The sequence below is a fragment of the Magnolia sinica genome, chromosome 5 (assembly GCF_029962835.1).
Source record: "Magnolia sinica isolate HGM2019 chromosome 5, MsV1, whole genome shotgun sequence".
Taxonomy (NCBI): Eukaryota; Viridiplantae; Streptophyta; class Magnoliopsida; order Magnoliales; family Magnoliaceae; genus Magnolia; species Magnolia sinica.
The window spans coordinates 9,422,617-9,494,705 of NC_080577.1; the positions used below are offsets into that span (position 1 = coordinate 9,422,617).

Below are 72,089 nucleotides of genomic sequence, written 5' to 3' on the forward strand. Positions count from 1 at the left end.
ATTTACTCTCCACTTTGAAAATTAACCATCAGTATCTAGAACCATCAGGCATGATCAAATGACAATAGCTTATTCATGATAGTAACGAAAACATGGACAGTTTAAATCAATTGACCATTGTAAGCATGTGGGCCTCAGTGGGCGGACACGCTAGATCCTTAAAAGTAGCCATAGAGACAAAACGAACTCCTGGGAAAAGAGCAAAATCGAGGTGGACGGTAATCCCCTACAATAGCAGCATTCGAGTGCTTTGCAGCCCATCGTGTTTCAAGTGCTGAATCCAATCCATCCATCAGGTTATACGTCTAATTTTAATTTTAGATTCTAAAAATCAGGAAGATCCAATACATTGGTGGGCCACAACATGGGAAACAACGTAAATCACTCATAAAACTTTCAAGTTCCAGCGATGTGTCGTATTCTTAGAATTTGGATCTGGTTGATTTTGAACCGTCTGCTAATCCTGATGAGGCGCACCAAATAAACAGGTTGGATGAAATATACACACCATGGCGTGGCCAGCTAAAAAAAAAAAAAACAACGGTTGGCATCCCTTCCCATTGTTCCCTATGGTGTAGCCCACATGGGTCGTGGGTTGCATTGTTTTTTAATCATTGCAGCTAAAATCGAGGTAAATACCCGATGGACGGAGTGGATGTCTCACACGCCCACGACCCGTACGCCCCCACAGAGCTCGGGTGTGTAACCCGCTGCATACAATTTGTGGTGCAGAGGATTCCGGTCCAATTTGTAACTTGTGAAGAACATCCTAGCCGTGCACAAGGTCAACAAAAGTATAAAAATTCCGTGAGTTGAAAAACACGGATGGTTCATCATCAGATGGCCTACCTGATAATTGGATCATTCCAATTTCCCCAGTCATTGATCCTTACAGGATTTTTTGTCTGATGAACGGCTCAGATTTTTGAATAAGTGATATATAATTTGTGGAAAAAAGGAAGAAGCGTTGAAGGCATAAAAGCTTCCATGCAACCATTCCACGTGAATACTTCTCCCATTTATTAACCGTTTAAGGTGGTAGATAAAGGTGTCGAGTTTGACTAGTCAACAAAGGTCAGATAGTCAGATCTTAATCCCATCCTTCTCGCTGCCGAACACCCCTTTAAATACCCCTTCATACTCCCATTCCAAAGCACTTCATTTTCTTGCAAGTAGAAGCAGCTTCAATGGCTACTCTACGCTGCACAGCAATTCAATGGGTGAACCAAGGCGAAATGGGTGACTATGTAACCGAATATGGCGCCTTCTATCACCAGGTGACCGTCAGTGGCTTGTCCAGTTTCCATTTCAGGGTCTGCTTCTACAACACTACCCCAAATGCACATGTCTTCGCCATCCGCATGGGGACCCCACGGGGCGAAGCCATCATGCGCTGGGTCTGGGATGCTAACCGTAACGATCCTGTCCGTGAAAATGCCACTCTCACCTTCGGCCGCAATGGCATCTCATCCTTGCTGATGCAGATGGCCGTGTCGTCTGGCAAACCAATACAGCTAACAAAGGCGTCAATGGCATTAAGCTCCTCTCCACTGGGAATCTAGTCCTTCATGACAAGAACGGTAGGTTCTTGTGGCAAAGTTTCAACCATCCTACTGACACCCTCCTTGTGGGCCAGTCAGTTCGATTGGACGGTACCAAGAAGCTCATCAGCCGCACATCCGCTGAGGACGGATCGGATGGTCTGTATAGCTTGGAGATAGCTCGTAATGGGTTCGTCATGTACATGGATCACTCCGGTACGGATCTTCAGTATGGAGGTTGGGGAAGAGATAATCAGATTGAAGCAGTCACCTTCGTAAGCGAAAAGCATCACATAGATGAGGCATTCTACCTAACGTTGAATTTTGTAGTTAATGGGAGTGCCTCAGGTGGATTCGATTTGGTTAGGCTGAATTACAATAACACGTATTCATTCCTACGGTTGGGATCGGATGGGAATCTGAGGACATTCACCTACTATGAGAAGGTTGTGGAAGGTGCATGGATGCCAACGTTTTCATACTTCAGTGGCACTTTTGTGATGTAGAGTGGGTGGCGGAAAGTTTCATGGCCAAGATGGATCAGAAAAGGCCCGGTCGACTACAGAAGTGATCCGGACCATCGGACCTTAGATTGGGCGTATCTCGAAATCCGGAATGAGTTATCTGACGTAAAATATATGATTTTGGGATAGAACGAGCTACTTTAGCCAACCAACCCGCTATGCCGGGTTGCGCAGTCCGGAATTGCGAAAAACTCCTTAATTGACGGTAGTTTCCCTGTTTTAATTTCGTTTTTACTATAAATAACAAGTTTTTGTTTGATTATAACTCTTCATCTGTCGGGCTTTAGGAGTTGCACCCAACGTGAAAAGAGCTTATAATAATTAGGAGAACGGTTTGGTGAAGCCAAATAGGACACTTACTATTTTTGGCCGAAAACCTTGCGCACTAGTAGACATCACGACCGTCTATAAATAGTAAGTTTACTATTTATAGTAAGTTGTGGATTCTAGGAGTTTGAGTTGTAGTTTGATTCTGATTTCTTTCTCATTGCTTGGTACCCTTATTTAAAGGGTTGTGAATTTGTTCTTAATTATTCATCAATCAATTTCGAATTTATTAGAATTTATTTCTATTTTCTGTTTTCTCGAGAAGTCTCTGTGAGGAGTCCGGAGAAGTTCCGTGGATTCGGAATAGTTATCCTCTTGAGGAAGACGGTGCTCGACCTCACGTCCTCCCCTGCGTCATTTTGATACATTCCCATTCTATGATTTCGGCTACGATAGGGAGTATGGATTGCCGATGAAGTGTGGTTCGCTTGGGCTGTACCAAGAGGGGATGTGTGTTGCGTGCCCTCAGCGCCAAGGAATGTTGGGGTGGAGCGAGAAGTGCGCACCTCCAAAGCCCCCATCGTCGTACGTCATGCAAGGCTAGTGCAAGCGTCGATTACTATAAGATCGATGGTGCAGAACACTTCTTGAGTAGGAATGTGGAGGGAGTGGGGCCCATGAAGGTGGAAGAGTGCAGGGAGAAGTGCAGTAAGGATTGCAAGTGTGTAGGGTTCTTCTATTGGAGGGAGACTTCCAAGTGCTGGGCTGTTCCTTTCCTTGGTACGATCAGGAAAGTGGAAGAGTCATCCCACACTGCAGATATCAAGTTCTCTAAGTATAGGAGTTTCATCTTCCCACCTTGTTCTCCATTGTATCTTTCCACCGTTGATGTGTGGTTGGACGATTAAATAATCTGTTTTTGGACAGCTACATAATCTAATTTAAGGATGGCAACTTCTGTTTTTGGACGGTTTAATAATCTAATTTAAGGCTTATCCGCATTCATGTCAGTGTACCATAAAGTTATACATGTTTATCTTAAATTGTCTACAAGTATATTGATTGTCTGTTGCTCACAATTCTCGAATATGAAAGCATCTTTTGGGAATTGGAGAGGTAGCACTACGCCAAAATGGGCAATTTACGACTTATTTTTGCGACGGACTTCGTCCGTCGCTAAAATCTCTTGGTTTAACGACGGATTTAATCCGTCGCTAATGGAAAAAGTCCGTCGCTAAGCCTGTGTTTGTCGAAAATCCGTGGTCTGAACGTCGCTGAATTTAGCGACGGACGAACATCCGTCGCTAAAATCTGATTTACGACGTATTTACGACGGATATTGGTCCGTCGTTAGTAGGCGACGGACAAAATTCGTCGCAAAATTTGATTTTGTAACAGCCGTAAATTCCCGCCCAAAACACCAGATGGCGCGCTTTTCAGTTGCTTTTGCGACGGATCATGGTCCGTCGTAAAAGGACTTTTGCGACGAATCATGTCCGTCGTAAAAGGACTTTTGCCTCAACATTAATTTTTTTCATTTTTATAGGAATATGAGTATATAAAAAATAAATTTTTTATAGTCTAATAATTATTTTTTAATAGAATTTCAGTGGTTTAATTGTACATATTTGTATCTAAGATTACTTTTTAACAATTGATTGAGTGCGAAAAGAAAATTTATTTTCTTTTTATATTAAATGAGTGAAATTTTTATTTTTATTTTTTAATTTAAAATTAATATTTAAATGATTTGTAATATCACATGAAAAAGAATATTGAGAAGTTTAAAAAATTTAACAATGTTTGAGAAAAAAAATTAGATTTTGAAAAAATAAAAATAGTGATTTAATAAAAATCTATTTCTAAAATTTTACATATTTGTATCTAAGATTACTTTTTAACAATTGATTGAGTACAAAAAGAAAATTTATTTTCTTTTTATATTAAATGAGTGAAATTTTTATTTTTATTTTTTAATTTAAAATTAATATTTAAATGATTTGTAATATCACATGAAAAAGAATATTGAGAAGTTTAAAAAATTTAACAATGTTTGAGAAAAAAGATTAGATTTTGAAAAAATAAAAATTGTGATTTAATAAAAATCTATTTTGTGGGAAAAAAGAATTTTAAATAAAGTTGATAAATTTGAAAAAAAAAAAAAAGCATTTGATTTTGAGGAAAAAATAATATCCTAAAAAAGAAAATAAAAAATTTTTAAAATGTGAAAATTTTCACAATGTGGACCCCACCATAATAGTTTATAAAAACAAAGAGATTTTTAAATATATATATATATATATATATATATATATATATATATATAGATATATATATATATATATATATATATATATATATATATATATATATATATCATTTTATAAAAGAAAATTGAAAAGTTGAAAACAAAATGATGCTTTTAAAGAAAAAAATCAGCATTTTGGAATTTTTCGGAAAAATAAAATAAAATTTGTGAAATTTTTTGAGATTTTGAAAATAAAAATTCAAAATTTATATTTTAATTTTTTTGAAATATTTTATAATAAAAATGATATTTTGTTAAAAGTTTTCAAAGAAAAATTCAGAGTAAAAAAATATACATTTTGAAAATTATATTATTTTTAAATAGAAATTGAAATTTACCTGTGAAATAAAAAAATGTTTGTTAATAAATTATTAGGTACATCCACTAATTGAACCTTTAAACGTTAAAATCAAATTTCACTCAAATTGTTGATCAATCTTGTATGCCCAATATCTTCCTCATATGTAGCTTGATCGAGGCGAGTAACTAGTCAAATTGTGGTTATTGATCAGTAAAGCAGAGTGAATGGACTAAACATGTAAAATAGGTCAAATATTCTAGTCAAAATTATGACCCAACTCAGTAACATCGTGAAAACCTAAAAATTGATGTTAGTAAGTTTTGTGGGCCCCATCATGATGTGTGTCGAACATCAACACCATGCATTTGATGTGTCCCCTTTAGGTTATGAGATATCTCAAAAATCATCCGTATATGAAACTCAGGTGGGCCATTCCATCTAAAACCATGTGAAGACATCCTAAAAATATATAAAAGCACTTGGTGGGGCCCACATGAGTTTTGGATGCGGCTGAAACTTGGTCTGACCCCTCATCCAAGTGGGACACACATAATGAGTGGGTTGGATATGTGAATCACATTTAGGCAAGCCCAATATATGATTATGAATGTTTTCCTCTTTACTATATTTAGGTGAGTTACTCATTACCCTTACCAGAGTAAACTCTGTGGGGTCAACCATTATTTATTTATTTTATCCACTCTGTTCATCCATGTTAATAGATAATTTGAGGTGTAAAGAACAAAAAGGAAGCATATCTAAATCTCAAGTGGACCAAATCACGGGAAATAGTGTGATTGAACCTCTACCATTGAAAAATTCTTCAACGCCATAGAAGTTTTTGATCAAGTTGATGTTTGTGTTTTATTTTCATTCATATATTTTTGATATTATGAACAGGTTGGATGGCAAATAAACATTACTGTGGGCCCAAGGAAGGTATCAACGTGGAAATCATTTTTCCACACTGTTTCATGTGGCATGTTCCACTTGAGTTTTGAATTTATTGAAAATTTGGAATCAATCCACATCGTTCATCCATTTTTCGAGATCATTTTAGAGAATTATCCAAAAAAATGAATCATATCCAAAGATTAAATGGACCACACTACAAATAAGGGGAACGGATTGGCTACTCCCCTTGGCACCCGCAAATGGCTGGTGGTCGGTGCTCTGCGGGCCCCACCATGATGTATGTGTTTCATCCATGCTGTCCATCTATTTTTAAAGATCATCTTACGGCATGAGACCAAAAAATGAGACATATCCCAATCTGAAATGGACCATATTACAGGAAACAGTGTTTAATGAGCGTCAACATTAAAAACGTTTTAGGGCCCATAAAAGTTTTGGATCCAGATGATTTTTGCTTTCCCCCTTCATCTAGGCCTACATGACCTAATAAACAGATTGGATGTCAAATAAACAGTACAGTGGGCCTTAGGAGGTTTTAATGATGGATATCCACTCACTATTGTTTTCATGTGGTGTGGTCCACCTGAGATTTATATACCTCTCATTTTTGGAATAAATTCCTAAAATGATATTTAAAAATGGATGAAGGTAATGGATGAAATACATACATTATGGTGGGGCCCACAGAGCACCGACCACAGCCAAGGGGCCAGTTCCGGGGAGACTAGGGATGCAGATTTCCTGCCAAAATTTTCGCAGCAAGTTCCTGTGCAAGGATGCTGGGTGGGGCCCACTGTAATGTTTTTGATCAATCCACCCTGTTCATACATTTTTATAGCTCATTGTAGGGCATCTGAAAAAAATGAGTTAGATCCACAACTCAATTGAGTCACGCAAGAGAGAAAATTGGGAAAAGAAATTTGTACCGTTGAAACCTTCTTAGGCTCCATTCTGATGTCTATGGGCCATCTAAACCGTTTATAAGGTCACTCTCAATAGGATAAAGTGAAAGAACCGAAAAAATATCCTGATACAAAATTTTCATGTCCATAAGAATGTTTCAACGGTGCTCACTGAATCCCCATTGTTTCCTCTCTTGTGGCTCACTTGAGTTTTGGATCCACCTAATTTTTAGTCACGTGTCCTAAAATGATCTCTTAAAACAGATGAACGGAGTGTATTTCTCCAAAATATCTCGATTGGCCCCACCCAGCATTCTTGCACAGGAAGTTCCTGCGAAAGCCTTTCACAGGAAATCTGGGTCTGGAGAGTAGCTACTGAAGTGACGTCAGCAAACTCCGTAGGCCCCACCATGATGTACGTTTTGTATCCACACCTTCCATCCATTTGGAGAGATCATTTTAAGGCAATATCCAAAGAACGAGTTAAATCCAAAGGTTGTGTGGTCCACCCAAGATTTAAATCCAAAGCTCACCCATGTACGTCCAATCAATAATGTTTTCTGATTGTGTGGTACACCTAAGATTTATTTCAATATTCTTTATGGGAATATTATACAAAATGATGTCATGAAATGGATGGACGGCGTGGATGAAATAAATCTATCATGGTGGGCCCATAGAGCGATGCCAGGTCCAAAAGTTAACTTACCGTTTTGAATCCAATTTTGCATTGTAAGTCTTGTATTTTATATAAAATAGTGGTGACTCGTCCATAACAATAATGGATGAGATACAGAGTATCCAGACCATCAAAATAATCAGTCTAAGTGCAAATAGTAAATATTTATAATTTTGTTATGTAAAAAATCTTAACCATGCAGAAAATGGTCCCATGCATGTACGACCATTAATAGAGATTGTGTTATAAATTATGGTAAACTCACAGTATATGGATTGAAAGTTTTATCTTATTTTCAACAGGAAACCCATCCGTCGCCCGCTCCTTTTTTCCCTCTTTCCCTCTTTTCCTCTTCCATCTCATCTTCCATCGAGAAATCCTCCCAGGGCCGTTGGAGCGTCATCTTCCATTGAGCATCATCTTCAAATAGGTGAGTTTTTCTTTCTCCACACCACTTTCTGTTGAATTAATGCCTGTCCACCATTGAAACAATCGGGGCTTGTGGATGTCTCTCTCTGATGTCTTGTGGCTTTGGAAATGTGGTTTTGGATGAGTATATGATGAGTGATTGCTAGCTACACATGCACATGCAGACGGTAGATGAGTGGCCCCCACCATTTAAGATGGACGCGGCCCTGCAAGGACGGACTCTGTCCAGATAGGAGCTCCGTCGCCCACTGTGATTTCCATTATACAGTATGAAATCTCGTTTCCGATCTCTCTCCAGTTTCATGTTTTATGATCGATGATCCTTTCAGTTATTTTTTTCTTCCCGATCCGATATTGCTCGAGGAAACCGGTTTTGATAGCTGGAATTGGATTTATTCTCCTTCTTCAAGTTTTTCGAGGGATTTAAGGCATTGATGCAAAAAATCGGCGTTGGATTTGGCGGTTTTTAACCGATTTTGAGTTTCCGTTTATGTAAATGGGTGGTTTGGGTGGATTTGTTTCCAGATTTGCTGTTATCTGGGTCCAATTGAATCAGAACCGTCCGTCTGTTTTTTCTTTAGATTTTTTGATTTTAGCCATTTCTTCGCCTTTTCATATTATTAGAATCATCTCCCTTCAGTGTCCTTTTTTCGATCTGCGTTTGTTTGTTTTTGTTTTTTGTTTTAAATGTTCTTCTTGATTATTTATTTATTTATTTATTTTTTTGTGGTTTTTTTATTTTTGAAACTTGATATTGTATATAATTTCTTGTATATGCAGGTGTTGTTGAAGATGGAGATGATATAACTGGAATGTGACTTATCTTTGCATGAACTTCTCTTCAATCTGCTTGAATCGGTTGGTCATGTATACCTGCATTTGTAGGTTCATACTGTATGCTTGTTCATGCTAGAACATGGATATCCATGTTCTTGGTCATTGGGTGGTGCTGATAGTGGCAATGATGCAATTTCATTAAAATATTGTGTGCATGTTGTTGAGCTGAATCTTGGATGATGGTATTGTCTGCCCAAATCACTTAATGGTGTGGGAGCTTTGCTAAGCCCACACGTGTAAGGCAGCCTGTCTATGCAACATGTTCCATCCTGGAACATGTGTGCAAGATCTATGCCAATGTGTTTGATGGAATTCCAATGAGCAACAAGCATGTCACATGTTTGATAAAATTCCTGAAACAAAAATGTGTATTTTTTAGGCCACCTGGTTCAAATAGTCACAAGACCAGTCCTCTCGAGACTCACACGACATAGTTTTGTGATTTGTATCAAATTGGAGGTGACAGTCTGTAGGAATTTAGGTCCCTGATTCAGATTTTCTACAAAATCAATAGATGTAGTGGCATGCATTCTTCAGTAGACTTAATGCATGTATACCATTGTTAGTCTGGTTTATTGTTGCTGCATTAGAATTTGAATATATCTTTTGTTCTTTAAGAAAACTATTCTTCTAATTCATCCAATCACTTGTTGGGGCTTTGAGTCCAAACAGGTACGGGCCCTATCCAGTCTAGATATATTTTCGAGTTTTCATCCCAAAACATTTAGAGCTTTGTAATGAATTGAAGATAGATTACTCTGGCTATTAATCAGATTTCACTTAGTAAGCACTAGTAATTGGAATGCACAACGCACGTTGGAGATAGCAGTCAGGAACACTATCTCTAGACTCTCGAGTGAGATGGAGAGGGGGCCTCTCAACACCTGCTACAGCAGGGCAGCCATTCATGAGATCCAGGCCATTTCTTATGTGATGTTCATGGCGAACATGCCCGAACCCATCGAGAAATCCTCCCTGCGCCGTTGGAGCGTCATCGTCCATCGACCATCACCTTTAAACGGAAGGTCCTGTATTCTGTTTCACCTCCACTGAGGTATATTCTACTTTCCTATTTCATCCCTCCCTCGAATTGTATTACAACAGATTTCTCTAATCCATCTCTTCCTTTTTTTCTCCCAAAATTCAATTATTTTAAGGGTTGAATTTTAGTTTGAAGCTATAATTGGTTACTTTTAGTCAAGGAGAGATATTGTTGAGATTTTGAAAATCTCACAACGATATCGAAAGAAATATGCCAAATATTAAGAACTACGTAGTTTCTTGATCCCAATCTTCCAACATTGGGTACGTAGGCAGCCGTTCATACTAGACCGTATCGGTGCAGCCACAATTTTTTTTTCCCATTCTCGTAGTGTGGATGCATTTTCGTCAAGACTACTTGGCAACAAGAGTGAGGTGGATGTAAGTTCTCGAAACCTTTAATTAATCTTGAATCATTTATATCTTTATCGCTTCATTTATATGCTATTGTCAGGGTCAACTTGTAACTCCTCAGAACCCGCTCTGCCGTAAGACATTGCAGTGCATGACGGTTCCCAGTGGTTAAGTTGCAAATTATTATTAAGAGTTGGTTGGATATATTTTATTTTTTGTAAATGTTGTTAATAGTTGGATGATGAATGTATTTGTGAATGTAAATGAAAATAAAAAAACTTATGATATATATATATATATATATATATATATATATATATATATATTGGTGAATGGATGATGAATGTATTTGGGCTGAACTATCTATTGGTGTGATATTTGTAAGTTACTTGTGATGTTTCTTATAACTTGAAAATTTTCTTTTCATCTTCTTTTGCCTTGTGGAAATTTGATTTCATCTAGATGGGAAGTAGATCCCTAAGCACATGATTAAAATTGCTTTTGAAAATGTTCTACGCTTTTTTTTAAAAACCCAACTGCTCCCTCACCTGAACATGTCATTGCTTCAATTTAGATTTTGTGCAGTTAGACATGGCTACCTGTGTCCAATATCATGCAACGTGGGTATTAGATCTGTCTCAAAAATGGCCAGCCATATCCAAATAATTTATATTAAAATAATAACTAAAATTATAATTTAACAAAATATGTTAGTAATATGATCATCAACATAGCCTTCTCCACACTATATGGGGTTGTCTTTTTTGTAACTTGTTTTGCGAATCATATTTAGAACAGGAATTCTTTTGTGTACTTGGGCAGACTGCTAAGGATTGGTAGTTTAATTTCAACATCTACTAGAATTGGAGTTGTATCTTTTACAATTTATGGTTGTTTCTCTGTTTGCAGTTGTGCTACACGTAATATTTGATAGTATTTAGCAGCAGCTGGCATCGAGTATTGGTGCAACTCTTGTGACAGTGTGGTAGCAGTCTGTTGTACTGACTCCACTGTTGCATCTTAAAAGTAGTCCATGGGGATCTATTTGTTCTGATGAGTGCAGGACTTGCATGTCATCTTAATGCTTGTTGTGCATTGCCTTTGTATTCTTATTCAGAACTGGAATTCTTGTGATTTTCTTTTTGTAGATGGATAACATGGAGTGCTTTTTCAAGGAGAAAATGGGTGTCATTGCTGAACTTCGAAGTTCTGGAGTACCTATGGAATGTGCCTAGCCATTGCATAGCATGGAAGTAGGTAAAATCATGTACCTAAGCTTCGAGTACTAGTTTACAGGTATAATATGTTTTTTTAAGATTCTCTTAATGACCACAATTGTAGCTAATGTAGAAACTGATCTCCATGATCCCATTGCACCTCTTGGCTCCGTAGCTTTTTTCCTTTTGGAGTTCGATGTATGCAATATAGAAAATCCACCCTAAAACTGTTCTTTGGACTTCCTTTCACTTTATTTTTATTTTTTTTCTTTTAAACTAACTGCTTTGATTTGTTAGTGCTTTATGTATGTGCTTGAGAGTTCATCTTTTGGGTGTTCTATATTTCTTCCATAGTTTGGTAAGGACAAGGAAAATGAAAAGGAAAGCAGCTAGAGTGCAAGGTTTGCAGTTTTTGTATAATGAATGGTACATCGTCTACAGGGCTGTAATCAGAGTTGTAATCTGAAACAAGGGAGGATGGCATGTTTATCCCTTATTTGAAGAGTAATATTTATTTTTCATTTGTCATCTTTGTCTTTGAATGATTTTTTTTTTTCCTTCTCCTATTTCAGGGCTTGGTTGCAGAAATATGTGCTTTGACTATAGAAATAGCATGGAACCAGAGCCAGGAAGGTGCAGAAGAACAGATGGAAAGAAATGGTGATTCTCTAAGGATGTGGTGTCGGATCAAAAGTACTATGAGCGCCACATGCATAGAGGTCGTCAACGTTCAAGAAAGCCTGTGGAAGGCAATGCCACTGCCAACAACAACACCACCACCACCACCAAATACACCATCGATTCCAACACCAATCTCTCCATTTCAATCTTCTTTAATTACGGAGAGAATATTTTGTATGTTCAAATTTAAATAGTCTTACTGGGATCCACCACATTGCTTGTAGAAACTAGCACAGCCGAATTACACTGCTGCGGCCTCACCATAAAGCTGATTGCAAGGATCGATCTACAAGCTATGGCCCAAAAACTGGTATTCACCTTTTTCTTGTGTCCAGAAATTTGATTTGGCAGTGATTTTGGTCATGCACAGTTATCAAAGTCAATGTTATATAACATGTTTGAAAGTTATTCGATTCAATATTTTAATAGTAACATATGGCCCAATTAATCTGACCATGTCAGGAATGCCAACTTTGAATGATTTGCCAGATTTACTAAATACATGTCACATTTTAAGGACAAGCTCAAACATAAGGTACATCCAAAATTAAAGTGGGCCACATCATTAAAAACAACAGGGAGTTGAAACTTTCTCGGGCCCACTTTTTTATTTTTTTATTTTTTATTTTTATGCCCCAACTGTTCACAAGTTGATTCCCACTTTGATTGAGGGCAGACACAAATTCAGCCTATATGAATCCTCATTGCATTGTATCTTTTGTCAATAATGACTAATTTTCCTTCTCAAGTTGTTTTTTCCAACAGCGTTTTGCTGCAGTCATAATGCGGATAAGGGAGCCGAAAACAACAGCTTTAATATTTGCATCCGGTAAAATGGTGAGTTGATACTTCATGGGTTATGAGAGACTTCTAATAGTAGAAGGAAGATCTTGTGGCTGATTAGATTGTAACTCTTTTAAGAGAATAAGTGCTATGAACCTTTTCATGATAATTCGTAGAACTTAAATACCACAGCAGGTGTCTGTGCTCTAAGCACCTAGATGATGCGAGTTTATGGTTGTGCAAGGAATGAAGATTGGCAAGTCCAGGTACATGTTTGCTTCTCTTCTGTTGGTATTTGTTGTAAACCGAAAGTTCAAGTATTTGCTCTTTTAACTAATACTTTTATCTTTGGAATTATGTATTGCAATTGCTTTCGAGTTGCCCTTGGATTTTGTTTGTAAACCAGACTTGTAAATTTGGTTGATGAATTATTACATTGTTGTTGCGTTTGGATGCAAAGTAGATTGATTTACAATCATTCTGTTTAATTTACAGGAAATGACAGAAACTGATGAAATTTCCCAGTATTTATAGCGAAGAGTTCTACCTCGAATTTCAGTAGGCACTTGTTATTGGGGTTTTATAAGTAGGGACTGCAGCAGCTGGATCTCGTGTCACATTTCAATGATCCAAACCGTTTATATGATGGGCCTCAAAGCAGATGGGGGTTAAGTAAAATAACTCTCACATTTGGATATTTTCTTTGCTACTTCTTTTTCTGTCTTTCTCACATCAAGTTCCATTCTGAATTTGTAGGCTGCTTGGATGTCCTGCTCACAGTTGGGGCTTATTCAACAGCTAGAGGCACGGTGATCTCAAGGTTGTTTATTAGATTCTTTTGGTTTGGACTCAGTTCAGTATTTGTAACATATATCTACATGTGAGTGTAGTATTATGTTTGAAATTTACATTTTCATATTGTTGTGGCAGACCCATGGTCCCTTTTTGCTATTGCTGTACAATAGTTTTTTATATCCTTGTACTCATACATGCTTCCCAAACTGCATTGCAGGAAGGTTCTGGAGGAAAAGATAACCGGAACTCAGATTCTTTCTATTTTTGGATTTATATTCTTGTGTTGGGAGTTTATGTTGGCATACGCATATTTCTTGCTTTGCTACTTAAATTCCCAGCTTGTCACACCTTGTCACAGACGTCTGATCAGTGGTCGTTCTTTCAATTTTTTAAGTGGATTTATCAGGTACTATTATAAATCAAAATTTGATTTTTGAGTCGCTCGAAGCAGGTGACACCATTGTCCAGTCAATTACATCACTCTTGGCCCTAATAAAAGCCCACAAGGAATTTCCTGACATCACTCATTTTGTTTCTTAATAGTAAATGGTTTCCTTAAACCTACCAGTATTCTATATTGGTGATCTTGTTGGTCTTAGCAGAGCTGGGATGTACATCTTTCATATTCTTCGACCATTGCTGGAAAAATGTGAGTGTTATCTTTTCATATTTCCATGTCTTCTACTAATTCTTTTAACATCTTTGGTCTGACATCTTTTTCTAATTGATCAAGCTAATCATAGCAATAGGATTTGAATATTTGATTTCTAGATACTTGGTGATACCTAAATGGAAATCTTTATTAGTGTCTTATGTACCATCATTGATTAGCTAATATACTTTAGGTCAGCAGTAGATCCTGTTAAATGGCCCACCCAGTTGTTAAATGGGTACCCTCCTGTTTGTCTTAGGAGTTGGTAACTTCACCCACTATTCAAGCCTTTCTTATGCTATCTTCAGTGAATTCGCTGACATGATTTGGTGCCAATGCTCTCTGAATTTAATACACAGGAATGCTATTGTTACTTGGATTAAGAAGAAAACAGGACCTGGTATTCACAATGTAACCACAACTGAGGATGCTGAAAAGATACCAACTGCTGAGAGTAAATTGGTCATGGGATTCCTAGACTCATTGCTGGTACTTTCTTAAACCCTGGATTAGTAAGGCATAATTTCTAGAGGGTTGCACTTATAGTACTATTAAGACTGCGTGGATAAGTGATGTGATTAATGGCAGATTGGCAGTGTTACTCAACGAACTTGTAGAGTTTACTTGATCAAGACTCTGGTCACATTGGGTAATTTAGTTGTTTTCTTTAACTGAGAATAGTTGGACACAATCATGTTCTTGAAAGTTTTGATTGTGTACTTTAAAGGCTTTAGCCTCGGTTGTTGAGAACCGAGGTTAAAAATAGATTTAGCTTCGGTTGGAGGCAATTGAGGCTAAAATTTGGATTTAGTCTCAATTGGAAACAATGGAGGCTAAAATTTTGATTTAGCCTCATTTTGAGAAAACTGAAGCTAAAAAGGTTCTTTAGCCTCACTTGAAGAACCGAGGCTATAAAAGTCATTTTAGCCTCGGTTGCTAAAACTGAGGCTAAAGCCTTTAGCCATGGGGGTTTCAACCTCGGTTTGGATAACTGAGGCAAAACTGAGGCTAAAGGCTTTAGCCTCAGTTTTTAACCATTTTACCCACAGTTTTGAACCGAGGCTAAAGCCCCCTTTTTTTCTTGTAGTGAAATGGTAATAGAGATGCAGTTTCATAAATGAAAGCAGTTACAAGCACTGACAAGTTGTTGCTATCTTCTGATTTTGCAGGTGTATCTTGTTGGGAAATAGGAATTTCGTAGTTCCTACACTTTTCATTTGGTCATTTTGTTAGACACTAGTGCATTAAATGCAGATTGCATTGCGCTGTTGTGTATTGATTCCAACATCTAAAGATCTTTTCAAACTGTATTATGCTCTCCCAGTGAATATTATGAAGTTAAGAAATTCTCTTACCTGAACCTCTAATGGCCAGGATGAATTCCAATCTTTTATTTTGTTAATTGGTTTCAGTTGATTAAACTATTCACTTTTTATGGATTTGAGCTGGTTATTTGTAATATATGAGGGGTTAGCTAGTCTTTTCTTGGATTGAAACTGGTTGTTTGTAATATATGTAGGAAGGGCTCAAAAGAAGGTTGAACAAGAGAGGATACCAAGTAACTAATTCAAGGCAAGGCATAGCCAACAGTTGAAGTTCCAGGTAATTTCTTTTGTATGGGTCCAAGTTTGGTGGGTAAGTGTTTAGTTAGGAGGGTTAAAAGTCAATTTTTGTTGGAGTGGGACACTTGGGACATTGCCTCTTTTATTGAATTGAGTTGTTACCAATTTTGTGAATAGGATTCTTATAAAACAATAGTGTGAATTATTTTTTGAATGACTATCAGGTGCAAGATTTTAAAAATAATAATAATAATTTATTGATATATATTTTTTATTCACAGATATTTTAGCGACGGACCAAATCCGTCGCTAATTACCTAACATGACAATAACGACGGATTCGTGGTCCTTCGCTTACTCATATTAGAGACGGATCTTATCCGTCGCTAATTTCTGACCGTTGAAAATCAACGACGGATTTAAGGTCCGTCGCTTACTCAAATTAGCGACGGACCTTATCCGTCGCTAATGTTTTTAGTGATTACTAATTTTTTGAATTTTAACGGAGTTTTTATTTTTTACGACGGTTCTGGCGACGGACCTTATCCGTCGCAGATTAAACGACTGATTTTATCCGTAGAAAGAAAAAAACGACCCAGTAAACAGCGACGGACCAAGCGACGGACGAAGTCCGTCGTTTATTTGGTTTTACGACGGATTTGGTCCGTCGCAAATTAGCGATTTTGGCGTAGTGAGGGCCCACTAGGTGGACAGTTGTGATTGATGGTCCACTAGGGAATTGTGCGATGTTGTTGCTTCCTCGGCATAAAATACAAAAGAGCATACGCATATGGACAGGGAATTTATTTACGGTATGGGAGGTACCGATATTTGAAGTATTGAGGTGGAGATAGGGAAGGGTTGTTAACAGTAGTATCCTCTGGTCTTGACAATCTACGGACCAACAAACACGCCCTAAAGGTACTGAGTAAACTCTGGGGTCCACCATGATTTATGCATTTTATCCATTCATTTAAAGCTTCGTTCCAGAAATGAAGCATATCCAAAGATCAAATAGACCACACCACTGTGAATTGAATGTCCACTGTTTGAAAATTTGTTGAGGGCTATAGAAGTTTTCGATCACGCTTATATTTGTGTTTTCCTTTCATCCATGCCTGTGTGATCTCATGGACAGGTTAGATGACAAGTAAACATCATCACTGTGGGGGCCTGGAAAGGTTTCAACTGTGGAAATCATTATTCCCACAGCTGCCTGTGGTATGGTCCAGTTGAGCTTTGGATATTCTAAAATGATATATATGGAAAAAAGGATGGACGACATGGATAAACCACATACATTCACAGTGGGCACAACAGAGTTTACTCAGTAAGATAAGAGCATGTTGAGCTACTCAGTGTGCAATCTGATTTTGCTCATTTTAATGTATGATCCTAAAAAGAGGCAAATTCAAAACTTAGGTGGACCACATACACCATCGGAAATAGTGGGGATTAAATGCTCACGGTTGAAAACTTGGGTGCCACAAAAGGTTTAGATGAAGCTGATATTCTTGTTTTTCCTTCATCCAGCTTCAATGGACCTTATGAATAAATTGGATGGCAAATAAATATTATGGTGGGTTTAAGGAAGTTTTCAACCATTCATACTGCCATACGAACTATTTCCTATGATATGGTCCACTTGAGGTTTGGATCTCTCTCATTTTTAAACTCATGTCATAAACATGAGCCAGCAAAATAGTTGAAGATGTTCAATAAAACCCATACATCACCCGAGGCCACAGGTCATCAATCACTACGGATGAGGCTAGTGATAGGTTCTCCAAGCCAATTTGCGGGCCATTATTTAAATGTACTGCGGACATATTTTTGGGATAATGGACAACCTATCACAGGAGCTTCAAGCACCGTGAAGCTAGGTAGGCCACGGTGATGTTTGTTGGAAACCCATCCAATGCATCGTTTTTTCAGACTATGTACATGCCAAAAAACTAAGCTGATCCAACACTTCACTGAACCGTACGACAGAAAAAAAAAAGTGCTTTTTGGCGATTCTTAAATTGATAACTTTAACAAAATATAAATGCTTTTTTGTCAAAGCATTTTGGCCACCATTTGCCGACATTTCTTTTCCTGATTCCTAAGCTTCCTTAATCAACTGCGCTATTCCAGCAAAAAACCCTGGTAAAAACTCATACCAGGGAACGCCGTAGGACAGGTCTCATAGCGAGCCGTCCAATCTAGAAGAAGACTGCCATTCAAGAAGTATAAAATATCAAAGAGAAGATCCAATAACCTAACGCTCCTTTTGACACGGTGGATTTGAAATATCCTCGACTAGAAATCTCTTAGATTCGAAATACTCTAAATTTGGGATTCTCCTGTTGTGTTTGGCACCCTAGATTCAGAATGGCCGATGCTCTATACTAAATTTAGAATCCAAAAGGAGTGAATTTAATTACTAAATTAATGGCCGATGCTCTATACTAGATTTAGAATCCAAAAAGAGTGAATTTAATTACTAAATTAACTTTAATATATTTAATTAGTGTATGCATGTAATGTTTGACACAATGATTGTAATAAGCCTGTTGAAACATATACTAGGGCCGAAAATAATGAAATTTTAAGTCTTGGATGGGCCACAAGCATAGGATCATATCCTGAGTGACTAACCAATGATATTTAACCGTTGAATTACATGGACAATTCTTGGATTGTGCAGATTATTCTATTAAAATAAAAATAAAAATTAGTGATGCAATTGATAATATAATTGTTTTGGAATATCATCAATGGGCCACATGCCTAATAGATTAATAATCTAGTAACACACATGTTACACATATGACTCATGTGAGAATTTTAGATGAAACCGTAGCTTCCACTTTGGATTTCAAAGCGTTTCTTTGAGTGGATTTGAAATGCAGTTGCTTTATCCGCCTAAACAAAGACAGATTTTGAAATCCCCTCCCCAAATCCATGGTGCCAAACAATCTGGTACATAGAATCTTGCATGCACCTATCTGCATTTGGGCTTGTTGGCATCACGTCAGCTTTCTAAACCATCTATTAGGTTAAGTCTTCTCACGCTACTTTGAGATAATCACAGCAATCAGGTGGTCTTAAACATCCATGATTGAACCTAATCTATGAATCCACGTTTCCAACTTTCTCTCTCATTTTATTTTTTATTTTTTATTCTCCTTATTATGAGCAATGTTGTTTCAAGCATGGTTGGTCAGGCTAATGGACGGTCCAAATAGGTGATATGGATGTCAACAAGCCCAAATGCAAATGGGTGCATGGAAAGTTTCCATGATCTTGGCACACTGGATCATCTATCAATATGAGATATAGGATCAGAGAATTGCTATTGCAATTGATAAAGATGAGATCCAAGTAATATGATTATATAAAACATATTTATATCAGAGATTTTGCTAGCTGTGGGATACGGAAGGGAACTGCTTGGTGTGACACACATCACCCACCTCGTGGTGTGTCGACGTCACCTAGTTCTGTGGGCCACACCACGATATTTGATGCATGTGTTGCATCCACATTGTCTATCCATTTGAAGCGATTATTTTAGTGCATGACACAAAAAAATGAGCCAAACACAACACTCAATTGCACCACACCATAGAAAGTACTGAGAACCATGATGCCCGCAGTCAAAACCTTCTCAAGGCCTACCATAATGTATATTGACCATCCAACCTATTCATAAGGTCACATGTATATACCTGGATGAAGTTAAAAAAATAAAAAATAAAAAATCAGCCTGATCTAACACTCCTATGTACATAGGTGTTCAATCCCACTGGTTTCTATGATATAATCTACTTAAGCTTTTGATTTACATTATGTTTGGGCTCATACCCTAAAATTATCTTGCCAAACAGATGGACGGTTTAGATATAACATATACATCATGAAGACCACTAAGGTTGGTGGTGCGTGGCAGTGGCACACCGCATCCGGATACTTTGAATACGATGTCATCTCCTGTTTACGAAATCTGTGGTTCTGAAAAGATAGTCAAATGAAGTTAGCTGCCTCACAAATCTTGAAATTGTACGATACTATTGGTGGTATTGATACCACCGCGCCACGCCAGGGCTACTGTGGAGCCCACCTCAACTGTGCATCTAATCCGTCGCATCTATCGTGTTTTCTTTGATTCTGACCATTGAAACCAAAGATCAGGCGATGCAAAACTTACGTGGGCTATAAAACAGGAACAATGGAAAATCGTGCTTCCAACCTCCTAATTCATGGCTTGTGGCCTACATGCGTTTTATGATGGGTCGATTTTCGTTTTATCTTCGTCTCTGTGAGGCGCATTTGATTAATGGATTAGATGGCATATACACACCAAAGGAGACACCAAAATCAGTGGAGAAATTTTATTGGTTGGGTGTCCCCACCTAACTTTTTTGGGGTGTGGTCCTCTGACTTTTGGGCTATTAGCCTACATTAAAGGCTACATCTAACGTATGGGACGCGGATTGCAGCTTGCCGTTGTCTGGTGGGACTTGGTACATTCAGGGCCATGTGGGGCCCACGGTGATGTTTGGATTTTATCTACTTAATCCATTCATTTTAGAAAATCATTTTAAGGATAATCCAAAAACTAAGCGAATCCAAGGCACTAGTGGGCTACACCATCCTGGGAAATACTGGTGACAATGATGCTTTCTGTCCAGGAAATTAATTGTGTATTATTAAGTTACGTTGTAGCAGGCTGAGTAAATTGTGGGGCCCATTGTGATGTATCTTATATACGTCTTTCATTTGTTTTAGATTATAAGCCTAAACCTGAAGTGTATCTAAAGTTCATGTGGACCACACAATAGGAAAAAGTGTGAAATGAAAGCCTACCTTTGAATGCTTCCTGGGGTCATGATGAAAGTTTTAGATCAACTTATGTTTGTTTTTTCCCCCGTTCATTCATGTTGGTGTGACCTTATAAACAGATTGGATGACAAATAAACATCACGGTAGACCCTTAAAAAAGTTTTAATCATGGACATTATTATCCTCATTGTTTCATGTGTGTTGTTTCCTATGTGATGTGGCCCACTGATGTGATGACTTTGAATTTTCGAAACACAAAAAGCCTAACTAATTAGGATTTAATAATTTAAAATTTTAATTAATAACAAAAGACCAAACACTTAGCATGTTGGTAGGCACTCTCGGTGTAAGGATAGGTTAGAGGATTGAGTCTCGGCTTTAAAATAATTTATCTTTTTGTGAAATTTTCTTAACTCCAGAGGAACCGTTTAGACTCGGGCCGTCTCTTTATAAAAATGGGAGATCGAAAGAATTTTCCTGTAGGAAACCCTTGAGAGAGACAAAGGAAGGACTTTTACTAGTATGTTTTGACCTTTTTTTAAAAAAAAAGTATTTTAATTCAAAAATCTTAGATCTACACAATGAATGAGTTGTATTGATTCTATGTTCATTGTTTAAATCTATAATAGGGTTTTAAGTAGAAAAGTCAGTTTTTGTTGAGGGCCTTACACCAAACCTTAGGATCTAGCCTCTCAAAACAAATCAAAATTATGAGACAATAAAGTAATGAAATAAATCAAAGCACAAACCACATGACACAAGAGAATTTTATGTGGAAAACCCTCAAAGAGGTAAAAACTACGGGACCTCGTTCAGATCAACAATCCACTATCAAGTAGAACGTTACAACCAATCACAAGCACACACCACTTAGATCAAACCTTCTTCACTACGCAGAAGTGGATAAACAATAAGAGAATAAAAAGAAAACGGAGAGATCTCACCGATTACGAGAACATAAAAGCGCTGAGACGTCGACTCCCTTCCACAAGCTTCCTCTCTCTCTCTTTCTCTCTCTTTCTCTCACACCTTTAATAGCCCTAAACCATTTAACAAACCCTTGTAAAGCTTTAAGAAATCCTCTTGCATTACCTATAAAGCCCTAGGTACCTCCTATTTATAGTTTAGGAAACTCTCTTTTACACCCTTATGAAAGCCGCTCAAAATTCCGCATCCTGCACAAAATCGGATTCAAAACTGCATAAGCTCAACTGGTCGAGCACTGTTCACTAGACTGGTAGAGCCAGCCCTCGACTGGTCGAGCACTATTCATTGAGCTCGCTGGACTTTGAGTTGAGTAACCCTCGGCTGGTCGAGCGACCCTCGAATGGTCGAGCACTGTTCACTTGACTGGTTGAGCAGCGCGGTGATTCCACTGTTTGTGGCATCTGAACCGCATCACATCTCCTCTGACCTGAGGAGAAAAACTCTATCGAATCTCCCCCTTTCCGACTCAGAAGGAATTCACTTTTTTCAAGCCAGCATGATTTCTACAAACCTCAAACTTACTCTTGAGTAAAGCCTTGGTTATCAAGTGGACCACGCCAAATAATAAGCTTGGTTGCATTAAAATGCATAAAGCATTAAATGTCAGTTGCATTAAATGCAAGAGTCATTGGTGGTGTGGTACATTTGTTCGTTGGATCTTCCTTAATTTTGTTTCGATGCCTTAAAATAATCTGAGAAAAGGGATAGACGACTTGGATGTACAGATACATCACGGTGGGCCCGCCCATAGACCTGCCCATTCGGAGCTAGGGACAGGCGGGGGTAGTACGCAATCCGCGTCCAGTGCGCACCCACAAAAAAAAAAAAAAAAAAAAAAGAAAGAAAAAGAAAAAGGCTAGGGAACTCGAAAGTGCACTATATAATGCTAATAGTGGCATTGGGAGCTTTAGACAGTCCAATCAATCAATCTGAACCGTTCGTTAAGTGCCAATCATATTTCATGGTTTATCATTCGAAAATCACACGATTCAGGTGATCCAATCCATACTTGATTTGGCATTATTTTCTATATCCGTCCTTTTCCCAAAACATGTATAGGATTGTTACTAATAAAATTGATTATTTATAATCATAAGCATTTCAACTTCCAAATAGGTGGGTCAAGTTGTTGATTGGAATTATTATTATTTTTTTGTTTACAATCTTGACCGGTCATATTAAAGATCTTTAATCAAACGGTTAATATTTGCCAAATTGGTGTGATGTTTGCATGGTCAGCTGAGATGTGCGTTGTACCTAACCGATGGTCTAGATGAATGAATTGAATTCTCTAAGTGCCCCGGGGGATCATCTAAGGTGAGACACGGACCGATTAGAATGAAATCGGGTTCATCGGATAACCACCGGTTCAGAACCTATTGACATCGCTGGCTGCGGGGGCGAATTCCCTGTCACATGAGCCCTTGTAACACAAAGTCTATGAAGTACACCTATGCCCATGTGACATCTACTCCGTCCATCGACTTTTTCTAGCTAATGTTAGCATATGAGGCTAGAAATAATTCAGATCCAAAACTTAAGTGGGCCACGCTACATAAAAAAGTGGGAACCGGAGCATGGAAGCATCCACCATCGAGACCTTCCTAGGCTCACAGCCCATTGTTGTGTTTATATTTATATGCCATCCAACCCGTTCATAAGGTGTTGCCCACTTGATCCAGAACTAGTGGGCCCAAGAAGTTTTCAGTAATGAGCATTCAATCACAGCTGTTCCATGTGGTGCGGTCCACTTGAGTTTTGTATCTGCCTCTTTTTCTGGCTCAAATCCTAACATGAGTTGGCAAAAATGATGTGCGGAGTGGATTTCACACAAACATTCGGTGGGCCCTACAGAGCTTTGTGTTACAGAGGCCCTGTTACAGGGAACTCACGACCCTCGGCTGCTAGCTCTAGATGAGCCATCGATCCAATGGGGTGTCTATGGGCCATATGTGCACGAACCAGGGTCGAGTTGGTTAGTGTACCCGGCCTCCCCAGCACTTCCAAGAATAGCCAGTCGAATGGTCTAGCCACACGTCCAAGTAATTCATCCGGTGGGTTCCACTCTGTTTGTTAGCTGGGCCGGCCCAGAAATTAGGATCTTCCATTAAATGAGCCACACGTTTATGAAAAAATGGACGATAATAATAAAAATTACCCAACTGACTATTTAAATGCATGTATGGACCCGATGAACCTGATCTAGCTACAACCCAAGGGTACACAAGGTCGGACAGATATGAAGAGCCCTGATCCTGCACACGCAACGATTAAAATGGCACGTGCGAGAGTAGGATTCGGATGGTTAGCGAGTAGCCATTCCTCTGCATTTGAAAGCTAAATTTGGAAAGAGTTCTGTTTTGCCTCTGTCAGCTACTCAGAATTCAGTATAGCCGCCATGTGGAGCCCACATGCAGACTGGTCCAATGATGGGAAGCATCCAAATCATGGAATCTATGATTTACTCTCCACTTTGAAAATTAACCATCAGTATCTAGAACCATCAGGCATGATCAAATGACAATAGCTTATTCATGATAGTAACGAAAACACGGACAGTTTAAATCAATTGACCATTGTAAGCATGTGGGCCTCAGTGGGCGGACACGCTAGATCCTTAAAAGTAGCCATAGAGACAAAACGAACTCCTGGGAAAAGAGCAAAATCGAGGTGGACGGTAATCCCCTACAATAGCAGCATTCGAGTGCTTTGCAGCCCATCGTGTTTCAAGTGCTGAATCCAATCCATCCATCAGGTTATACGTCTAATTTTAATTTTAGATTCTAAAAATCAGGAAGATCCAATACATGGGTGGGCCACAACATGGGAAACAACGTAAATCACTCATAAAACTTTCAAGTTCCAGCGATGTGTCGTATTCTTAGAATTTGGATCTGGTTGATTTTGAACCGTCTGCTAATCCTGATGAGGCGCACCAAATAAACAGGTTGGATGAAATATACACACCATGGCGTGGCCAGCTAAAAAAAAAAAAAACAACGGTTGGCATCCCTTCCCATTGTTCCCTATGGTGTAGCCCACATGGGTCGTGGGTTGCATTGTTTTTTAATCATTGCAGCTAAAATCGAGGTAAATACCCGATGGACGGAGTGGATGTCTCACACGCCCACGACCCGTACGCCCCCACAGAGCTCGGGTGTGTAACCCGCTGCATACAATTTGTGGTGCAGAGGATTCCGGTCCAATTTGTAACTTGTGAAGAACATCCTAGCCGTGCACAAGGTCAACAAAAGTATAAAAATTCCGTGAGTTGAAAAACACGGATGGTTCATCATCAGATGGCCTACCTGATAATTGGATCATTCCAATTTCCCCAGTCATTGATCCTTACAGGATTTTTTGTCTGATGAACGGCTCAGATTTTTGAATAAGTGATATATAATTTGTGGAAAAAAGGAAGAAGCGTTGAAGGCATAAAAGCTTCCATGCAACCATTCCACGTGAATACTTCTCCCATTTATTAACCGTTTAAGGTGGTAGATAAAGGTGTCGAGTTTGACTAGTCAACAAAGGTCAGATAGTCAGATCTTAATCCCATCCTTCTCGCTGCCGAACACCCCTTTAAATACCCCTTCATACTCCCATTCCAAAGCACTTCATTTTCTTGCAAGTAGAAGCAGCTTCAATGGCTACTCTACGCTGCACAGCAATTCAATGGGTGAACCAAGGCGAAATGGGTGACTATGTAACCGAATATGGCGCCTTCTATCACCAGGTGACCGTCAGTGGCTTGTCCAGTTTCCATTTCAGGGTCTGCTTCTACAACACTACCCCAAATGCACATGTCTTCGCCATCCGCATGGGGACCCCACGGGGCGAAGCCATCATGCGCTGGGTCTGGGATGCTAACCGTAACGATCCTGTCCGTGAAAATGCCACTCTCACCTTCGGCCGCAATGGCAATCTCATCCTTGCTGATGCAGATGGCCGTGTCGTCTGGCAAACCAATACAGCTAACAAAGCCGTCACTGGCATTAAGCTCCTCTCCACTGGGAATCTAGTCCTTCATGACAAGAACGGTAGGTTCTTGTGGCAAAGTTTCAGCCATCCTACTGACACCCTCCTTGGGGGCCAGTCAGTTCGATTGGACGTTACCAAGAAGCTCATCAGCCGCACATCCGCTGAGGACGGATCGGATGGTCTGTATAGCTTGGAGATAGCTCGTAATGGGTTCGTCATGTACATGGATCACTCCGGTACGGCTCTTCAGTATGGAGGTTGGGGAAGAGATAATCAGATTGAAGCAGTCACCTTCGTAAGCGAAAAGCATCACATAGATGAGGCATTCTACCTAACGTTGAATTTTGTAGTTAATGGGAGTGCCTCAGGTGGATTCGATTTGGTTAGGCTGAATTACAATAACACGTATTCATTCCTACGGTTGGGATCGGATGGGAATCTGAAGACATTCACCTACTATGAGAAGGTTGTGGAAGGTGCATGGATGCCAACGTTTTCATACTTCAGTGGCACTTTTGTGATGTAGAGCGGGTGGCGGACACTTTCATGGCCAAGATGGATTAGAAAAGGCCCGGTCGATGATAGAAGTGATCCGGACCATCGGACCTTAGATTGGGCGTATCTCGCAATCCGGAATGAGTTATCTGACGTAAAATATATGATTTTGGGGTAGAATGAGCTACTTTAGCCAACCAACCCACTATGCCGGGTTGCGCAGCCTGGAATTGCGAAAAACCCCTTGATCGACGGTAGTTTTCCTGTTTTAATTTCGTTTTTACTATAAATAATAAATTTTTGTTTGACTATAACTCTTCATCCGTCGGGCTTTAGGAGTTGCGCCCAACGTGAAAAGAGCTTAGAATAATTAGGAGAACGGTTTGGCGAAGCCAAATAGGACACTTATTTTTGGCTGAAAACCTTGCGCACTAGTAGACATCACGACCGTTTATAAATAGTAAGTTTACTATTTATAGTAAGTTGCGGATTCTAGGAGTTTGAGTTGTAGTTTGATTCTGATTTCTTTCTCATTGCTTGGTACCCTTATTTAAAGGGTTGTGAACTTGTTCTTAATTATTCATCAATCAATTTTGAATTTATTAGAATTTATTTCTATTTTCTGCTTTCTTTCCTCGTGGATTCAAGAAGTCTCTGTGAGGAGTCCAGAGAAGTTCCGTGGATTCAGAATAGTTATCCTCTTGAGTAAGACGGTGCTCGACCTCACGTCCTCCCCTGCGTCATTTTGATACATTCCCATTCTATGATTTCGACTACGATAGGGAGTGTAGATTGCCGATGAAGTGTGGTTCGCTTGGGTTGTGCCAAGAGGGGATGTGTGTTGCGTGCCCTCAGCGCCAAGGAATGTTAGGGTGGAGCGAGATGTGCGCACCTCCTAAGCTCCCATCGTCGTCTTGCAAGGCTAGTGCAAGCGTCGATTACTATAAGATCGATGGTGTAGAACACTTCTTGAGTAGGAATGTGGAGGGAGTGGGGCCCATGAAGGTGGAAGAGTGCAGGGAGAAGTGCAGCAAGGATTGCAAGTGTGTAGGGTTCTTCTATTGGAGGGAGTCTTCCAAGTGCTGGGTTGTTCCTTTCCTTCGTACGATCAGGAAAGTGGAAGAGTCATCCCACACTGCATATATCAAGTTCTCTAAGCAGGAGTTTCATCTTCCCACCTTGTTCTCTATTGTATCTTTCCACCGTTGATGTGTGGTTGGACGATTAAATAATCTGTTTTTGGACAGCTACATAATCTAATTTAAGGATGGCAACTTCTGTTTTTGGACGGTTTAATAATCTAATTTAAGGCTTGTCCGCATTCATGTCAGTGTACCATAAAGTTATACATGTTTATCTTAAATTGTCTACAAGTATATTGATTGTCTGTTGCTCACAATTCTCGAATATGAAAGCATCTTTTGGGAATTGGAGAGGTAGGGCCCACTAGGTGGACAGTTGTGATTGATGGTCCACAAGGGAATTGTGCAATGTTGTTGCTTCCTCGGCATAAAATACAAAAGAGCATACGCATATGGACAGGGAATTTATTTACGGTATGGGAGGTACCGATATTTGAAGTATTGAGGTGGAGATGGGGAAGGGTTGTTAACAGTAGTATCCTCTGGTCTTGACAATCTACGGACCAACAAACACGCCCTAAAGGTACTGAGTAAACTCTGGGGTCTACCATGATTTATGCATTCTATCCATTCATTTAAAGCTTCATTCCAAAAATGAAGCATATCCAAAGATCAAATAGACCACACCACTGTGAATTGAATGTCCACCGTTCGAAAATTTGTTGAGGGCTATAGAAGTTTTTGATCAAGCTTATATTTGTGTTTTCCTTTCATCCATGCCTGTGTGATCTCATGAACAGGTTAGATGACAAGTAAACATCATCACTGTGGGGGCCTGGAAAGGTTTCAACTGTGGAAATCATTATTCCCACAGCTGCCTGTGGTATGGTCCAGTTGAGCTTTGGATATTCTAAAATGATATACATGGAAAAAAGGATGGACGCCATGGATAAACAACATACATTCACGGTGGGCCCAACAGAGTTTACTCAGTAAGATAAGAGCCTACTGAGTAACTCAGTACGCAATCCGATTTCTAATGTAATCCATTCGAGCTGCCCCCTCTATGCGTGGGGCAAACTATCACCATTGATAGTGACTCAGTCGCCTTTTGCCTTTGATGCACATGCAAACACTTCCAGAAAATAAAAGTGACCATGCAACGCTCATCTAAACTATGTCAACGAAGATGCAAACGGAAGATAATCCGTTGATTTGAAGATTATGATGGTCCAAATGGCCTGGTTACTTGACACTAGGGCATGCAAACTAGGTCCCACCAGAAGGACTGCTGGGATTAAATATCTAAATACGCAGGTCAACCTTTATTCATCCCAGTGGAATCACCTTATGAAGGTTTTGGTTGTGAGCAATTTCATTCCCACTGGCCACTGATCCTAGTGACATCCACTTGAGTCTTTGATCTGCCTCAATTGAGGGCTCAACAAGAGCTAGTGAAACTGATTGACAGAGTAAATTTTTCACTGACCTGGGCAATTTGAAACCTCCTAAAATCCTATATTAGATTTGCACAGTTTAAAAAGGAGTCTACTTTTAAATTGTTTAAAATAATCCGGCGCCTTTCTATTATTTCCGTTTTCCATTTAACTACCTGACGTCGTACCTCATTGCCATTACATACAGGTTTTAAAACTGTAATTTGAAAAAGGCTAAAATGCCTTTCATTTAAAGCGCACGTAGCCTAGCAGGTAGTGGCGATTAATGTCCAGGGATCTCAAGTTAGGCATGGCTCAGTATGTTGGTTGTGAGAATTCCACCCTGTTCATATGTTTTTCCAAATCACTGAACCTAAAAATGAGAAAGATACAAAGCTCAAGTGGGCCTCACAACAGAAAACAGTTATGATTGTAGCCCACTATTGAAACATTTGTGGGCCGCATAAGCTTTAGATCAGGTTAATATTTTTTATTCTTTCAATTCCTAGTGTTAATTAACTCATGAGCAGTTGGGGCACTTTCTGAACCGTTTGAATTGCATTTAAACATCACCGTAGGGCCCAAAATGTTTTGAACGGTAGGCAACCCCTATCCTCTGCCAAATCAGTCAGTTGTAATTTGCTGATAGTTCCGGCAGAGTAAGGGACATGGATTAGGTGCAACTCTACCTCATCCAACGTGATGCTGCCCTGAACGTGGGGCCCACCTTAATGTACCATTTGTATATCAACACCATCCATATGTATTTTTAGCTCATTTTATAGCGCTACCCTAAAATTGAGACAGATCCAAATCTCAGGAGGACCACACCATAGGAAATAATGGTGATATAATGTCCACCATTAAAAACTTCTTAGGGGCCACATGAGTTTTGGATTATGCTGTTATTTTTGCTTTCCTTAATCTTAGTCTTTGTCACCTAATCAATATGTTTGATGACAAATAATTCTTAAAGTGGGCCTTAGGATGTTTTCAATGATGAGCGTTCAGTTACCACTGTTTTCCTGTGGTGTGGTCCACCTGAGACCTGAATCTACCTTTTTTCATTTTTTTCTTTTCTTTTTTTTTTTTTTTTTTTTTTAATCCTAAGCCCTAAAATAATTATTCAAAATGGATGGACGGTATGGATAAAATACACATCATGGTGGGACCACAAAGCACCGTCCGGTGGCCATGCACCTTGCTACTAGCACTGCCGGTAAGCAATCCGTGGCCCCATGGGAGGGAGTGAACCAGGTTGCGACCTCAGTTTCACCGTACACGGTGCTAACTGGACTGTGGGGCCCACCTGGATGTAAGTATTATATATCCACACCATTCATCCATGTTCCCAGATCATTTTAGGTAATGGGTTTTTACTCTTGCTCGGGTGTTAGACTCTCAAGAGTTTCAACACCTGGTCAAGGGTTGAGTATCCATAGGTGGTGAAATCTCACTATGGTGTGAGTGTGTAGGGGTGTGTGTGCATGTGTTAAAAAAAAAAAAAAAAAAAAATCATTTTAGGTAATGACCCAAAAATTTAGCAGATCCATATCTTAGATGGACCAAAACACATGATTTTTTTTTTTGGTTTGACCATTAAAACTTCTTGTGGGCCACAAAATTTTTAGATAAAGCATATATTTATTTATTTTCCCCTTCATCCAGTTTTACGTAACCTTATCAAAAAGTTGGACGGTGTGGATATATAATATGTGTATCAAGGTGGGCCCACTATTAGGGTTGCATAGAGGTGGGTATCGGACCGAGTCAGATCGGATTGTGCTTAACCCGATTCTATCTGAGATCTAAATACGCTGACCCGAACTCGTTCCAATCCGAGGCCAAATCTGGGACATGCCATCCGATCAGATCCGACACCTTGTTGGCCTGACCCGAACCGAGTCCAACTCGGCCAGGGAAACCGAGTCGGATTGGATTAAGTACGATATTGATCAGATTTTTTAACGGTGAAAATCATTATCCTCGTTGTTATTTTCGGTGTGGTTCATTTGAGCTTCAGATATGATTCATTTTTTTACCGAATGCTCTAAAATGATCATGAAAAAAGATTAAACGGTATGGATATAATAAATACATCATTGTGGGGCCCATGTTGAATTCATTTGAACCGTTCGTACAACGCTCGACGTTTAAAAGTTACAGCTGTTTACAGCTGTGAATGGCATTAGTGGGACTGTCCCGTGCGTTGGTAGTACACGGTATTGACGTCACGTTAGCAAGTTAGGCGGGTCAGATCATGGTACATGTGTTATATCAAAACCGTCCATTCATTTTTCGAGCTTATTTTATGGCTTGAGACGAAAAATAAGATAGATCTAACTATTAAGTGGGCCACACTAAAAGAAGCAGTGAATATTCAACGTCTATCATTGAAACCCTTTTTGGGTCGACTTTTTTTGTATAATGCTCTAAATTAATCTGTAAATATATGTGAACGGTGTAGATATAATAAAAACTTCACTATAGGGCTATATAACGTTGATCTCCTTTGAATAAAGTAGCATCATCTTGGCACGACACGTACCTACACCTAAGTTGAAAGCCACCTATGTAGTAGTTGTGTGCAGTGTGTGGTACACGGCAAATCATTTTGCTATTATACACAGCAATCTCAGTTGGGGTCCACCTTGAATGCATGTGATGTATCCATGCCGTCCATTCATTTTTGCATATCATTTTAGTGGTTGAACCCAAAATTGATGTATATCCAAAGCTCAAGAGGACCATACCATAGGAAAAGGTAGAAGTATCAAAAGAACTACTCCGGATCGGATAGGATTGGATCTGTCCGGATCCATTCGGATCGGTTTTCGGGTCGGGTCGGGTCGGATCAGGGCCAAGCCGAATTTGATCTGAAAAGATTTCGGATCTGGATGGGGCTACCCGATCAACACCGATCCAGACCGTCGGATTGGTTCTGATCGGGTCGGATCGAGTCTGATCGGGTCGGATCCACCGGATCGGGTCTATTTTACCCAGCTCTAGTTGCACCATGTTGGCGAATGCCAGGGTCGCAACTAATACACCCCTACATCCTTGGGTGGTAGGTTAGGTTAGGGTGGTTGTGAAAAATCCATATTAACCATCTTTTAGATCATTTTAGGGTATGATTATGAAAATAAGGTAGATTCAATGATGCTTAAGTGGACTACATTAGGTAAATTTATTTTACGGTTTTCAAATTGTCCACTATTGAAACATTTCTATAGCCCACTTGAAATTCAAATCTGCTTCATTATTATGAACCGTTACGGTCAACTATACACATCCCAAACAGCATTTCATGAAAATGTGTGCCTTTAAGGGCAAAATGGTTATTTTCATGACTTAACCGTGTTCCCATTTGCCATAATTAGCTAAAGTCAACTAAGCTGATTTCTCGCAATTTTATTTTATTTTTTTTAAAATGATAGGCATATTACTTTAAATAACATAAAAGCAAACGGGTTTCTAAATATTAGCCGGCGGGTGAATATCCTTTAAAAAAAAAGAAAGAAATGGTGAATGCATGTTCAGTACAAGGGATAGCTGTACAGCAGCCTAGACTCTTCAGAAGCTGACACTCTCAAAATAGCTTTTGCAACCGTGGTAGGAGCATAATTGGAAAAAGAAACTGGCAAGATAATGTTAAACATTTGATTTTCCCTTATGTATACTGTTTAGTTAGAGTGATTTTAAATATTTGCTCCTTGTACTGGGTGACTACAATTTAAACAGCTTCGATTTCTGTATGTCGGTGGCAAATGTGACAAGGATGAGTTGCCACCATTGCAATTGCCCGGAGACTCTGGCCTGACTCTTTGCAGCCCACTAAAATGTATGCATTTATCCATGCAATCTGTTTTGCTACTTCATTTGACGGTATGAGTTTAAAAATGAGATAGATATAAAGCTTAACTAACCCACACCAAAGAAAATAACAATGATTGAATGCTTAAGTGGACCACAATACAGAAAATAATAAGAATTGAATGCCAACTATTGATAACTTGGGGGCTCAAAAGTTCTGGATCAAGTTGATATTCTATTTTGCCTTTATTCATGAGTGTGACCTTATCAACAGGTTGGATGGCAAATAAACCCTAAATAGTTTTAGGCAGCTAGTATCATTATATATTCCCACTGTTTTCTCCTACGTGGTCCACTTATGTTTTGGTTCTATCTCATTTTTTGGGCTCATGACCTAAAATGAGCGGACAAAACAGAAGTAGAAAATAAATAAAAACTCGTACACCACAATGGCCCCAGAGAGTAGGTCATGAGGGATATGACCAGTGAAAGTGTCTGCCCGCTGCCCCAAAGGAACTGCATGTACGGCGGATGTACCCAGTCCATCGATTTTATTAAGTTATGTTGAGATATGACTAAAAAGCAAATAGGCCCAATACCCAGGTGGGCCGTATGGTGGAAGACAAAAGTAAATTTTATCTATATGCATTTAGACTTGTTGGTATCACGTCAACTTTCCCGACCATACATTAGGTTAAATACACTCTTCCTATTCGCCTGATAATTAGCACTGTTATTTCAAGCACTGTGAGTCAGTCTAATGGACGGCAGGTGATGTGGATGTCAACAATCCCAAATGCAACTGGTGGTATGGGAAGTTTTCTATGCACTCAATGCACTGGATCATGTATCAATATGAAATGCAGGACCAGAGTTCCAGAGCACTGCGATTGATGAGGATGAGACCAGTTAATATTATTATATAAGGGATTTTGCTAGCTGTGGTGTACGGTAGCGGATTGCATGATGTGTCGAGGTCACCAAGTTCCGTGGGCCGCACCTTGATATATGATGTATGTACACGTTATATCCATGCTATCCATCCATTCGGCAAGGTCATCATGGGGGCATGATCTATAAAATAAGGCAGATCTAAAGCTCAAGTAGCTCCCACTAGAGAAAGCAGTAGGACATTGACGTCATCCAACTTGCTAATAAGATTAATTCAAAACTTGTGTGGCTCTCAACAAATTTTAAATAGTAGGCATCCATCTCAAGATTCGGATAAGATGGATGGACGGTTTGGATATAACACCTGCAACATGATGAGGCCCACATACTTTGTGAGGTCAGCAAACACTAAGGTCAGTGGTGCGTGGCGCACAACGCAATCCGCTTCGGATCCTTGGAATATGATGTGATGTTCCTGTTATCCAATCTGTGGATCTGAAAAGATGGTCCGTGAGGTAGCCGCCTCGGAAATCATAAAGATTGAAAGATAATGTTGGTGGTATCGATACCACCGCACCACAACAGGGCTACTGTGGAGCCCACTTCAACTGTGCATCTAATCCGCCGCATCTATCGTGTTTCTTTGATGCTGTCGTGCTGACCATTGAAACAAAAGATCAGACGATGCAAAACTTACATGGGCCATGGAAAATCATGCCTCCGACCTTTTAATTCATGTCTTGTGGTCCACCTGTGTTTTTTTATTGGCTGATTTTTGTTTCATCCTTTCATCTTAGGGCCTGTTTGATTTTCCAAGCACACGGTAAATACACTGTAAGTGAGTAATAATTACTCCACCGGGTAATTACAGCGTTGTTATATAACAACGCTTGATTTGACACTTACTTTTCTCAGCTCTAAACCCGAGGAGACTGAAACATATGTGGGGCCCACCATGATGGGTGTGTCTTATCCACACTGTCCATCTGTTATGCCAGTTGAATTTAGTTCTTGACAAAAAAAATGAGGCTGATACAAAACTCAAGTGGGCCACACCACAAGATTTAGGGAATCAAACATCTACCGTTAAAAATGTATCGCTGCCGCTGTTTCCTTTAGTGTGGGCAACCTGAGTGTTGGATCAGGCTCATTTTTTGGCTCATGCCTTAGAATATTACACTAAAACTGATGGATGGCTCTGATATATCATATATGTCATGGTGGGGCCCAGAATTTAAACCAGTCTTTTTTACTTGGTTTTCAAGACAGAAATGTAAGTGCATTTTCAAACCGGTGAAGTAGTAATAATTTACTATTTCCCATTGCGTTTACATGCGATTTGGAAAATCAAACAGGCAGCGCATTTGATTAACGGATTAGATGAAGCATACACACCAAAGGGAGCTCGAAAATCAGTGGAGAAATTACTTTTGGTTGGGTGTCACCTTATAACTTTTTTATGGTTTGGTCCACTTGTTTTCGGGCTGTGACGCGGATTTCCTGCGAAAGCCTTTGGCAGAAGTTCCTGCCTGGGAACCAAATGGGGTCCACTGTGATGTTTGTGAGAAATCCTCCCTTTTCATTAGTTTGTTGAGTTCATTTTTGAACATGATGCCTAAAATGAACCGTGTCTAAAGCTCAAGTGGGCCATGCTAAAGGAAAATGTGGTTAGGAAAATTTCTACTGTTGAAATCTACCTGGGTTCAATAGTGATGTTTACATGCCATCCATACCGTTAATAACTTCATTCTTACTGGGATGAACTGAAATAAAAAATATTAGCATGATTCAAAACTTCCGTGGCCGATGAATATTTCGACTGTAGAAATTCAATCATCACATTTTCAGCGCACTTGTGCTTTGGAAATGGTTCATTTTTGGCATTATGTCTTAAAGTGTGCCCCACCTGGGTTCCCAACGCTGGAACTTACTGCGAAAGTCTTTCGCATGAAATCTGTGACCAAGCGGATTAGCTGGTGTGCTATATCTAGTGTATTGACGTCAGCGAGTTATGTGGTCCCATCATGAGGTATGTGTTATATCCAAACCGTCCATCCATTTTGCAAGCTCGTCTTTGAGCCAAAAAAAAGATAGATCTAAAAATCAAGTGGACCACACTACAAAAAGAAGTGGGGGATTGAACGTCTACCATTGAAACCCTCATTGCTAATTTTGGTGTGGTCGATTTGAGCTTTGGTTATGATTCATTTTTTTTTAATGCTCTAAAATGATATCGAAAAATGGATGAATGGTGTGGATATAATAAATACATCATTGTGGGGCTGTGTAACTTTGATCTCCTTTGAATCGTTCGAACAACTCGGATCTCGAGGAGCGTTGGCGCTCATCTTCTCATGACACATATCTACACTAGCTATATGGCTGGTGTGTAGTACACCAACCAATCTGCTTTTGAATTTTGGGCCATCATTGAGGACGCGGATTGTGTCCTACCTAGAGCTGGGCATCGGACCAAGTCGGATCGAGTTTGGTTCAACTTAATCCGAGCCGAAAGCCACATGATCTGATCCGAACTGGATCCGATCCGGGATCGAGTCCGGGACACCTAATCCGAACAGACCCGACACACTGTCTGCCTAACCCGAACCGAGTCCGAACCGGTCAAGCAAACCGAGTCGGATCGGGTTAGATGGAAAATAAACGTTACGGTGGGCCATACGAATTTTTAACAGTGAAAATCATTATTCTCGATGCTCTTTGTGGTGTGGTCCATTTGATCTTCGGATATGATTTTATATATATATATATATATATATATATATATATATATATATATATATATATATATAAATATATATATATATATATATAATGCTCAACCGTGCATTAGTTTGCACCGAACTCGTGCAAGCTTTTTAAATACATAACTGTGGGGCCCATGTAACTTTTATCTCATTTGAGCCGTTCGTACAACTTGGAGCTCGAAGTCTACCATTGCTTCTCTTTGCACGACACATATGGCTGTCACAGCCTAGTGACGTGCTGGGCACGATATCGGAACAGGCGCTACATGGCTACATCTGGACGCGGATTAAATATCGAGAGGTTTTGAGTTGGCGTCACCAAGTTTTGTGGGCCTCACTATGATGTATGTGTTACATCCATACCGTTCATCCATTTTTAGATATCATTTTATGGTATGAACCAAAGAACGAGGTAAATAAAAGTCTGTAGTGGACCACACTAAAGAAAACAGTGGGGAGAGTGATTTCCACTGTTGAAACTATCCTAAGTTCCATCATAATGTTTATTTGAAATCCAACCTATTAAAAAGTTTTAGAAAAAACGTGAAATAAGGAAAACACAAATATTAGCTTGATCTAAAACCTTTGTGGCCCTTAGAAATTTTCAACGGTGGGCATCACTATCCCACTGTTTTCTGTGCTGGGGTCCACTGGAGCTTTGGATTTAACTCGTTATTTAGATATTGCCTTAAAATGATCTCTCCAAATGAATGGAAGGTGTGGATACAAAACATACATCATGGTGGGGCCCACGGAACTGGATGACGTAACTTTAGTAGCTAGTCCCGCAACTCAGCTACCTGTCACTGATGTGTTGTGCACGCAAGTGGTTGACGTGCATAGCACGTCTCTTGGTAAACTATGTTGGGGGCCACCATGAATGCATGTGGTTTATCCACGCCGTTCATTCGTTTTCTCAAATCATTTTAGTGGTTAAACCCAAAATTGATGAATATCCAAAGCTCAAGTGGACCATACCACAAGAAGAAGTAGAAGTATTGATTTTCACCATTGAATCACTCCAGATCGAATCAGAACAGTCCGGATTGGATCCATTCGGTCCGGATTTTGGATCAGAACGGTCCGATTTCGCCATGATCTGACATTGATCCGATGAACGGTCGGATCCGACTAATTCAAGCCGAACCGCACCGATCCAAGCCTTCGAATCGGGTCGAATTGGCTAGGATCGGGTCGGATCCACCGAATCGGACCAAAAATGCCCAGCTCTAGTCCTACCCCCGCTCGGACGGTAATCCGTCCGAGCAGGGCTCTGTGGGGTCCACTGTGATGTAAGTCTTTTATCCACGCCGTTCAATGCTTTTTTCAAATAATTTTAATATACGAACCAAAAAATGAGGCAGGTCCAAGGAATGGACCACACCAAAGGAACCCACACTGATAATGACACCCACCGTTGAAACTTTTCTAAGGGCCAACATGATTTTTTTTACCCTACAACCTATTCATAAGGTCATGTAGACGTGGATGAAGTGAAAACACAAATATCAGCTTCATCCGAAACTTCTCCAGCTCCCAAGAAGTTTTTAATGTTGGACGTTCAATCCCCACTTTGTGGTCCGCTTAAGCTTTGGACCTGCCTCATTTTTTGGTTCACATCTTAAAATTATCTGAAAAAAGCGTTGAACGGCGTTGATAAAACACTTACATCACGGTGGGCCCACAGAGCCCTGCCCGGACGGATTACCGTCTGGGCGGGGGTAGGACACAATCCGCGGGTACATCTAACACATCTAACGTACGGGATGTGGATTGCGTCTGGCCGCTGCCTGCACGGACTTGGTCCACGCAGTCCCCTGTAGGGTCATCATGGGGCCCACTATAATGTATGTGTCTTATCCACACCGTTTATCTATTTTAAAACTCGTTTTAGGACATGAGCTTGAAGTATGTCCAAAGCTTAAGAAAACACATGGTAAGAACAACGTGATTTGAACGGTTATTATAAAAACTTCTTTTGGATCAAGCTGATATTTGTTTTTTGTTATTTATTTATTTATTTACTTTTGTCTATGACCACGTGATCACATGAAAAGGTTGAATGACAAATAAACATTATCTCGGGCTTTAGGAAGATTTCAATAGTGGACGTCATTGTACCGACTATTTCCCATGATGTTGTCCACTTGAGATTTGTACATAATAAAACCCATACATCTGGGTGGGCCCCACAGATCCTTTGCCCGCATCCCTAATGGACGGAACGATTAGGTGCAGCCCCTCTCCCAACCAAGATGGTGTGGCCCTTAGTGTGGGGTCCACGTTGATGTATGCATTTTATATTCGTGTTGTCTGTCTGTTTTGCCGGATTAGTTTAGTGCAGTGGCCAAAAGCGAAAAAGATCCAAATCTCAGTTAAATATAATATAGGAACCGGTGCTGATTAAGCTAGCTAACATTAGAAACTTCGAAAGGCCTATCGTAATGTCTAAATCACGTAAGCCTGGATGAAGAGAAAAGTAAATATGATCTTGATTCAAAACTTACGTGTCTATTAATGGTCAATGACATGTGTTTAATACGGTATGGTACACCTGAGAAATCTGCTTCATTTACGATGAGCTCATGCCTTGGATATAGAATAAATGGGCGCGGATTGGGTATTGACAAGTTGAGTAGCGATGCTGCGAAGTGACGTCACCAAGTTCTGTGGGCCCACCATGATATATGTTTTGTATCCATGCCGTCCGTACATTTGGAGAGATCATTTTAGGGTAAGATCAAAAGAATGAGTCACATCCAAAACTCCAGTGGATCCCACCAGAGAAAACAGTGGGGAGAGTGACACCACCGTTAAAAGCTTTTAATGTCCACAAAAGTTTTATATCAAGCTGATATTTGTGTTTTCCCTTCTTTAATGTCTTTGTTAACTTTTGAATAAGTTGGATTTCGAAAAAACATCACGGTGAGCCTTAGGAAGGTTTCAACGGTGGGCATCAATCTTTCTGCTGTTTTTTTTGGTGGGGTCCACAAAAGCTTTGGATCTGCCTCGTTCTCTGGGTCATGCCTTAAAATAATATATCTAAATGAATGAACGTTGTGGATACAACACATACATCATAGTGGAGTCCACGAAACTTGGTGACGTCACTTCAGTAGCGAGTCTCGCTACTCAACCTGTTAGTATCTAATCCGCGTCCAGAATAAATACATCATTTTGGGCCCAACGGTAAGGGCAACACCGAATCTGCTCCCTAATCGGACAGGGCGGATCGGATACATAGCTGACGTGAGATTCACATCATCTAGGCAACGGTAACACGTGCACCCACCTCCTGAAGAAAATACTTAAATAACACATGCCCAGCCCGTTGACAGCTCTACCACCCCCTTTTTACTTGTGGTGTGGCTCACATGAGTCGTGGTAACACTAAATTATTGTCATCAGAGGTAAAATCGAGGGACACACCTGATGGACGGAGTAGATTTCTCATACACATGGACATAGAGTGTGTTACCCACAGCATAAAACAGGTGGTGCAGAGGATTCCGTTCCAAAATATGAACAATTACCGAACATACATATCTCTTGAATAAGTAAAAATCAAGTAACTTATGATCCAAACGCCCCCTTAGTGCGTGCGTGCCTTGCTGCGTTGATACTCTTGCCCAAATCCTAGGCCAGCCCTATGATTAGGTGTGCCGTAGTGCATGGGACAAATAGTTGGATAAAAACCAGTTTTTTTTTTTTTTTTTAAGCCATTTATTTCTTATATACATTGTGGGACGTCTTATGGGTTGCTCGGACATTGCAGGTGTGTGACAGTTTTTTGCACGTGCGTGACACATCAGCATGTGGATATACATTAGCCTAGGTGACATTATTCGTGGTGAAGGATGACAATGACACATGCAGATAGGAAAGGTAATAAGGACACCCTAGCTCATATTACAGTTACTCACTTGACCAGTGGGTTGCGTTAGACCATAGCTTAGGCCTAATTTCTTGGCTGGCAGGAAGGGTTAGGCCTTGCACTAGCATTTAGCTCATGGGTTGGACATGGATTGTAATTGGAGTTTTCGATTTTTTAGTATATATTGCTTGCCACTGATGTATATTATTGAGGCTTGAAGATCTTAAATTGTTCCTCACATCTGTCTTTTTCACTCAATACATACTTTTAAGATGGGAAAGAACTGCAATTCATACGAGAGGCTTGCAGACTAAACCTATTACACTTGTATAGCTGACTCTAAAAATCTCAAAAATCCATTAAGAGCAGACAGGTGGGCTTGAAACCTGCCCGTAACCCACGGTTACAGGGCTCCTGTGACCTTGGGCCCATCACGAAGGTTTCCTTAGCTCCTATAAGGAGATGAGCCCAGGCTCCAGGGAGATCCAAAACTCAAGTGGGCCATACCACAGGAATCAGTGGGAACGGAGACACATACCCTTGAAATCTTCCCGGGGCTGACTGTGATGTTTAGATGCCACCCAAGCCGTTCATAAGGATTCCCACGGGCGTGAAGGGAAAGCAGAAACGTAACCTTGATCCCAAACCTCGTTTCAACGGTAGGCGTTCAATGCTCACTCGTGTGGCTTACAACACTGTTGGATGTCCCTCATGTTTGGGCTCATGTTCTAACAATATAATGCAAACATCACGGTGGGCCCCACAGACCCTTGGTTTCAGGCTTGAACGTGGTTTGGCGGGTGACCAAAACACCAGCCAGCTAGCTGCCGTCAAAGCTTTGTAGGTCCCATCATGATGTATATGTTCCATCTATTTTTCCAGCTCATTTTAGGTTACGAGCCCAAAAATGAGGCATATCCAGCGCTCAAGTGACCACACAATAGGAAATAGTGAGGATTGACCACTCACCGTTGAAAACTTTTTGGGGTTTCCAAGAAATTTGCATAAGCTTATATTTGTGTCCGTTTGACCTTATAAACACTTTGGATGACAAAAAACTCAAAAATTCAGGTCCGGTTTTTCAATCGATCAAGTTGGGTCAATGAACTGGGCCCATTCACAATTTTGATTTTGCCTTGCCCAACCCGGCTGGCCCACTACCAGCCTTGTTTTCTGGTCAAACAAGGTCAAGGGTCGTCGAAGGCAACGGACGTTCTAGATAGTGAGTCCCACGCGCTAGCTAAAGAGTAAAGATCTCACCCACTCGATGTGGAGTGGTCTGTCCGAAAGAGACTTCACTCATACCAAAGTCAGGCCCATATAATTTGGACCATTCATCATTTGGGGGCCACCACCCTTTAAAATAAATCTTGTGGGCCCCACCTCATCCTCTCCATCACTCTACAGAATCACTTTGATTATTCTGATCAATGGGCAAAAAAATTGGCAGTCCACATCCTTTATGGAAAAAGTATGATAATCTATTTGGACCATCCATCATGCGGCCACCTCCGATGGCCCATTAAACCCCAAGAATAACTTTGATTGATGAATTTTCCCGTTTCAACAAAAGTTGACAAAATGGATGGTCCACATCATTTATCAAGAAAAAAATGTCCCAGATCTGGACTATTGATTATGTGGGGGCCTCACTACTAATCCGATGGTCTGATGATCCAAGCCATCCAACCAATTGCTAACAAAGATAGACGAAACAGACCATTAATTGCAACCAAAAAAATAAACCGTCTAATAATCGATCTAGAGACTGTCCATCATGTGGGACCCATCTCTAATTCCCCGTTCCACTAAAAATCACTATGATATCGTGATTCAAGGCATCGTATCAATGCCTAGTAAAATGGACGGCCTACCTTATTTATGAAAATTGTCGGATCAAAGATCTAGACCACCCATATTGTGGGCCCTCCTCTGATTCCTATCCCTGGTCAAAATCAATTTGATTAAATGATTCTAGCTATCTAATCAATAGCCAACAAAATGGAGTCCTATTTATTTACATAAAAGAATCCAACGATCGTAGATTTAGGCCATCCATATTGTGGGCTCCACTTTCAATTTCCTTTCCTCAAGAACCACTTTGATGATCCTAATTCCTATCTATCTGATCATTGGCAAACAAAATGAAAGGTCTAGATCATTAGTAGAGTACATTCACTTGCTTCCTAAAGCCCTTTAAATACCCCTTTCCAATCCATCCCAAATGCAATTCTCTAATCACCCAAACATGGTTCTCTTTTATCTTCTCTCTTCTCCCCTGCGTCTACGCCACTCAATCTCAATCCACAGTCCCAGCCTCCCAAACATTCACATGCATCAACCAAGGAGAATTCGGCAACTGTTTCTTCGAGTACCGAGCCAACTCTCGCATCATCGACATAGGCATGTTCCCGTTCCAATTAGGGGTCGTTTGGCACCGTGGATTTGCGAAGATTTGAGGGGATTCAAGGGAGTTTCAAATCCTGGCGGCATAAAGTAACCGGGGTTTAACGGTGAGAGCTTGGATTACACTTAAAATCATTTCCATAGTTGCATGTGTAACATGATGTGTGTCACTCTCCTATTATTCTAGTGGGCGCATGACCCACTAATGATATCCAAAACAAATAGATTATCAATGGCATCACCATTAATTACTTTAATACAAGGATCAACATTGTCCGAACATTGTCCATGGCCCATCTGGGACTCGGAATTTCATCATTTTCGAGCAAAACTTATATTTCAGTGGGCTTATTACAACATTGTGTCAAACACTACAGTCAAACACTACATGTGTTGCTAATTAGAGCTATTAAAGTTAATTTAGTAATTAAGTTCAAACCCCCGTAGATATACATGAATGACTACTTTTGTATTAAAGTTGACTCCGGTGCTGAACACAATTGGAGGATTTCAAATCAACGCTCCCAAACCGGCCTTATTCTTCTACAACACCACCCCCAACGCTTTCCACCTAGCGCTACCTATGGGCCATCCACGTTCCGAGTCGATGTTGCGTTGGATCTGGGAAGCCAACCGCAATGACCCAGTTCGCGAGAATGCAACCCTCACCTTCGTTTCGCGATGGCAATCTGGTCCTCGCTGATGTAGGCGGCCGAGTCGTGTGGTCTACCGGCACAGCTAATAAGGGGGTTGTTGGCCTAAGATTGCTTTCAACTGGCAATTTGGTTCTACACGATAGTCGTGGCCGGTTCGTGTGGCAAAGCTTCGATCACCCAACCAACACCCTCCTGGTGGGCCAATCTCTTCGTATCAACGGTCCAAACGAGCTTGTTAGCCGTACATCTGACGGGGATGCCTCTGAGGGGCCTTATAGCTTGGTGATGGAATCTGGAGGGTTGACCATGTACCCTAACATTGGCTCTAAATCTTTCCCTTACTACAACTACTCCGATGGCATGTTTTCTTTCTTGGGATGGCTCAAATCGCTCACATTCGCTAGTTCACTGGGTCGGGACAACGACTTCGCAACGACGCTAACGTTAGATATAGTGACCAGCTCTTCATCGTCTGGCTCTTTCATCTTGGCTAGGCCGAAATACAATGCTACCTTATCATTTCTACGTTTGGGATGGGATGGTAATGAGAAATTTACGACTGCGGACCCCACCTTTTATCCATTGGATATTCTTGAAGCAATACAAACTTAACTTCCGAACCGAGACCTCCTCGTATGGACGACAAATTCCAGGACGCCCCTCCTTTTCACGGAAACGGATTGGGTACTCCCCCTGCCACCCGCCAATGGCAGAACGTCGGTGGTCTGTGGGCCCCACCATGATGTATGCTTTTCATCCAAGCCGTCCATATATTTTTTCAGATCATTTTATGGGATGAGACCAAAAATGAGGTATATCCAAATCTCAAGTGTACCACATTACAGGAAACAGTGTTGAATGACCGTCAACCATTAGAAATCCTTTCCGTCTAAGTTGGGGCCCACTGTGATGTTTGTGAGAAATCCTCCCCGTCTAAGTTCATTCATAGGATCACAAAGACCTGGATGAAGAGGAAAAACAAATTTCATAATGATTCAAAACTTCTGAAACCCCTAAAAGGTTTTCAATGGTAGACGTTCAATTCCCCACTGCCTTTTACAGTGTGGTCCACTTGATAGTTAGATCTATCTTATTTTTTGTCTCAAGCCTTAATATGAGCTCGCCAAATAGATGGACGGTTTGGATATAACAAAGACCTCATGATGGGACCTACAAAAGCAACAACAAAATAAAAATAAAAATCTTCGGCCGTACGGCAACAGTGTCGCGGTAGTCTGGCAGATTATTATGATTTTTGTTACAAGGAGAACTTTTTCTTCCTTACATTTTTCTCTAATACATAATTATGTAAATACGTATATATAAGTATAAAAAAATATTTTTCTATCTTTTGATTTATTTTTTTGTCTATTTATTTAACAAGCATATCTACTAAACTAGAATGATTTACTTAACATACCATATATGATTTTGGGTTAAGAGAAGCTAATTTGGCCAACCAACCTAGTTATTTTCCAAGATTTCATCGGGTCGATGGTCGAAAATCTATTTCATTCAGTTCGTGGTCAATTTCAATCACTTCGCAGTCAAACTGGAAATTTAGCAAGGCAAACATGAAATTGAGCGGGGTAAATTAGAAATTCAGTAGGGCAAACATGAAATTGAGCGGGGTAAATTAGAAATTCAGCGGGACAAACATGAAATTGAGCGGGGCAAACATTAAATTAAGCGGGGCAAATTAGAAATTGAGCAGGGCAAACATGAAATTGAGCAGGGCAAACATTAAATTGAGCGAGGCAAACATGAAATTGAGCGGGGTAAACTAAAAATTCAACAGGGCAAACATGAAATTGAGCAGGGCAAACTAGAAATTCAGCGGAGTAAACTAGAAATTCAGTGGGGTAAACTAGAAATTGAGCGGGGCAAACATAATATTGAACGATCTCTCGATATTTGTCCCGCTGAAATCCAAGTTTGCCCCGCTCAATTTCATGTTTGCCCTGCTCAATTTCACCTTTGCCCCGCTGAAATTCAAGTTTGCCCCACTTAATTTCATGTTTACCCCGCTCAATTTCCTGTTTGCCCTGCTCAATTTCCTGTTTGCCGCGCTCAATTTCATGTTTGCCCCACTGAATTTCGTGTTTGCCCCGCTAAATTTTGTGTTTGCCCCGCTCAATTTCAAGTTTCCCCCTCTCAATTTCGTGTTTGCCCCGCTAAATTTCATGATTGCCTCGCTTAATTGCTAGTTTGCCTCGCTGAATTTCATGTTTGCCCCGCTCAATTTCTAGTTTCCCCCGCTCAATTTCCAGTTTCCTCCGCTCAATTTCATGTTTGTCATGCTCAATTTCATGTTTGCCCCACTCAATTTTATGTTTGCCCTGCTGAATTTCATGTTTGCCCCACTGAATTTCCTGTTTACTCCGCTCAATTTCGTGTTTGTCCTGCTCAATTTCCAGTTTGCCCTGCTCAATTTGATGTTTGCCCCGCTTAATTTTCAGTTTGCCTCTCCAATTTGATATATGCCCCGCTTAGTTTCCAGTTTCCTCCGCTGAATTTCATGTCTGCCTCGCTCAATTTTCAATTTCCCCCGCTGAATTTCATGTTTGCCCCACTTAATTTATAGTTTGCCCCGCTTAATTTCTAGTTTGCCCCACATATGAATCGTCATTTTTGTAAATACAATTTTGCTATTTGCCTGTGTCATATATAATATGCTACACTTGCATATGAATCGTTATGCTGACAGTGTGTAACAATAAAGTCCATTTTCTCTTCTTTTTTAGTGCAACACTGACTAAAAAATAATGGAAATTCTTCCACCATACACGGCATAGTTGCATAACAATCCAAGCCATCTAAATTTGATTGAAATTGACCGCAAAGTGAATGAAATGAATTTTCGACCATTAACCTGATGAAATCTTGAAAAATAATCAGGCCACTTGGCTAAAGTTGCTTCCTAAAATCATATATGATACGTTGAGTAAATAATTTTGGTTTTGGTTTAGAACATACTCTTGTTGAATGAATAAAGAAAGAAATTATAAAAGAGAAAAAAAAAATTTATATGCTTATATATATATATATATGAGAAAAATGTAGGTAGGTAGAATAAAGTTCTCCGTGTAAATTAGAAAAAAAAAAAAAGAAGAAGACTGGCGTGGCACTACCACTAATGGAGGTATTGGCACGGTACGCTGCAATAGCTACGGTTATAATTCGTAGCTATAGAGGGTGACACCTCACCACCGCCGAAGCGGTACTGGTTAGGTAGGCGGCAATGGCTACGGTTATAGCTACGGTTATAATCCGTAGTTATAGAGGAAGCAGGGTATTTTCGCCCTCAAATTGCTCCGTACGAACAGTTCTAAGTTCGTATGTTAAGTTTGTTTTGCTTCATGAATATCCAATGGATAAAAGGTGGGGTCCACAGTCGTAAATTTCTCGATGGTAATCTCAAGATCTATACTTACGACGACAAGGTAGATTACCGTGCATGAGAGGTGACATTCATCTTCTTCTCCAGCGACGGGCGGCTGAGCGGATGCAGGCTGTCAGGAAAGTGCGGGTCACTGGGGGTGTGTGAGGATGAGATGTGTGTGGCCTGCCCACAGCCGCAAGGCTTGTTGGGGTGGAGCAAGAGCTGTGGGCCACCGAAGGTTGCTGCACCATACAAGAAGGGTGCAGGTGTGGACTACTATAAGGTGGAGGGTGTGGAGAACTTCATGAGTGCATACGTTAAGAGCGATGGGCGCATGAAGGTTGAAGAATGTAGGAAGAAATGTAGTCAGTATTGTAGTTGTGTGGGTTTCTTCTATTGGGAGGAGTCTTCACGGTGCTGGCTGGCCCCTGTGATTGGAACACTTGAGAAAGTGTCCAATGCTTCTCATAACGCTTTCATCAAGTTCTCTAAGTAGAAAATAACCTTTCTTTCAGTTAGTTTAACTGGTTTGGGTCTCACTGCAATGTTTTATGCAATTTTTACGCTTTTTTATGTTATAATGAATTGTAGCGCCTGCGGGCATTGCTGTGCGGATACCTAAGCCTTGCACAAGCAATTGGAGTTTTTATTTTCCAAGTATAGAATGCTTGGCGCCATTGATGTATTTTGTTGAGGCTTGAAGATACTCTCTCTAGATCCCTCAATTGACACTTCTAAGATGGGAGAGAATTACAAAACATAAGAGAGGCTTGCAGGCAAAAACTGCAACATTTGTATAGTGGACATCAAAAAACTGAAAATTCCATCAAGAGCGGTCTGGTAGCCTTGGCGACGGGCAAGCTTTCGTTTACCGATCAGGTGAGGTTTTTGAATTGGTCAAGCTGTGCCTACTGGGCTATTCAAAATATTGATTTTGCCTTGCACAAGCCCGCGTGATGGGGCAAGCTGGCCTACTACCAGCCTTGTTGGCTGGTCAAACAAGGCCAATGCAGTTCGGCAACCAGCGATCTAGATGGTGTGTCCCACGCACTCACTAAAGATCTCATCTACTCGATGTGGAGCATTCTGTCCGAAAGAGATCGACTTTACTCATACCTAAGCCAGGCCAATATCATTCATTATGACCAGAAACCGCAGTCCAGGATTAATTTGGACCATTCATCATTTGGGGAAAAATCTTGTAAGCCCTACCTTATCCTCTCCATTACAGTACAAATTAAAATGGATGGTCCACATCATTTATCAAAAAAAAAACTGTCTTTGATCTGGACTGTAGATCATGTGAGGGCCTCTAATCCCACATTCGCCTCTTAAGAATCATGATGATCTGATGATCCTAGCCATCCAACCACTTGCTAATAGAGATGGACGAAACAGACCATTAATTGCAGAAAAAAAAATAAAAAATCTAATAATCGATCCACAGACATTGCTTATCTAAAAATCCAAAAAGATGCATTATTTTAAAACAATTACAGAAATTGCTTCAATAAGCACGAGACATTAAACTGATCAAAACCATCAAAAACTAAACTCGAGTTACAAACAAGCACAAAACATAACAAACTGAAATAAGAAGAATCACAAGATTACTAGCTTAGTTCCAGGGTAGGCTTCTCAACAAAGTCGCTGCTGGCCATTCCCAAATATCCCCTTCCATGAGGGCATTGATCGATTATCATTAACTCAAATTCAATGGCATTGCTAAGCACATAAGTCAGCAAGTTTCATCGATTATCATTAATCCACTCATCTTGACTTGCTTGAGGTGATTGCTTGGGCATCTTGATGGCCTATGCGTTTCTTTCAGATTTCTGTAAGTTCCATCTACACCAAGCTGCAATCAAGATGTAAATTTAAATTGCAATTCTCATGGGAGAAATGCAATCTTTTCTTTCTTTTAGATAATTGAACCCAGTAATGCAATACCAAACTACCAATGTATAAGTAAATGTTGTCATAGACAATGGGGTCAAAACAATGCTTAAACAACAAGCACCACACACTTTGCAAGTTGCTGATCATTGCGCTGGAATTGGATAGCCAGCACATGCAACAGTCTACAAGATGGTCCATAGGGTGCGGTCCTCTGTGGATGGGCTCATTGTTGGCAAAAATGCACAGACTGGACTGTGCTAGTTGGACCATTCGTCAATGGTGAGCATTGTCGATATTGTCTCCCACCAACGTTGGTGGTTGCTAGACAGAACAATTAAGAACTCATACCATAATCGAGATTCTCCACTGGTGATCGAAGGTGGAGCTCACCCAAATGAACAGCCCAGATGTGTTTTTCCACACACACACACACACATAAAATACACTGAGACAAATTTAGTCTGAAGCAACCCAAAAATTCAAGAAAAGGGAACTGTATGAAATGCCAGAGTGTGGTTATGTTCAGTTCTACTTTGATCCGAACTTTCTCATTTTGGAAGCTTGCTTCTGATGGGATCTCAAATGTATTGAGGGACAGAAATGAGGTAGCCAATTCCCTCGACCAGCCCTTCCTAATTGTGGCTTTGTTTTCTCCTCTTTAACAAAAATTCAGTAACCATTTAAAAATTAAAAAAGGATGTTTGAATGCTTTCTTGAGGACATAAGATATAAAATTCTGTAAATACTAAATGAATTTGATTTCTTTCAGACTGAGACAGGTTAATGTCCTTCATAACATGCATGCTCAACAACTAGGGCCTGTTTGGTAACCACTCTTAAAAAAATTTCTAGGCAAATTTCTATGTAATCGAAATTTAAAATTTTAATTACAGAAATCTGATTTTACATGCAAATTCTGTGTAGATGATACTATCTACTCTAAATATTTTTCTTATGATATTGTTTGGACTGTCCATCCTGCGGACTCACCTTCGATGTGGACTGTCCATTATGCGGGACCCAACTTTAATGTGCATTGTCCATCATGTGGGGCCCAACTTGGGTGACTACTGTCCATCATGCGAGGCTAACCTTCAATGTGAACCATCAATATCCTGTGGGACCCAGCTTTGATGGGTCCACATTTGATGTGGATCATCCACTATAGGGGCCCATCTTTTATGTAGGCAGTGCATCATGTGAGGGGACAACTTTGATGATATTGTTGTCCATCATGGTGGCCATTATTAATGTGGGCTGTCCATCTTGTAGGCCCACCTTTGATGTGAACCGATCACCATGTGGGGCCAAGCTTTGATTTGGAGGTTTGTCGGGGTATATTATGCTACGTGTACAGTTTCAAATATGATCATTACGCCGTTGGACTAATATCAAAACTCCCATGGACAGGGAATTTAAGGGCTAGTTTACCCGTTAACTCATCACTTAACTCCACGGTGAATCGAGCGTCTCTTGGAAGTCGCACGTGTATGGCGTGATATCTTATTGGCTACATGCGTGTGGAGTTGCAGACGATCAAAGGAATTGATGTATGGTCCAGTTAAGGGTACAGTAGACCTACACTCTTGATGGTCTGGATTGGGGTCCTAGGTTTGGTGCTTCACATCGTCCCATACACCCAGTAATGATCGCCATAATAACAGTAGATGAGGGCGAAGCATTAAAAAAAAAAAAACAAACCAACAAACAAAAGAAAAGCTATGTTATTACATTATACGTAGGTAACAAGTTGCCATATACAAATATATCTGAAATACATTGAATTATTATTTAAATTATTTTCATAAATTAAGAAACTCATTTCCACATGTAATTTCTGCACGAAAGGACAAACATCTAGTAGGGAAGTGATCCAAAGGAAGTCTTTATGTTGTGAAATATGTTGGAAAAACTGAAAAATAAAGAATTAAAGAAAATTATTTCTTTTTAGCACCAGACTGAAACACGTATAAATATGCTGATGGTTTAGAAGAGAATTGTTAGAGTTGATTAGTTTTAAACCAGAATAGTCCAATTTATATAGACACAAGGGGAGTGGACTGTTGCTAGGTATCTATCAAAAACGTTTCTAACTATTGATAATGAATTTGGGCAACTTCAGATCGTTGTATCGAAAGATATAACCGTTGGATCATCAAAGTGCGCCTAACTAGCGCCACTATAGTCACACTACCCTCGCTCGAGGGCTCGCAACCAGAGCATCTCAGCCTTCAAAACTCAAAAAAAGAATACTACACATACCTCCATATATAAAGTACAAAATTTCTTTTCTCATCTCCAATGTGGGACTAAAGAAAAATCACACTTATAAAAAATAATAATAATAATTTAAAAAAAAAATTCAACATCATTTTTGGTGGCAAAATGAAAATTTGAATATTTAATTTTTTCAAAAAGCCAAAATTTGCAACTTTTCCGATATAACCTTACACTTAAGACACCATGATAAGATGAGCAACATGATGCAAACTTGCAAATGGGTGACATTGGCTTGGCCCAACCTGGGTCCAACCACTTTGGGTTTCTCCTGAGCTTTGGGTCTATAAATAAGGGTGGAATAGGCCAGTTTGCTTACACCCCCAAGGGGCTAGGGGTTGTGACGCAAGGATGGACATGATGAGGTCGATCACCATCTTCCTCAAGGGGATGACTACTACAAATCTATGGAGCTTCTCTAGACTCCTCACATATTGAAAGATCTAGTTAGTTCAAAAAAAAAAAAAAAAAAGAAAAAAAAGAAGAAGAAGAGGTAGAGTGATATCTGCGGGTATTTGTGCTAGCTAGCTATTGTTTATCTACGTTTGGATACACTGAAAATATAAAAAATAAATAGAAATAAAATATTTCACTAGGCTAAATCATGTATAAAATACGTTGACCTTAAAGCGTGATTCGCCCCCTTATCAAGTGCTGATGGGTTACAGGCGAATTGCTTCCAGGATAAGACAAGTCTTATCTGGATCTAGCGTGCAACAATCACAATGGGTCCACTATGGAACAATTTAATTTTAACGCAGCAGATTCATTCTGGCAGACTTAGACGGTGGAGATATTTTAAGTATTTTAGAATGGAGCTATGGATCGTATCTGATTTGATGGGAGAGATGGTGTGTTGAGATGATCAAATCGGACTGGAATGGTCAAGTTTATATAGGCATTAGGTATAACACCGTTGCTGTGTAGTATTCAATGGTCCAGAACGTTTGAAAAATGTTTCTGGCCGTTGTCCATTAATCCCAGACGTTTTTGGTCGTCAGATCAGAAAATCTGACCATTGGATCATCCTAGCCAGTCCGTTTTCGAATCGTTGTGGCTTTCAAGGTAACTATTCATTTTTAGAAATAGCTGGACATTTCGAATTTAAGGTCTGACTGTTCTTAGTCACCTATAAAATCCAGACTCATTTCAGATTTTTAGATTTACACCACCCTAAGGCTCTGACCAGACCCCTCGTACTAGACCTATCGTACCGTGATCACACCGTCACTCTGTGACACGATGCGCACGTGCGAAGTGCGAAGTGCAAAGTGCGAAGTGCAAAGTGCGTCATCTGGCGCCACTACAGCCACACTGCCTCACTGCCCACGCCCATGGCCGTGCTCGAGCGTAAGCTCCCACGCGTGCGTGTGTTCCAATGCTACGCACTAGAACACGTAACCTGTGTTTCATCTCCTCCAAAAACTCCAAGTAAGAATATTCTTCACAAATCCACATATAAACCACAAAAGTTTTCTTCTTATTTTCGATGTGGGACAAAGCACACACAACGCACTTTTTAATTCAAAAAGCGTTTTGGCAGGAAAATTCTGAAATTTTGAAAATTTTGAATTTTCATTTTTATTATTTTTTAAAAACCATTGATATTCAACACTAGCTCTGGACATGCTGAATTTTCCACACAATCCATACATTGATGAAAAAGGAAGCCCCGCATGTGAAAGTTCGTACATTTCTTCCATTTAAAATGGTAAGTATGGCAGTAGTTAACATATCAGAATGAGTCATGTGGGAAGACATAAATTGAAGGAAAATGATATAAACTTTGATTGTGGAATTGAAAAGTATCATTTTGTGTATCAAGTATGGAGATTAAATAAACTGTATAAGGTGTACTTATTGAGAAGCCACAACTGCATGTTGATTCATAGCCTTTCGCAACTTACACCCTTAGGGAAGCACTGAGATGGGATAAAAAGCTTCCGACGTGTGTAGGCTTAGGTACCCAGCCCTTTTTATATAGCTCAGAGAGTTGGGAGTTTGAATAATATGAAACTCATCCCCTTTAAGGCTCCCCACCGATCTATCAATCCTAGTCCAACTTGAACACTGTGCATGTAACACATAGAGTTATACACGAGTTAAACCAAGTTGAGCTTGGGATAGCTTGACTCGACTCTGCTACTAGTTGACCCTAGCTTAAATTTGGCTAGGCTTGGTCCTAAAGCCCGACTGGATAGCTCAGCTTAGTTCGGTCAGCAACTCGGGCCAGTTCGAGTCGAGTTCGAGCCAAGATTGAGCCTGCACAACATTTTCTCAAACACATAGAGTGCACCTTCAATTTCTCACACATTGTAAAACAACAACAATAGTTTACAGGTATTTCATCAAACACTCAGTAGGCAACATCAAAAGCAAGATACAAGGGTATTTGTTTCGTATTCATACTTTCATCACCACCCGTCGACACTTCATTGAGTCATTTAATCAAACACTTGGTGAGCAACATCAATATCGAAATAACCAAGCCATTGAATTGGTTCGATTTGAGTTCAATTTGAGTTGGGGTTCGATTTGAGTCAGTTAGAGCTCAGACAAGCTCAAACTCGATTCAAAAATTTTTCGAGCTCCAAAGATCAGCTCGACTCAGCTCGAACTTAGTTTCAAACTGATTTGAATCGATCTTTTTCAAGTCGAGTTAAGCGAGTTTACTGAGCTAACTCAGTTCATGTACAGCTCTAGTGACACAGTTGTAGTGAACCACCCCTTACCCGATCGTAGATGAATCACAACTTTGTGGGGGTCCATTGGTATTTCCGATCACATTATCCAACGCTAAGAAAAAATCCAAACCGTTGATCAGTAAGGCCCACCTTATAGAATTCTTACAAATGATAAAAGAAAGAGTAAAGAGGAAGTACTGTAACAGGGTAGAGCTGTTGGGTTGCTGTTGTGTGGCTGCAGCCACCGAAGAGAAAAATAGAAATTTTAAAGAAGAAAAGAGAACTACTGCTTTAAATTGGGATTAAATTTTAAAAATCATATTACACTGCTGCCTATTTATAGGCTTTCTTATTCTGTGAAATTACTAAACTATCCCTGTCTAGATTCATCCTAGGGGTAGCTAAATAAAGAAAAAATAATCCAAAAAAATCTAGAAAGAAATCTACACAGCTAGCAATCTGATCTTAGAAAAAAAATCTAATCTAATAGCTTGCTCATTAAGATATGCACATGGTTTTGGATTTGCAGAAATCACCGTATCCAACACTCCCCTTTAAACCAAAACCGGCTTCATTCCAAGCATTGATCTAAGTCTCCTGAATGTGTCAGTTGGCAATGCTTTGGTGAAGATATCTGTCACTTGCTCAGTGGTGTGACAGTATTCCAGCTTTACTAATTTCTGCTTTGCTTGATCTCTAAGAAAGTGATATCTTATTTCGATGTGTTTGCTCCTTCCATGCTGAACTAGATTTTTGGCAAGTTCCATTGCCTACTTGTTGTCCACATATATAACAGTGGATTCCTCCTGTAGATGCTTCAGCTCCTTTAGCAGATTCCTTAGCTAGATCGCCTCACATATAGTGGATGAAGTTGCTACGTACTCAGCTTCACATGCGGACAGGACGACCACACTCTGCTTCTTTGAATTCCATGTAAATGCTGTCGACCCAAGATAGAAAGCATAGCCTGTGGTACTTTTTCTTTCATCTTGGTCACCACCCCAATCACTATCAGAGTATCCATACAACATCGCCTCATCATTTTATGGATAAAAGAGACCAAACTCAATAGTCCCTTTGATATACATCAGTACTCATTTTGCAATTAGCCAGTGTAACTCTTTTGGGGCTTCCATATACCGGCTTAGAAGCCCAACACTGTAGACTATATCTGGCCTAGTGATTGTGAGGTACCTTAAGCTTCCAATTAGGCTCTTAAATAGGGTTGAGTCGATGTTTCTTCCTTCTCCATCTCTTGTGAGCTTCAGGCCTGTTGTTACAGGTGTATTTACGGCTTTACAGTCGACCATCTGAAACTTCTCAAGAAGTTCCTTTGTGTACTTCTTCTGAGATATGTAAATGCCGCCGACTTGTTGCTTCACTTCAATGCCCAAAAAGAAAGACATCAATCCACCATCAGTCATCTTGAACTCTTTGAACATAGCCTGCTTGAATTCTTCAAACATCGCCTGGCTGTTCCCAGTGAATAGCAGATCATCAACATATAAACAAGCGATAAGGATATCACCACGGACATTCTTCTTTGTGTAGACTGCATGCTCATACGGACATTTGACGAAACCATTCTCTTGAAGATAACCGTCAATCCGTGCATTCCAAGCACGGGGAGCTTGCTTCAACCCATACAGGGCTTTCTTCAGCCGATACACCTTGTGTTTCTCCCCTTGCATGACAAAGCCTTCAGGCTAGTCAACGTATACTTCTTCTTCGAGTACCCCATTTAGGAATGCAGATTTCACATCCAGTTGGTAGATCATCCAACTGTGATAAGCTGCAAGGGAGATAATCATTCTTACAGTGTCAAGGCGAGCAACTGGGGCGAAAACTTCTTCATAGTCTACCCCATATTTTTGTTTGTAGCCTTTTGCTACGAGCCTTACCTTATATCGTTCGATCTTACCATCGGCATTCCGCTTCATTTTGTACACCCATTTGAGACCAATGGTCTTCTGGCTTTTGGGGATTGAGGTCAACTCCCATGTTCGATTCTTCTCGATGGCATGAATCTCTTCTTCCATAGCCTTTCCCCAACATTCTTCATTCACAGCCTCCTCGAATGTGAGAGGCTCGTGGTCCGCATATAGGTAGAGTAAATTCACTTCCTTAGTTTCTGCATAGATGTCGTTGAGGCTTTTTATTTTAATGGGAGCCAAGGGTGAAGGAGAATTGGATGAAGATGTGCTGGATGAATTTTGATTTGATGAAGTACTTCCAGGAGAGATGGAGCGTACTCCTGGACTTCTGTGATCCGAAGGGGGTGATGTGAGTGTCTGCTCTTGCTTCTCATGTCTCTCTTCTTCATATTCTTCAACCTCGACTTGCTTTTCTTTGGCTGAGTTTCCCTCGTTCCATTTTCATGCTTCTTCCTCACAAAATACCACATCTCTACTCACCACCAGCTTATTGGTTAGTGGGTTGTAGAGCTTGTATGCCTTTGACTCTTCGCTGTAGCCGATGAAGATGCACTTCTCGCCACGATCATTAAGTTTTTTCCTTCTTGCTTCTGGAACTTGAGCATAGGCAACACACCCATATATCTTAAGGTGTGCCACGCTCGGCTTGTATCCACTCCATGCTTCTTGCGGTGTTTGGAATCTGACACTCTTAGTCGGACACCTATTGAGCAGATAGGCAGTACATGCAACTGCCTCTGCCCAGAAATTCTTTGGCAGACTTTTCTCTTTCAGCATGGTCCTCGTCATATCGAGGATAGTGTGGTTCTTCCGTTCCGCAATTCCATTTTGTTGTGGCGTGTACGCTGCAGTATGTTATTGTTTAATGCCATGCTCCCTGCAATATTCTCGAAAAACATTTGAGGTGTACTCCCCACCTCTGTCAGATCGAAGAGTTTTGATTTAAAGACCACTTTCTTTTTTAACAAGGGCCTTAAAATTTTTAAAAATAGTAAAAGCAGTAGACTTCTCTTTGATTACATACACCCATAATTTTCTACTGAAATCGTCAATGAAGGTAATAGAGTATTTATTACTTCCAAGAGAGATTGGATCTAATGGTCCACAGATGTCAGTGTGAACCAACTACAACGGTTCTCTTGCTCTTCGGGATACTCTACTTGGAAAAGAGTTCCTTTGTTGTTTCCCAAGTGTGCACACCTCACACACATGTTCTAGAGCTTTAATAGTAGGCAAACCATGCACCATGCTTGATGAGGACAGAAGTTTCAGGCCACTGAAATTTAGATGGCCAAAGCGAAGATGCTACATCCAGGAATCATTCTTTGCTTTTCCATAAAAACACTTCTCAAGCATTGTGTTTATATGGAGAGGAAATATACGATTCTTCGCCATCTGGACTTTTACAATCAAACGTCCATGCATATCTCTAATGGAAAGAGAAGAGTTCTCCATGTGTATGACATACCCTTTTTCGATGAGTTGTCCGAGACTCAGTATGTTACTTTTCATGTTAGGCACGTAGTACACATTGGAGATATAGTTTGAAACACCATTCTTCTGAAAGATTTGGATTTTACCTTTACCTTTCACAGGCATTTTTGATGAGTCTCCAAACGTTTCGCCATGAACTCCTTCTGTGAGTTCCACAAAGAGTTTCTTGTCGCCGCACATATGATTACTTGCACCCGTGTCGAGATACCATACATCCTGCTGATCACTACCTTTCTCTTGTGACAGGAGAAGTGTGGAGCTTTCTTGTTCATGGCCTGATGCTTCAGTATAGTTGGATAGCTCGTCTTGAGTCACCGGCTTGTTCCAGCAATCAGATGCATAGTGGTCAAGCTTGTTGCAGTTATAACATTGGATGTTCTTTGTACTTCCTCGTCCATGCATAGATCTACCTCTACCATTTTCTCTTCCACGGAAATTGGTATTTTTCTGCTGGTTTTGGCCATGGCTTTGTTGGTATCCGCGCCCTCTGCCTCTTGCGCGATTGTTAGCAAAACGTCCACCACGTTGTGAACTTCCACGTCCACCATTGTTATTATTTAGAGTCAATCTTGACTCTAAAGCTTGTTCCATCGGCATGGAACTGGCATTCTTCTGCATTCGTTACTCATGAACTTTCAACGATCCCATCAACTCCTCAATGGAGAGTTTCTCAATATCTTTTAATTCTTCGATCGCCACAACCACATGCTCAAACTTGGTTGTGAGGGATCGAAGTATCTTTTCAATAACTCGGACATCTTCAATCTTTTCACCATTTCTTTTCAAATTATTGACGATTACAAGCAAACATGAAAAATAATCAGTAATATTCTCACCTTCCTTCATGTGAGTCGCTTCAAACTCGGCTCTTAATGTTTGAAGGCGAACCCGCTTCACTCGATCTACACCCTTGAAAATAGTGCTAAGGGTATCCCATGCTTGCTTACTTGATATTACTTCAGCAATCTTTTCGAAGATGGATTCATCCAACCTTTGATAGAGGAGAAACAAAGTCTTATTGTCTCTCTTCCTTTGATTTTTTAGAGTGATCTTTTCTTCATTGGTGAAGGCGGCTTCTTCTTCCATAGTGGGTTCTTCATACCCATCGGTAACGATCTCCCATAGTTCTTGCGACCCGAACAATACCTTCATTTGAATGCACCATTTTTCATAGTTGTCCTTTGACAACTTAAGAACTTGTGGCTGGATTGTGCTAGCCATCTTTTCTATTTTTTTTAAAGGAATGGCTGTTTCTTTTTTGAAAAAAAAAGAAGGGAGATAGAAAGATAGATTTTTTTTTGGCTAAAATCTGATTTTTTCTTTAAACAGATTTATTTATTTTTTTTTTATTTTTTATTTTTTATTTTTTATTTTTTTTTGCTGCAATCAGATTTTTTTGAAAAAATAGATTTTTTTCAATCTGATTTTTTTTATTTTTAAAACAGATATTTTTGCTGCAATCTGATTTTTTGAAAAAACAGATTTTTTTCAATTTGATTTTTTTTTTTTCTCTACTACAATCTGATTTTTTTTAAAAACAGTTTTTTGGAAAACAGATTTTTTTTTTCTGCAATGTATTTCTGAAAAAAAAAAAAACGGACCTATGAGTTATGGGCCCACCACAACTGACCTTTCAAACAAATCTGGCAAACCCAAAACAGGGAGTGCGAGACCTCCTTCTCACGGCTGATGAGGCCCAAGGATCAGCGGCTCTGATACCACTTGTTGGGTTGCTGTTGTGTGGCTGCAGCCACCGAAGAGAAAAATAGAAATTTTAAAGAAGAAAAGAGAACTACTGCTTTAGATTGGGATTGAATTTTAAAAATCGTATTACACTGCTGCCTATTTATAGGCTTTCTTATTCTGTGAAATTACTAAACTATCCCTGTCTATATTCATCCTAGGGGTAGCTAAATAAAGAAAAAATAATCCAGAAAAATCTAGAAAGAAATCTACACAGCTAGCGATCTGATCTTAGAAAAAAAATCTAATCTAACAGCTTGCTCATTAAGATATGCACACAGTTTTGGATTTGCAGAAATCACCGTATCCAACAAGAGCACCAATCATACTCTTGTTTGCACTGAGCACCTTATCTTTCCAGCTAGCCAAGCACGCCTTCAAGTATCCCTTCAGACTCTCCCACAAAACACTTCCTTTCCTGCCGGTAGAAGAGATTCCAATGGCTACTCTACCCTCTCCCTTTCTCTTCTTCTTCCTCCTTTCCCTCTCTCTCTTCGCCATCGACACTCAAGCCCAGGTTCCTGCAGCACAACAATTCAAATGGGTAAACCAAGGTCCAATTGGTGAATACTTTACTGAATTCGGTGCCTACTATCGCGATCCTCCAATTGCTGGTTTCTTTCGCTTTCCTTTCCGCCTAACCTTCTACAACACCACGCCAAATGCTCATGTCTTAGCCATACGCATGGGGAGCCATAGGGGTGAAGCCATCATGCGCTGGGTCTGGGATGCCAACCGCAACAATCCTGTCCATGAGAATGCCACACTCACCTTTGGCCGCAACGGCAATCTCGTCCTTGCTGAAGCAGACGGCCGCATCGTCTGGCAAACGAACACTGCCAACAGAGGTGTTACTGGCTTTAGTCTCCACCCCAATGGAAATCTAGTCCTCCACGACAAGAATGGGAGGTTCTTGTGGCAGAGCTTCGACCACCCGACTGATACCCTCTTAGTAGGTCAGTCTCTCAGACTGGATGGTACCAAGAAGCTTGTTAGCCGCACATCCAATGTGGATGGATCCGACGGTCCATACAGCTTCGCTATAGGTCCCAATGAAGCCATGATGTACATGAATCATTCTGGTACCCTTCTTCCGTATGGAGGTTGGAAGCGCCCTCATTCGCCGATTGAAGCAGTCATCCTTGCCATTGAACCAGATCCCATACGTGAAACTGAAGAGGCATATGCATTTTATTTAAATTTGCATATCCTAGTTAATGGGAGCAACTTGGGTGAGATAGAATTGGTTAGAATCAATTACAATTCCACATATTCATTCCTACGGTTGGGATCAGACGGTAATCTAAGGACGTTCACTTACTACAACAAGGTATTATACAGTCCATGGATGCCAACGTATGCATTCTTCTCCGGCGACTATGATTCGTACCCATTCTATGATTTCGGTTACGATAGAAGGTGCGGACTGCCGAAGAAATGCGGTTCATTTGGATTGTGCCGAGAGGGGATGTGTGTTGCGTGCCCTCAGCGACAAGGCATGTTGGGTTGGAGTGAGAACTGCGCGCCTCCGAAGCTCTCATCATGCAAGGTTGGCTCAGCTGTCGATTACTACAAGATCGACAGTGTAGAACACTTCTTGAGTCGAAATGAAGAGGGAGTAGGGCCCATGAAGGTTGAAGAGTGTAGGGAGAAATGCAGCAAGGATTGCAAGTGTGCAGGGTTCTTCTATTGGAAGGATACTTCCAAGTGTTGGCTCGTTCCTGTTCTTGGTACGTTGAGGAAAGTAGAAGATTCATCCCACACTGCTTATATCAAGTTCTCTAAGTAAAAGTTTCATCTCCCCACCTTGTTTTTCTCTTCAGCTTGTTTTTAAAGACTGTATTTTCTAGACTTTTCATTTTGCAACGTTGCAAGAATGTCACCTTCTGTTGTTTTACCATTTGAATAAATTCTCTTTGAGACTTATCCACAACTTTATCTTAACATTGAATGATTGGAGATATAAGATAGATCGGACGGTCAAGATTGACGATCCCCTAACTCGGTACGTAAAATATAAAAACAAATCATCATGGTCGGATGTCTTTTTGTTTTTAAATATTAAAACATTGGACGCTCCCAACCGTTGCATGATGCATCGCAAAAATCATCATGACCTACAGAGTTTATATTTGAACTTTACTATTTTTAAAAATCTTCCATCGTCAATTTTATGGCCAGAAATCAGATGCACAGGATTACCTGATAGGTTTGATTTTTGAGACATAAACCAATATCAATGCTAGGCACCACATTCACGTCTCACCCAAATAGAGGGGAGGAGAGTTGGTGAATGTGTTCAAATGGATCGTTTGGCTTTGATTTTTGCTGCTACGTTGACACGAGAAATGCCAACTGTCTTCGGCTTACATGTGGAAACAAGGCACAGTGTGGGGTGATATCCGAAACCCTCGTCAGCTGCTCCTCGCCATGTCTCCAATCGAAGTGGATTGCGTGGTGTGCCACGCACCACCGATCTCCGTTGTGTGTTGACGTTACCAAGTTCTATGTAAGTTTTAACGGTGAGAACCATTGTCCTCACTGCTTTCTGTGGTGTGGTCCACTTGAGCATTGGATCTGTATAATGTTTTTATGGAACATGACCTAATATGATCACACCAAATGGATGGACGGTATGGATATAATACATACATCATGGTGGGTCCCACATAACTTGGTGACGTCGACACACCACCGAGATTGGTGGTATGTGGCACACCACGCAATCCGTTTCCGCCTCCAATACGAGTCCGGTGCTATTATCAGGTGGGCCATGCTTGTGCAAAACAAACGAACAGTTAAGAGAAATTGACCACTCTCGAATTTGATGGACATGCATATCTCACCTGTTGATCAGATTGGCGTGATTTTCTTTTTTCTACTCAGAAATAACACAGTGGGATTCGCTTGATGAGCGGCTCTGATATCACACACGTTGACCTCGTTTTCATGTGTGAGGCAGATGCACTCGAATCGGTGCACTTGCAATTTCTCATGCCCTTAGAGAGAGAGAGAGCGAGCGTGTGTAGGTGAAGGTTTTCAAAATGATTCAAAATGAGAGAGAGAGTGAGAGTTGGTGAAGGTTTTCAAAATGATTCAAAATGAGAGAGCGAGAGAGAGAGAGAGAGAGAGAGAGAGAACAGAGTAGGTGAAGGCTTTCAAAATTATTTTCTTCGCATTGAAACCGGTAAGGTTGAGGTTAAATGCAAGGATAAGGATAAGGCAGTGGACCTTTTAACCGTACAATGTATTGCTGTGTCGCCATAGCTCACCGACAGAAGGCACAAACAGCACTGAACTTTGGTGGGGATCTCATACCACGTGTGTAAGAGATCTGGGTCGTTCATCTGGTGTGCTTAATCATTTATGTTCCATGAACCAAAATTTCAGGGGACGGGAATCCTCTACGACTAGTGTTCTATTGCGGGTAAAATAGCCAAGCACTGTGGGGCCCACAATGTTGTGATAATGACATCCACTCCATCCACTAGGCAAGAAATATCAGTTTCACTGTACATCCCCAAAATCAGCCCCATCCAAACTCAGGTGGTCCACATCACGGGTAAGAATGTACAATAACACCTAAGGATAACAGTTTCACGCGATGTGAATTCTTGAGTCTTCGACCACGCTGATTTTTTTTCGGGTTGCATGTTCATCTTGGTGAGTGTCACCTGATGAACGGGTTGGATGGAATATCCAGACACAGTGTGGCCACGTGGAGCCCGGGTGCTTTACCTGCTGTGTACAACAGATGTTGTAGAGGATTCTAATCCAAAACAGGCTGGTACAATAGTCAGGTGGGCGATAAATTTTTGGAGAAAATAGGAAGTTAGAAATTTTTCAAGGAGAAAATAGAAGGTTAGAAAATTTGACGGACGGTCCACATATAACATGCAAGTTTGACACATCTGCTTATTAGAATGGCCTGATTTTTGTCCCACAAAACATTTGTGGAGAGCTACAACTCCTAGGGGGGCCTAATCTCATGTGCACAAGCTGGGGCGAGTAGGATTGGGGTAGCTACTTTCCCCAAGGAGCCATAGCACATACTAAATTTCAGAAGCATGAACCATAAACTGTCGAACAAAGGGTGAACGGAGTGGGCCAGTCCGTCGAATCTTCGAGCCTGTCCAAGTAGGGTTAGGCTTGGGTGGAGACTCTTTAGGCATGTTGGGTTGGGTTAGGTTTATAAAACTGGTTTGTGAGCAACATGGTGAAATTGATCCATCGAGGCGGCCCAAGTTGTAAAACTTATGAGTTAACTCGCCCTGATCAGATTTCAGGCCAATCTACTAAGACAACTCGTCTTATGGCATTTCTGGCCAATCATCATTAAAAATCTTGCTGATGAGTGTGACTTGGTCTCAAATTAATAACAATGGTCAAGTCTGATTATTGGATTACTGGCACAGTTGGCCGGACACAGCTTGTAACAGATTAGTTGTTTTGTTTAATGAAAGTTCAAAAAGGAGCTTTTGGGTCTGTTTGGATACCACCAAATAAGTTACTTTTTCTACTTACAACAACAGATACGCAACTTATTTGCGATAAGTAAGTTTGGTCCACGATCAATTATAACTAGTTTCTTTATTTAAAGTTACCGTTTGGATTATAAGTTACTTAAGAAACAAAAGTGATTAAGTAATTTTAAATTAAAAAAAGCTACTTATATATTAATCATAAATCAAACTTACATATCTCAAATAATTTACTTATTGATGCATGGAAGGACGTGAGGTCAAGGGAGCACTGTCTTCCTCGGATAACTGTTTCGAATCTATAGAACTTCTCTGGACGACTACTAGGGACTTCTCGAATCCACGAGAAAAGAATAAGAAAAATAGAAAATAAATTCTATAAAATCTGAAATTGATTGATAATCGACTAATTTATGTGCCTGTTATATCATTAATATAGAAAAAAAAAAAAAAAACTAAAATTCATAATTACCAAAAATAATAAAATTCTAACTCTAATAAAAATCATAATTCTAATAAAACTCTTTTAAAGTCTAATTTCTAAAAATAAAAATTCCCAATAAACTTTTGATAGAAGAGTCTTAGTATAATTACAAGTTATTTCTAAAAATGAACAAAATCTAAAACCCTAAAAATAGAAAGATATTAAAAATTTTGGAATTACAATAAATAGTAATTTTTTTTCCTAAAAAATTCGTTTTTGAGCTAAAATTGCTCGTTTTATAACAAAACGGACAGATGTGACTGACTATGTGGGTTAATTCACCTTGAAAGGCCCGTTTCAGTAAAGATTGATAGGTTGTGCGTTCCGTAACAATACCCGGATCAAAAGTTACAGTCAATTTACCATCCACCTTCTTTTGGCCCAACCATGCTGGGCACATATCTGTGACATGTTCTACATCACTTATTTACTGCTATAAGTAAAAAAAAAAGTAACTTATTCCATGGTATTCAAATAAGCTCTCAGGGAGCATTTAGATCTTAAGTTAAAGATCATTTATTTATGCCTTAAATAGCTTATCTTGATTTATACTTATTAAATTAAAGTGATTAAGTAATTTTAATTAAAAAAGCTACTTATAATTGATCATAAACCAAACTTACTTATCTTAAATAAGTTACTTATCTACTACTATAAGTAGAAAAGTAACTTATTTGGTGGTATCCAAATAGGCCCTTAATCACTTTAACTTAATAAGAAAAAATCAAGATAAGCTACTTAAGGCATAAATTACTTAAGTAACTTATTATCCAAACGTCCTCTTTGAGTAAGGGTGTACACGAACCAAGCTAGCTCAGTTTGCTTGCTCGATTCAACTCGAAAAAGCTCGATTCGACTCGGTTCGAAGTTGAGTTCGAGCTAGCCCCAGCTCGACTTGGATCAAACCCAACTTGAATTGAACTCAGATCGAACTCGGATCGCACTAATTCAGTGACTAGGTTACTTTGATATTGATGTTGCTCACCAAGTGTTTGATGAAATGACTCAATGAAGCGTAGCTAGTGGCAAGGAAGGTATGCATATGAAACAAATACCCTTTTTTTCTTGATTTTTATGTTGCTTAGAAGATGTTTGATGAAATACTTATAAACCACTACTGCTGGTTTACGTATAGTGAGATCTTGAAGGTGCAGTCCATGTGTTTATGAAAATGCTGCACAGGCAAACTCGGCTCAATCTCAGGCTCAAATTGGCTTGAGCTGCTTACCGATCCGAGCTGAGCTGGCTAATCAGACTTGAGGACCGAGCCAAACCAAGCAGTTCGAGCTAGGGGTCAGCTAGTGGCTGAGCCGAGTCGAGCTAAAGCCAGCTCGACTCGGCGTACACCCCTATCTTTGAGTCTCAACCTTACCTGCGTGCTATTTGCATGTCTCTTAAATAATATTTATATAATGAGCCGAGCTGGGTAAGGACTCAGTTCCTGGCCCATCTTGACATACAGTCAAGTTGATTTTTTTTAAAACTTTTTTTTTGGGGTTTTAAACTATGATATGTATAATACATCATTAGCATACAATTAGAAATCGCTTAGTGGGCCATCAGCGAGCAGGCGAGACTTTCTCATGAAAGGCTCAACCTATCTCAAGCTCGTGTCACAAAATGAATAGAGTCAATTATGGTGTGATCTAGTTCATGTAAAGAGGAATCATAAGGAATTGTTTAGGTCCTGATGTACTATACCCTAACTAGCCCTCTGATGGGCCCAATCAGTGGTGATGGAACCGTGGCTCAGTGATCCGAACCGTCGATCAATTGGGCACCAAGATGAATAGGGAATGCCCCAAAATCTCATTTATGGGAAACTTCCATGATCCCCAAATCTAAGGGAGCAGCGGCAATGGGCTGGGCCCTGATAGCGTTCTGACGCAATACACGTATCTGCCACAAATGACACTAAAATTGGCAGATTACAAGGTCTGAAATTGGCAGTGGATTCCACCGCACACTTAAAATCAGGTCCTTAACTCGACCTACCAGTTGTATGCCACCTGGAGTTAGCTTCATCACGTTCTTACTATGAATAAGTGGGCCGGTACTTCCATAATCCAGATGTGATATGATGGATCACGTTCTGGATGGATGGATTGACCAAATTATCCCTGATGGAAATATCCTAGCTAACGATTGTCCGGTTTCAGCCGAAAGTGGTCCACCTTTTTTCTTTCCTGCAACTGTTTATTTTCAGGCCACCAACTAACGGTACAAATATTTCCGTTCGAGGACCTTTATGAGGCACGACCTGAACGGTCTGGATGAAAAAATCGTGGGCCCAAGTTTAATAAATTAACGTCTCATGCATTCTTAGGTCATCAAAGCATTGTCTCTATCGATTTCTCAAATGATAAACCTGTGTCCTCTCCTGAGAACGATTTGTTAAAAATTATTCAGGAATGCAACACATCAATGTAATCCTCGCAAGTGATATTGATGAAGGGAGACATGATTTCCATCCTGATGTGCCTGTCCTGTACAGATAGAGCCCATGATCTGGTGATCCAGAGTGTTAATCTGATGGGCCCACCTTGAGTGGAGGGTGACTAAAATTTATTCCAGATTCCAAGACTCTGTATCAGTGGCAGTGGGAGCTCACGATCGGTACATCAGAAAACAACTGATCTCCCACCTGCAGAAGTTCTTCAAATGCATGTGTAGGTAATGTCACTGTGCTTGGAACCACCGACAAATGATTCGGTATGTAGCAGGTCACCATCATTTTAAAAAAGGGAGTTGATCCCCACCAAATGTGTGGTGTTGATCATCTAAAGATCATGGAAATAACCACCATTTATATTTTGGTTTTCATCCAAGAAAGTAAAGAAGTACACAAAAGATGTATATGAATTGTCGGAAGACTATATCCAAAAGAGGAAGCTCTGCTAAATAATTTCAATGACAAAATAAAGAGAATAGAGAATATGACACAGGGGAGGACGTGAGAGGTCAAGCACTGTCTTCCTCATGAGGATAACTATCCCAAATCCACGGAACTTCTCTAGATTCCTCACAGTGACTTCTCTACGAGGAAAGAAAGCAAGAAAATAGAAATAAATTCGAAATTGATTGATGAATCAATAAAAACGAGTTCACAACCCTTTAAATAGGGATACCAAGCAATGGGAGAGAAATTAGAATAAAACTACAACTGAAACTCCTAAAATTCGCGACTTACTAATGGTTATGATGTCTACTAGTGCGCAATGTTTTTGGCCAAAAATAGTAAGTGTCCTATTTGGCCTCACCAAGTTGTTCTCCTAATTTTTCTAAGTTTTTTTCACGTTGGGCATAACTCCTAAAGCCCAACGGATGAAGAGTTATAATCAAACTAAAACTCACTATTTATAGTAAAAATGGAATTAAAATAGGGAAACGGCCATCAATCTGGCAGTATTTCAAAAATCCAGTTTGCGCAACCCAGCGTAGCAGGGTTGGTTAGCTAAAGTAACTCATTCTACCCCAAAATCATATATTTTACGTCCGATAACTCATTCCAGATTGCAAGATACACTCGATTTAAGGTCCGACGGTCTGGATCACTTTTGTCGTCAACCGGACCTTCTCTGATCCATCTTGGCCATGTAACTATCCGCGACCTGCTCTATATCAGAATATAACATTACTCATAGGAATTTTTAATGGTCTAGTGAGCTTACAATCTACTTATATGTTGTGAGCCATTAGAGTATAAGACTCCATCAGGTGGGCCACACATGAACATCGGTTTAGATTAGTTTGTTGGATTATTCAGACTGAGCGATTCAATGGGCCTCACTACAGTTGTGATCATTATAAATAAGTTTATGGGAAGGGAGGGGGGACGCTTATACCGTGGTCCCTATACACGGTTAGTAAGCTGGATATGGAAACTTATGGTGTGGAGACCTTAGAGGAGAGAAGTACGATGGGTGAGCTTTTCTAGCCATCTTTTATATAAATACATGTTTTGGTCCCTCACCAACACAAGAGAGAAAACTTTAGTACTATTTAAGGTTCTCTTAAAGATATAAGGTGCGGAAGATAAAGATTCTCGTTGCTACATCGAGGAATTAGGAATATCTTCTCAATCAAGTACCCTTTAAGGTAATGGTGTTGGATCTCTATTATTGATGCACAGATAATTCGCAAATTCGCAATTCAAATTTAACACAAATCTAATGTACTGGGCCGAATGTATCTCTTTCTCTAATTTAATGTACTAGGCTTGGTTTAAAACTGGTCGGGACTCATGAAAGCCTCTTTGGCCCGGGCCCAATGCATCTCTTTACCTAATTCGATAAATTGGGCCTGGTTTAAAACTGGTCTGGAGCCATTGATAGTCAAGCGGTTATATAAGACCAACCAAATTAGACAGCATTCAAACATGAAGACAGATTCTTCTCTACATTAATAATAAAATGACGCAGGGATGAACATGATGAGGATAACTACTCCGAATCCACGGAGCTTCTCTAGACTCCTCACTGAGACTTCTCGAATTCACGAGGAAAGAAAGCAGAAAATAGAAATAAATTCTAAGAAATTCGAAATTGATTAATTGATGACTAAAAACGAGTTCACAACCCTTTAAATAGGGATACCAAGCAATGGGAAAGAAATCAGAATCAAACTACAACTAAAACTCTTAGAATTCGTGACTTACTATAAATAGTAAACTTACTATTTATAGACGGCCGTGATGTCTACTAGTGCGTAAGGTTTTCGGCCAAAAATAGTAAGTGTCCTATTTGGCTTCACCAAACCGTTCCCCGAATTATTCTAAGCTCTTTTCACGTTGGACGTAACTCCTAAAGCCCGACGGATGAAGAGTTATAATCAAACTAAAACTTACTATTTATAGTAAAAATGAAATTTAAGTAGAGAAATGACCATCGATCCAGGGGTTTTTCGCAATTCCGGGCTGCGCAACCCGACATAGCGGGGTTGGTTCGCTAAAGTACCTCGTTTTACCCCAAAATCATATATTTTACGTCAGGTAACTCATTCTGGATTGCGAGATACGCCTGATCTAAGGTCCGACGGTTCAAATCACTTCTGTCGTCGACCGGGCCTTTTCTGATCCATCTTGGACATAAAACTGTCCGCGACCCACTCTACATCAGAAAATATGGGCAGCTCCCAAAAATGTTCATGCCCAAGATGAGGGATAAATCCCAAAAAGGAAGTCCCACCATAAACGGTGAGGATAGATCAGAAAGCACGTGCTATAATGGCATACGTAGTTCTACATACAGACCACTCATCAGGTGAGTCCAACTTGAATGTCCCCAGGCCTGTTTTGTTACTCTTATGATTAATCACTCATGTATGTCAAATGAAGAGAGGTGATCGTATTTTTCTTAACCGTCCATTCTCTGCGTACAGGTGAGGACCACCTGATGAGTGGTATAGCCTATGTTTGGATTAGCTTAGAAAAATAATAGGAAGATTTGAAGAGTGTGAGCTCATGTTTTAGTAATCCATACTAATCAATGGTTGCATCCCACCGACAAAGAGCTATGGGCTAAATACTTACCAGATTGCAAAATCCTTGATACCACATCTAGGCAAGGTTAAAATATCAGCCCCGACTTGCCTTATATATCAGGTTGTTTCAGGCCATACATGCCGATAGAACCGTATCGGTATCAGAGAGTATGTACCAGTTCAGAAAATACTTTTGTTATAGTAGATTAGTGTAATCTTAGAATGTCATGTAAATAAGAAAGATGTTTAATTGGAGATGTATACAGCTAGATATATAACTGTACATATGAACTATATGTATACAGAAAGGACATCTATGTAGATATACTGAGATTACACTATTCTACTATAACAATAAATCTTGCTCTTGGGTGCTCATAAAATTGAATGTAGATCACTGCTGGCTACTTGCAGTTGTAGCCCAAATTGAAAGGTTAGTGTTTGTCTCATCTAGGATAGTTTTGGATTTTGTCCATAGCCAGTGGGACACAACAGATTAATGGCCTCAATTCTCAATTCACCTGATTGACACTTTATTCATCTGCTTTTTCACTTGGTTATTCACTTATTAACCAGCTTATATACTATTGCTTGTGTGGGGCACACCTTGTTTCACTTACGCCATCCAACATGTGAATATTTGAACCACCGTGATGATCAGATGCCAGAATAACTAGCATATATACCTATTCATTAGGTGGGCCGTACCAGAAAAAAATAATAAACGGCCACCTAAAAACTTTCAAATTCACGTGATGATTAAATGAGTATGATTTTTAGGGCATCCTACTTTTATGGTGAGCAACCGTTGAACAGGTTGGATGCGGCCCACTATAGTGGGCCCCACGCCCAACTCTTGTTGAATAGGGTTAACGTACGTGTACTAGTGTAGAAGAAGTTTGGTAGGAGGTCGTCTTCTCCATGTTGCGACTCAGAATCATCGGCACGTGGCTCATTATCAGCGTCACACTCAGAGACGTTCCGGTAATCGTATCCGTACATTCTCCGGGAACTATTTTGAATGGCATATATAGTCCAATAGTCGAATTGAATGTATGATCTTCACTCGCTTGTTTATTAAAATGAATGTGAGCCTTTCGAAAATTAACCTTTGACAGTCAACATTCAGTGTACACATCAGTTCTCAGAATCATCTGTTCACTGTGAGTTTTTAACTGTGATCAGTGATGAGTAGCCCCCATAACATGGACGGTTCCGATCATCTCACTAACTGTGTATGTGGGTCCTAGTGGGCGACACGTACTACTTGAGAAATGTAAAGAGTGGAGTTCATATCTATCCCTGCTCAATGGCTACAGGAACACCAGGGGTAGGGCATCAATTCCGATGAAGTGTACTTTCCACGTTAAGATTTAGCCCATGTGCCAGATCGATCCTTCTCATCAGGCGGGACCACTGCCTAGATGCCCTAAGTTGAAAGCCAGGCCTGTTATCGCATCTGGTGGACCGTGAACCGCACATATGTACTTTCAATGAGGAACTGTTGTCCAATTTCTCCCAATCGTTCATTTTGTTTTTAGTCGTGGCTCACCCATTGGTCAGATGAACCTGAATGTTGAGAGAAGGTATCTTGACAGCCAAGCCCAATTTTCATCCCCATTGTGGTCAATTTCGAGTGAAAGCCAATAAGAGTGAGTTGCTTGTGATATGGGTGAATCTGCGTTATGTATTTGGATATTCGTGAGAATATATGGAAAGGATTCTATAATAATGCAGTTGGAGCGTATCGAGCAACGACATATCATCTATTAAGTGTAATGGATTGAATAATGATCATGCAGAAACAATTACATGACAAATAACAGGATTATAGGCAAGAAGAGTCAAACAATTTGATATGGTTATAGCAACCGTCAGAACGTAAAAAGCATCCAAATGGCTGGATCGATGTTATAAATATCAAAGAAATTTAGTAGGAAGATTTGTCTCATATCAACCGAATCAAACACAACATACCGAATCAAACACAACATATCTTTTAATTATCCATCATTTACATTCCTTCATATAATTATTTTACATTTTTATAAATCAATTACATTTCTTAGTGTAATCCTTTACTTTTTTACTTATTGTTTACATTTCATACTGTAATCCATAGCATTAATCAAGTAGTTAATAATCTTATATGTAATTTGTGTCTACACTCATACGCTAGATTTAGTTCTCCATCCATGAAGGTGTTCCACAACTGCTCTACGCGACCGATTGTAAGAATTCCTTTCTCGATCTTTTTTCTCTACTAAAACGTCTTTTCGTACGGAAGGCAAATGTATAATCCATCATCAGAGGATGAACACTATCCTCTGAATATCGCCTAATTGTATTTACATACTAAGCGAGTAGCTAAATAGGCGGTCGATCTCATTCGATCTCCATCCTATACAATGTATCTGCCTACCTCGGCGCTTGGGGTCAAAGTTGTTTTGTTTGAATTGAGCCACAAATTCAATTCTGGCATGCTCGCACTAATCAAGTGGCCAAATTTGAAAAACCACAACAACAACAGTTTGGTATGCCTGATGGACCCTGTCTTCTAACTTACCAGTGTAACATTGTCAATCAAAATTATGAATATAACGAGCAACCAAATCACTAGAGTCAAACCTTCCACACCGACTGCACCACCTCCGACCGAGGATGTACCAGTTCAAGCACCCCCCGAAGTGTTAAATTTGAATAGTAGTCCAACACTCAATACCGGGAATCAAGAGGGGGCTTTAACCTCTCACATTGTTTCTCCTGAAGAGATAATGGTCACCCTCTGAAAGGTACAATTGAGTATTCAACATGTTCAAGAATACAAAAGGGCCCAGGTCAAGCAATTACGTATTCAAACTGAGAACACTAGAAGGTACATGGCTAGCCAGATTGAGGCCATGCATCAATTAATGGCTATGAAGGATGAAAGAATGCATGTGGCAACGCAGTATAATGCCGAAGGAAGTTTTATCGGCAATACGGTCCAACAACCACAATATCTTCCCCACAGTGGAACCAGGCCACCACCAATTCTAATGCAGGTAGTGCCAAAGCTCCGCTACTTACCGAATTCAGACGACTAGAACGGGAAGCAAGTAATTTTATTCCTGAAGTTCGAAATTAAGGTTTACCAGGAGAGCATAATTTCCAACAATTCCCTAGAAACCTGTTATTCCAAGAGGGACCAAACCGATTAGGTCCTAATCCACCACTGATGATAGAACTT

At 40.0% G+C, this 72,089-nt stretch overlaps 2 protein-coding genes, 1 long non-coding RNA gene and 2 pseudogenes across 3 annotated transcripts; all 5 read left to right on the top strand.

Moving 5' to 3' along the window:
- Nucleotides 1–1,187: 1,187 nt before the first annotated feature.
- On the top strand, nucleotides 1,188–2,047 carry LOC131246917 (EP1-like glycoprotein 2; annotated as a pseudogene).
- Nucleotides 2,048–11,229: 9,182 nt separating this feature from the next.
- LOC131247206 (uncharacterized) lies at nucleotides 11,230–13,914 on the top strand. Its single transcript, XR_009171564.1, has 6 exons — nucleotides 11,230–11,355; nucleotides 11,888–12,306; nucleotides 12,486–12,531; nucleotides 12,762–13,045; nucleotides 13,275–13,446; nucleotides 13,536–13,914. It is a non-coding gene; the product is annotated as an uncharacterized LOC131247206 (long non-coding RNA).
- Nucleotides 13,915–25,248: 11,334 nt separating this feature from the next.
- On the top strand, nucleotides 25,249–27,287 carry LOC131246918 (EP1-like glycoprotein 2). The gene is made up of 2 exons (XM_058247382.1): nucleotides 25,249–26,105; nucleotides 26,861–27,287. The coding sequence occupies exons 1-2, from the start codon at nucleotides 25,249–25,251 to the stop codon at nucleotides 27,285–27,287; spliced, it is 1,284 nt and encodes a 427-aa protein (XP_058103365.1).
- A 12,648-nt stretch (nucleotides 27,288–39,935) lies between these two features.
- Nucleotides 39,936–46,910, top strand: LOC131246919 (epidermis-specific secreted glycoprotein EP1-like; annotated as a pseudogene).
- Nucleotides 46,911–58,749: 11,839 nt separating this feature from the next.
- LOC131245383 (EP1-like glycoprotein 2) lies at nucleotides 58,750–60,347 on the top strand. Its single transcript, XM_058244821.1, has one exon. The coding sequence runs from the start codon at nucleotides 58,854–58,856 to the stop codon at nucleotides 60,201–60,203; it is 1,350 nt and encodes a 449-aa protein (XP_058100804.1). The 5' UTR covers nucleotides 58,750–58,853; the 3' UTR covers nucleotides 60,204–60,347.
- The last annotated feature ends 11,742 nt before the right edge of the window (nucleotides 60,348–72,089 follow it).

Bases quoted from the DNA above. Each gene is read 5' to 3' on its own strand.
- LOC131246918 (XM_058247382.1), top strand. From the start codon at position 25,249: ATGGCTACTCTACGCTGCACAGCAATTCAATGGGTGAACCAAGGCGAA. The intron at 26,106-26,860 runs GTAGAGCGGGTG...CGACTACGATAG, and splicing joins TTCAGTGGCACTTTTGTGAT to GGAGTGTAGATTGCCGATGA.
- LOC131245383 (XM_058244821.1), top strand. From the start codon at position 58,854: ATGGCTACTCTACCCTCTCCCTTTCTCTTCTTCTTCCTCCTTTCCCTC.